Genomic DNA, 72,089 nt, shown 5'->3' with positions numbered 1-72,089 from the left:
GAACTAAAAACACCTTTAAACCCCAAATACATTACTTAACACCGAAAATGTTTATGTGTACTCGTAAGAAGAGGCCAGGGACCCTATACACGTTGTTTGAGTGTAGAATTCTACCAAAAAATATGAAAAAATATAAAAACATTAAATTGTGTCTCAAATAGAACTTCGAGAAAATTCAAAATGAAATCATGGAGGAAGGGCATTTGAAAACATTTTATATGAAATTATTGAAATAAAAAAATAGCATGGAGCATGGAGTTGGAAAAAGAATGATAAAAGTTGACTGAATGCAGTCGAAATGCGTTTCAAGAGTTCGAATAGTGTGGTTGTCAATCATGGGTAGAATTGGTGAATGTTACACGTTTGTAAAATGATCACTTTAACCTCCCTATGACAGCCTTGAAACTCACCAGACTTCTATATTATCTTCCATCTTTGTTGAAATTTCAAAAATAATGTAAAAAATTATTTCTTTTTAATATATTTGTATTAATGAATATAATGATAAACTTTAATAAATGGTAATGGGAGTATTCCTCCATACTTTGACCAATTTAATGTATTTTAAAAATTTCTATATCGTTATGAACCTTTGTATGGGACCCTTGTTGCTTTTACAAAAGCAAGGACGACAAATTTGGTCGTGTTTTACGTAATTTACTATAGCAATACACATAAACAGTGTTCTTTCCTTGAGTTTATCTTTATCAAAAACATCTTCAAGTAGCTTTTGAGTAAAATTTAACATTTGATTCTTTCAGTAGTAACTTCATACAAATGGACTTGTCTTTGTAGTATAAACATTTATTTGGCTTAGTAGAAAGTTTTTGAAACGAGATCGACAGACATTCTTCACTAGAACAGCAGGTTTTGTTTAGGTTGTGTTTTCATTCAGTCGTATTCAGTCTTATAAGAACACATTTTTAAGAAAATCTAAAAAGAAAATGAAACATTTTCCTTTTTATGTCCATTACTTTCTTGTTGATATTTAATAATATACTGAATAATACTATTGTGAACTTTTATTTTCAGCTTTTTTTTAAATTAAATTTGAGTAGAATTTCTGATTTGTACAGTTTTTTTTTTAATATTTCAAATTGTACGCGTATGAACTAAATATTTTTTCGTATTAACTATAAAATACGAAAATGGCACATTGTTTAGGTTGCTCAATTTTTTTAAACTTAAATTATTATGCTTCCATTTTAAACCTTAACTTGCATTTCTTTAAATAGTGGTACTCACCAAGCTTAAAATAGACAGATATTACCATCAAGTGACTCCATACATCACAGTGATTTCATACATCAATCAATGTATAAAACCATAATAATTTATTTTGTGTGGGTTTGACCTTTTCCTGATTTTGAGATCTACTACCCTATTTAAATAAAACATTTTTAGAATAAAAATTTTCATTTTTCTTTTAAATATAGTATTATTTAAAGGTTCATTTTTACACGTGCTTTAAATATGTGTTATGGCAAATTTTATGCATATTAAAATGCATAATTTTTATTAAATGTAGAAAAATGATTTAATATTTAAATATATTAAACCGAATATGACATAGATAAGCTATTTACTAACTGAACATAAATACTTATTTTTTTTTTTTCATTTTACTCGTGAGCTTTATCTAAAAGGTTTATGCCAAATGGAAAACGGCTTACGATAAAAATGATCATTATTTTTATAATTGGGTACGGAATTTTCAAATGCGAGCATTATCATCTCACAGTATTATCGACAAACCAAAATGTTTTTTCAAGGTAATTTCATCTTTGCGTCTTAGAAGGTATAAGGTTGATTACATAATTGATGAGCCCTATTAATTTATTTATATTTCATTGTCTTAATTTTAATTTTTTAAATTTTTTTATGTATATTTTTAAATTTATTTATTCGGGAATTGTACAGCTTACATATAAGAAATGATATAATAAACAATAGTTACATTAACAATAATAAACATTATATTACATTAACAAGAAATAGTTACGTTAAAAAAAGCCAATTAAACAATTCCACATTTGTGTTATAAAAACTATTAAAAAACATTCAGTGATAAACAAAAAATAATTTCACAAAAATAACTTTTTCATTTTGATATTAATAAACTTCTTTTGGTTATTTTTATTGTAGGTTTTTTTTTTCAAATCCATGAGTACAGAAAAGAGAAGAGGCTTGCATGTTTAATGATTTTCCAGGCTTTTGTTTTTTTTTTGCCAGAATCTTTTCTGTCATACTTCGCTGAGTAAAATATGATCCGTATATCCATTCATGAAACCACTCTGAACATCCCATACTTTTTCTTTCTTTGTGGTTCTAACCCTTTCAATCTATATCCTTTCATACACCATGCCAACAGCGCTCGGGAAACTTATGGCCTTGTAATTCCTACACTCCACAGTTGGACTCCTTTCATCATTCTAGTTTTGTATAGTTTTTATTTAATAAATTTATATTTATCTTAAATACGATAAAACATTTCCACGACCGCGTTTAAGGTTTTCTTCTGAAAAAATAATCAACTACCGGCATTTATGAATGGACGTTTAAATTTCATCCCTGTACTTAAACATTACTTTTTTGATCGCGTACTTTTATATCTTCTAACCCTTATCCACACCTAATGGTGCAAAGGGCACTTCATCATATAAAGTCAGTGTCGTCTTGATCGTTAACAAATAAAGGAAAGGTCATCAGCCCCGCGCTTCTGGTACCAGTCCAGGGTAATATTAAATAAAAATTCGAGTGATAAATCACTTACATTCATTTGAACCTTCCCAGAGAATCAAATCCGGGACTTCCAGTACGATAGCCATACGCGCTGACCGTTACACTACGGAGGCGGACAAAAAAATGTTATAAAAATCCTTTATATAGTCATAAAAACGATTTTTTTGAGATTATGTGCCTGATCCCGGAAATCAACCTGGAACCTCGAGCATGGTAGCCAAACGCAAAAAACGACGTCAATGCGAGTTCAATTTTTTTTTTCAAAGTATACATAGATAAAAACTAGTGTCATGTTTAAAAAGACGACAGGTGGATAAAGAAAGATAAAATATTCCGAATATTATAAATATTTAAAGCATTGACTTTGTGGATAGTCATTTTTACTTATTTATTTTTTTTACAAAAATGTTAATAATATTAGTACATAACCACTCACCGAGATTTATGTCTACCGGTTTCGAGACATAGCCGTCTCTTCGTTAGGACAATCACTACAACAGCATGCAAACAATACTACACACTTGTAAATAGTGCTATAGTAGTGAAGAGTATTATTGTTTGCATACTGTGGTAGTCATTGTCCTGACGAAGAGACGGGTACGTCTCAAAACCGGCAGACATAAAAATCTCGGTGAGTGGTTATATACTAATATTATTAACATTTTTGTAAAAAAAATAAATAAGTAAAGATAAAATATTTAGGTGAAGGAAATATATACGCCTCGCCTGTCAGTTAGTGTTATAAAGGGAATTAATTATATCACAAAAATAAACATTTTTCCACTTTTGCTTCATGTGTGATAAAAATAAAAATTTAATTTACCTCTTCGTGAATACGGAAAGCAACCTCATAAATAAATTTGTGTGACTGATATCTCTCAACCCGCATCAACGGATAAACAACTCTGAATGTCAAAGTACAAGCAGTACCTAACGAATAAATAAAATACAATTTACCTCACACTACAGGCAACACCAAACATTGTGGATTTTTTCAGATTCACACTGTTCGTATATTTTTGATGGAACATGTTCATAGCAAAATACTTGATTTTAATTATTTTCTAAATATGCAAATATTTCCTCGCATAATACATCCAAACCTCGCTACACGGCATTTCGCTACAGCGGCCCCTTTAATTAAGGCACGTTTTCGATTTACGGCCTAAAATGTTTTACTATAACGGCAAAACAAACTTTTTTCGATGTCGAAAAATGATGATGACAGTGATCCGCAGGTTACCATTTCTTCAACGGCTTCAGGTTAAAGCCATTAAAAAATAAAAAATGTATACATACACATATTTATGTAACATGAAGTTGTTTAATTATTGTTTATAAATTATTGTTAGTTTTTGGAGTCTGTTATTATTTTATGTACAAATGTATTTACTTGTTATGTATGTGTTTTTTATTTAAATGAAATAAAAATATAAAATGCATTTTGAATGATAAACCATGTTACATACTTAATAAATTTGGAACTGGTCCCATTGAATTTGTATGAATTTGTATTAGAATAATTGAATCCTTATAAGGCTTTTCCCTTTGCGGCCAAGTTTCGTGATCTAGGCCGTAAAGCGAGGTATGGGTGTATTGGAGACATATTCACCAAGTTCCTATAGCTAGTCATTCAAACACGATGTTTTATTTCTGTTTAATAATGTACAAGAACATGTTCACAACAAAATACCTGATTTTAATATACTTTTAAATATGCAAATATTTACTTGCATATCCATACGTTGAAGACAAATTCACCAAGTTCTTACAAGCTGGTCCTTCAAACATAATGTTTTATTTCTGTTTAATAATGTACAAGAACATGTTCACAACAAAATACCAGATTTAAATATACTTTTAAATATGTAAATATTTACTCGCATATCCATACATTGAAGACGAATTCACCAAGTTCCTACAAGCTGGTTCTCCAAACGCAAGGTTTTTTTTTCTGATTAATACTGTTCATATTAAAAATGTACAAATAAGAACATACCTGACTTTAATTTACTTTTTAAAAGTGCAAATACCTACTTGCATATCTAAATGTTTAAGATAAATTCACAACATAGATCAAATGTAATATTTTTTATAATGTTGATTAATAATATTTATGAACTTGTCAAAGTAAAAAAAATAGATTTTTATGTACTTATTATGATTGCGATCAGTCGCTCGTTTATCTATTTTTTTGTAAATGATGTCGCTCCTAGGCCTAACAAGTCAATCGTTATACTATAAATACCTACTATGTTAATCACAATTCAAAAGACAGATTCCTATTTTGTTTCTTAACATAGATATTTTGAAACACAATGTAAAATCAAAATAAATAATAATTATAATAATAAAAATAAAATACCCACCACAATATTTTAATAATTAAATGAAAAATGAGCTTTAGGTGTAATTATCACAAATCAGTATCAAATACTCCTATTTTATGTAACGTTTATAATTATCATTGACATTTATAAAATTTCGAAAAATAATTTATACTAATGTAAATAATAATAACAAAAAATTATTAGTATCAAAAGTTTTCCGCAAAATAAATCAAACTTAAATAAATAATAAATGCAAAAAAAATTCTCTGTTCATTGTAATTTTCAATTCACTTTCAAGAATAGTTTTGAAAATCTACTCTTGTAGACACAATGTACAATGTACAAGCAAGCGAAAACAAAATTGCTTCAGTAAGCTTGCTGCATTTGGTTATAACTGATACATACGTAAACATACCAGATACCACACTAGAACCAAGTCAGCTATTTATCGTGAAGTAGAGTACGTGCCGAGAAATTGTTGTGCAGATCTGAGAATCCATTCACTGACTATATGGTGCAGCGTTCCATTGTAATGCGAATTGATCAAAATAAATGAATATTTGACGGAGATTAAAGAAACAATTGAATACTCAATCATAATAATAAAAAAATCAAACCTGCAGTATGGTCTGGATATAAAATATCGTATAGTTACGAGGAAATTGAAGTGAAATATTATTTTTCTGTATTTGTATATCTGCATTATTTAATGTTTTGTTTTGTGAATCAAGCAAAATGATTTTTTTTTCAAGTTTTAAGTTTCGCACTGACATTTCTTGGTAGAATTGCATTCAATAAAATTACTATATGTGTATTGTAGTTCTTCTCACATTTATTTTATTTGGCCAGTGACCGAGTTTTATCGTTACGTCATATAATGTGAGTGATCTTATTTAAAACACAGGTAAAATTGCTTAAAAATAAAGTATTTAATTCAATTGAATTTATTTATTAATATAGTTACATGACAGATAAGTGTTGAATGAAATATGTGCGGCACAAATGAGGTCATCACCATAAATTAACTTTGAAATTTTGCATCACACAGCTTGATTAGCAAAACCACTACTAATTTAAATCCTTTAGAATATTGTTTTTAAATATTCTAACCCTTATCCGCACCCAATAGTGCATGGGGCACTGCATCGTATAAAAGCAGTGTTTTTTGGATCATTAAATACACGAAGGAAAGGTGACCAGCCTTCCGCTTCAGGTACCAGTTCAGGGTCATATTAAATAAATATTTGACTAAAAAATCACTTATATTTATTTTGAGCCTCTTAGGAATTAAACTCGGGACCTCCAGCATGGTAGCCTAGCGCACTAACCACTACACTATGGAGGTGAACCCTTTTCTATTTTTAAATATAATTAAGATATCCACGTATTTACTTAAAATATATATTTTTATCGTAGGTACATTGTACATGTTGAATTTACTTTATGTAACTTAGTTAAAATTAAGTAATTCGTTTCAGAATAAGTTTTGAATTTTTTTAACAGACATTGAATATTATACCTTGTTCAAGGTGATAAAAAATTGTTTTTTAATTTTTTTTTTGTTTTTGTTTTAGACCCTCAAAATATATTTTTTAGAGGTTTCTTTGTAGGTGGAAAAGAAGGGAAGGACAAGTAAGATAGATGTTGAAAAATACAATACATACTTCAGACCTATTGACAATAAATATTTGTGTCGCCTACTTTCAAAATCCGCCAGATCCATGTAAGTCGATTTTTCAAAAATTGCTAAATCCTCCAGGTAACATTTATGTTGAAAATATTTGTCTGTCTTTACATAAAATATTATGAAATAGAGAATTAAAAAAAAAAATCTGTATTAAAAAAAATGCAGGAGACAAAAACCGATAATGACGTCATCTTAATTTTTGACCTATCCTCGCTCTCTGATTGGCCGATATGGGTCAGAAGGCAAGTTCCATGAATATAACGGAATTTGAAATACAACGCTGTTTTTAAGTAAATAAATATTTTAAACAATAAAACCCACAATTGGCATTCCGATAGAGTATTTTTTTTAAATCTTATAAAATTGGATCTGGGAGATTTTGAAAGTAGGCGACACATTTCACAAATTTATTTTGCAATAGTAGTAAATCAATTACTCTTTCTATCTACGCCACGGTGACCTACCACAAAAATTATTTTGCGGTGAACTTCCATAATGTGTTTAAACAGCTAGGGTTAAATTACATAATACACGGGTGAACACAGAAATAGGCTCAGGCCCGCAACTTATCTTAATGGTTTGGTTCTCGTGATATCTCACCCGCTTCGTTTTGTTAAATCAACGTGAGTTATTGCGAGTGATTTGGTAAGAAAATAATATGAATTGCCTCTTTTCAGAACTGTATCGGGATATTTTATGAAATATCGGATACATATTCGTGCTTTTGAATCATGATTATCATTATTTAGACTGTTTCCAAAAGGAGTAACGATTTAGAAAAGAAGTTGGAATGTATTTTAAAATCTGCGTTCTTGTTACATACTTTAAAAGAAATCTGGAAACTCTGTACGAAGATCTACATAGATGCTGTAAGACGAGTGAATAAATAAATATATATTTTTTGCTTTTAAATCATATTTTGAAGAGGAAGGCCAAGCTAATAGGGCACTCAATTAGACATAGCACCTTTCTTAGCAACATCTTTGAAGGAAGAATCTTGGGAAAACGAACAAGAGGCCGCCCAAGAACTTCATACTTCCAGGATTTGAAGCGGCTCATGGACGTCTCCTCCTATTCGCAGCTCAAGAGGATGGCGACTGACAGAGACAAGTGGCTGACACTACAAGGCGCTGCCTTTAGAAGATGATGATGATTTTTAAATATTACATATTATAAAGACATGCATATTTCTTCGTTTCTATGCTGGTTAGGTAATACAAAATTTGCTGTATTCGCACACAATGCGAATTATGCCATATCTCCGATTCCGCCGCTTCACATGTTAGCCAATGCTTTTTAAAGTATAGATTTATTTAATATATCGTTATCAACCTTGAAGTCTGTATCTTCTGAGCATTTCTTCTCCATGTAATAATGAATAGATTAAAACGTTGCGTTTCACTCTCTCTCACAACTCGCAGATAGTGATGATTTTTATCAGTGTATTCTTTGTTCCAATTTACTCTTTACTAACCTTTATACAGGAGTTTGAGTGTATTTATACTATCGAAGTTAGTAGAGCTTTTTTATGAAACCGAGCATTCTCATACATTTGTTGTATATTTTGTTTATGTGCAATAGAAAGCTGAGTTTGGTGTGATAACTTCTATTTCATATACCGATTCTGGGTATACTTTGTTGATCGAGTAATTAAGAAGTATTGGTTTCATGTTTTTATCGAATTTTATTTAATTTTATAATTTGGCATTATTGTGGGTTCATTTTTATTGCACCAATCTGGTAGACATTTTTTGGATTTCTTTCTAGTATGTAACTATCGTTTATATGACGAATTGGTTTGAAAATCTATTGTATTGTATTAAATCTATTGTTTGAAAGGGATGATTATTGCATGTTATGATTTTTATTAGTGAATATTTTTGTTTAAATTGTTAAATGCATTAGCCGTAAATAAAATATAATAAAAGTAAAGTAAAATAAAGATAGACTTATATTTTGACACCTTTATATTTTGTTTATTAAAAGCATTGTTTAAGTCATGGTATGGTAATATAACACTCTCCTTATCATTCATCGTAATGTAATGTGTATTACACAAAGCGGACGATGAATGATAAGGAGAGTGTTAAAACACCTTTATTTTTTTTGAGCTTACATTAGGTATGCATAAAAGAAATTTCTTATACAACTTAAGTTAATGTTAACTGAAATAAAGTGCCTAATAATATTTTTTGAAGATTATCACAATCTGTTATGGATATTATTTTCTTTGACTTAATTAAAGCAAGTAATCTCAAGCAGTTGCTACGATTTCTGCAATAGTTGCTGATTTTCCGTTTATTCATCTCAAACGGCGTGTTCTGTGCTGTCCTGTTTCCCGAGAGGTATGATTGTACAATGTTATGAACATAGAGAAACTCTGAACTGTTTCCTTTCTAGCTTTCCTCCAGCTTTTATTGTTTCCCATTATTGGTACAGGGGAGAATAATGCTACTCTGAGAATACTATTCTTACTTCATTAACTTTCTCATGCGACTGTTTTATGCTTGCTTGATAATTTTTACATATTTTTTTTGTAAATCATTAAAACATTTCTGTCTGCTATAAATCTAGAAAAGGGTGCACTACGTTTAATAAATGATTAAGTTAACATCGAAATGATGTCTTATGTACCATTTTACACCGATAAGGTTCAGAGGAAAAATGTTTTTATTTTGTTATTAAATCTCCGCAAAGCTGCTACTTTTAGAGGCTTGCCTACAGGTATGATAGTAAGGATAGCAAAGGTTAATTTGAAAAATACATCACAAATACCCAGACTACTTGAAAATAAATCTTTTTAAAATTTATTTTGCGATTGGCGGGAATCAAACCCGTGACGCCAGTTTCACAATCGGGCGTCTATCCAATACACTATGACGTCTGTCGTTATTATTTTGTTTACATTATTTAGCTCCCCCGCGAAAGATATTTGGGTGTAAATGTTATTTTCTAAAAGTGCATAAATAATATTCATACAGCTTTGCCAACATCTGAGACAGTATCAGTAGTAATCTCGTTATGTGTATTCCTTTCTTTCGGATCGTAACGTTTTAAATTGAATTAGGCAATAAGTTTGGCGATGCTCCCACAAGGGACATTAAGAATATCATAAATTATTTCAAAAAGTAACAAACAACAATTTTCTGCTGTAGTTCTGCTAATGAGTAGGTAATTTTATTATTTGGTTTTTGGGCATAAATCTCTTTTAATTTATACCAAGCATTTAAAGCATTTTACAATACAATATAATTTATCCACCTCCGTAGTGTAATAGTCAGCACGCTGGAGGTCCCGGGTTCAATTCCCAGGGGAGGGTAAAATAAATATACGTGATTTTTTCACTCTTATATTCATTCAGTATTACCCTGGACTGGTATCTGAAGCGGAGGGCTGATCACCCTTCCTTCATGCGTTAACGATCAAGATAACACTGCATTTATATGATGCAGTGCCCTATGCACCATCGGGGTACGGACAAGGGTTTGAAGAGTTTTACAATGTATTTTAAATAATAGTTGTTTTAAGCTTTACCTTTAAAACAACAGTCTTTTAAAAAAAAACTTTCAAGATGTCGAGTGTGGCTTGACTTTATATGGCGTGCTTTTTAAAGAAATATACTCTATTTTAAAAAAAATTAAGTAGGCAATTTAGTAGAATTCGGGAAGAGAAGAAAATAGCTCGTACAAACTATAAATAGAAACTTAAACTGCGATCACTTCAAAGAAAAAAAACAACTTGCCATCACGCCGCTTCCAGCATGGGTGGGCAAAGTAAATAGAACGTCACACCAAACAATCTTCGCCTCTTCCACATTCACGCATCCCCTCAAACATACCCGCCTATTATTCTGACTCCTGATCAGACCGCTTTCATGTTTTGAAATACTTGATCATGTCAAGTTTTCCTCAGTCTTCCTCAGCTTCAATTACCAACCACATTTACTTATTAATTTGTTTTCCTATTTTTCTTCACACATTCTAAACACATATCTAAACACAATTTAGCAAAGTTTTTACACTATTATATTATTTAAAAAAAGACACTTGTAATTAATCACTTAATGAGTTTTATTTCAATAAACAAGACTAGTTTCGAAAACTAACAGATGTTTTCATCTACAGGTAAAAATATCCGTTAGTTTTTGAAACTAGTCGTGTATAATGAAATAAAACTCACTAAGATGTTTATTACAATTGTTTAATTTAAAAAATATATAATTCAATATGTCATTCCACAAAGTTAATGCCGAATCAATAAATAAAATCTATCTCTTATATGCGAGCGAAATCACAGTATGAAAACGAAAAAAGATAAATTCAGTAAATCTATAACAATCAAAAAATGTCTAGACAGGATGTTATAGTTTTTTTTTTATTGAGGACACAATATATTTCTGAATTGGTGTTTATTGTACAATCCAATAAAAAGGGTTTACTTCATAAAGGGAAATATTTGTGCTTTATTTTATTCACAAATATTTCAATTTTATACCATTTTAGTGATTTTATTTTTTAACATCTCATCAAAGATGAAGAAGAATATGGAAGTCTGGGCATTTACGGGGCTGACGACCGTAATAGGCTAAGTATTTGGACACACTCAAAATGTTGTAAATCTATTTTAGTGAGTTTAAGCGGCTCATAGGCACAGAGAAAAGAACTGCACTAATCTGTCTTTGTAAACAATCTTCGTCTCTTCCACATTCCCCCTTTTTTCATATGTACTGGCCGATCATTCCGAATCCTGACATGACCACTTTAAAATATTTTGAATACTTGATAATGCCAAGTCTTCTTCTGCTTTTATTGCTAAACAATATTATGTTGAATATTTTGGTACATGAAAAAAAATTAAATATATATTTAATTTGATTTTCAGACATATTTTAGTACCTAGTATAATAAATTATATTTTTCGAATATTATCATTTCTTTTGTAAATTTATTGACCTCACACGTAGTACGTGATACTAAGGTAGAAAGTATTGAAAATATGGTTTATTCCAGAAACAATGCCAATGGTATCCAATAAATTATTTCACACATGTACGTTACCTACTTATGTCGTATATTATCTACCCAAATCACGTACATGATTTTAAAATATTTATATTTGATAATAAATTCAAACAAATCATTAAATTTCATATTTAAATACTCGGAAAACACATCGTTGTTTTCTGTTAACAATCAAAAGAAAACGTTCGGATCTTGCATACAAATAAAAGGGTCTATGCTAAATAAAAGCTTTCTAAATCCAATCATATATGGCTGTTGCGAGCTCAATCATAGAACGTCATGAGATTGATCATATATGCATGACTTTTTGACCAACATTTGAGAAGTTCGGTTTTCAATTATGTGTAGAATGGTGAATGTTACAAGTGCATAAAGTAATTACTAAGCCAGCCTATGACAGCCTATAAATACCCAAACTTAAATAGATCAACTTGTTCTTCGTCTATCTTGAGGCATCAAAAAAATTATCAAAAGATTATTCAAACCTGTATTTTAACGTTTTATCATTAAATTTAAATATTGCTCCCAAATGCATAGTTAACGTTTAAGTAAAAATTAACGGTAAAAATTAACACTTGAAAATTGTCTCCTTTTAAAAATTTTAGTATGTTCTTCAGAAACATAAAAAAGTAATAGCTGAAATCCAAATGGAGTACGGTTTTTTGTTGTTGATTTAAAGTTGATTGTCGTGGTGATTGCATCTATTCAACGTACTATATACGTATGTATGTACGAATAAAAAATACAATTATGATTATGAAATCTGAAAAAACACTTTAAAAAATGAAGTAAAATATCATTTTTTTAACATCTCATCAAAGATGAAGAAGATTATGGAAGTCTGAGCATTTACGGGGCTGACGACCGTCATAGACTGGTTTAAGTGATCACTTTACACACATTTAACATTCACCAATTCTACCCATTATTGACAACCACACTACTCAAATAATGTTGTCAATAATGGGTAGAATTGGTGAATGTTACATGTGTGTAAATTGATCACTTAAACCAGCCTATGACGGTCGTCAGCCCCGTAAATGCCCAGACTTCCATATTCTTCTTCATCTTTGATGAGATGTTAAAAAATAATATGAAAATAACTCCTGTAATTGGAGATAATCCAGGTTTTGTGAACAAGTATTTGGACACACTCAAAATGTTGTTAGTAAAATATCATTGTAGGTGAAAGTATTGTAATAGTCAGTGGCTTCTTTTACAATGGTAAAAACATCTTTCATAAAAATATTCGTAATTTAGAAAAAAAAACTTTAAAAATAGTTAAATAAAAAAAACTGATTTATACGTTTACTTGTTAAAGAAAAAACATGAAATAGTTTATGCGTGCGTTCACATCTTTTTGAAAGGCTAGCCTTTCTGTGTTCGCAAGTCAGAGATATAACAAATATTCAGGGTTATTTATGCGATTAAGTTCGGAAAATGCGTCTGTACAATACAGCATTGTGATTTAAATTGTCATCTCACTGAAATTTCTGTCCAGAGATATTTATTGCTAGTGATTTGATCTTGAAATGAATTTCATTTTATAAAGGCATATTTTATAAATTTTATTTTTCAGACGCATAAGAAAAGAATTTCTTTTCTTTTTACATATTTCATAAGTTATTTTACATTATGAAACGTATTAGTTTGATCGGAAAAGTTGCTCTTTGAATACTTAAATGGTATATTTTGACGTTTTATGGATTTATTTTAAAAGGCTTTTAACAGAGTATAAATTTTGTTTTGAAGAATACTTTATGTTTTATTAACTGAATTGGGAGTCACTTTGTAGTAATATATATATCTGTTTAAAATTTTATTTTACTTTCTAAAACTTTTTATTCAAATCTATAGTGATACAAGTACGTATATCGATGCATTCGATATGACAATAAAATATAATTTAATGAATCAAAAAACGTTTCATATAAGATTTTACAGATTAAACTTTAATTTAAATTCATATTTAATTATGTGCATGTTCACATAATTTCCACCTGTACAATGCTTGCATTGCTCCTGTTCTCTTATACTGTAAAACATGGCACCTTACAAGGGCCCAGAGCAGCCGTGTAGGTACTGAGCTTCGAGAATAGATGTCTGCGGAGAATTATAGGCGTGCGGTGGTTTGACATTGTGAGGCATGAAGAGATAAGGCGTAAGACGCGGCACATCTTGGTCACAACTGTCGTCAAGATAAGGCAATTCAGTCGGCTTGGTCATGTTCCTACTGCGCATGCTTCCTGAGAGCCTTAATCAAGCTTGCCTCTTTTACAAGGCATCAGGTTTGCGCCGCCCAGTACGACCACTGCTGACAATTCGTCGGGAGTTCTCGTCAGAACTTCGGAACGTGGATCTGACTTGGGAGGATGCAAGGGAGCTGGCAGCTGACAGAAAAGCCTGGAGACCGTTTTTGGACTCCATATGCTCCACCTAGGGAGCGGATATGGTTTAATAAAACAAATAATTCAAATAAAAATCATTTAAAAAAAACATTTCTAATTATTAAACAATTAAAATGTAATTTAAAAATGTTTTTTTTTGTATTATCAATTCTCATTTAATATTTTCACTTTGTTGTCAGATATTTAAACAAATGAAAGTTTTATGACAATTTTTTGAATGCGTCCAAATCTGTGTCACAAAATATAGGTTGTTCTCCAGTTAGGAGTTACTTCAATCAATATTTTTTAAATATATATTTCAACATCGATGGCGAAGAATATAAAAGAGAAGAATTTACAGGGCTTTCGACCCGTTATAGGTAATTTAAGTTATATTTGAATCAAAGCTAGCGTATCACAGTGTTATATGTATTATTTTACCCATGATTTACAAGACTATTAAATTTAAAAAAAATATATAACCCAAGAAATTAGTGTAGTGTGATTATAGGAATAATTTTAATCATGGGTAGAATGGTGAATGTCACATCTATATACAGTTATCATTTAAATTAGTCTATTACAGGTCGTCAGCCATGTAAATGCTCAGAATTCGATATTATCCTGTATCTATGTTGAGATCAAATATATTGAAATTTTAATAATGTAAGTGTGAATTTTGTATATTTAAAGCATTGTTAACTTTGTGGTTTGGTATTATAACACTATCCTTATCATTCATTGTTCACTTAATGTGTAATTAAATTTTAAAGTGATATTACACAAAGTGAACGATGAATGATAAGGAGTGTTTTAATGTTAGTGTGTAACTCAGTATTCGCGGAAACATTTTAGCCTACCGATCTTCGAGACGTAATCTCTTTGTCAGAACAATCACTACACCCTCGGGCAAGCAACATTATCTAATACTACCCCTTTGTCGAGGCCTTTGAAGAACGCAACAAAAGTGCAGACTGCTTTGAAAACGAGAAACTGAAGGAACTGCAATGTGAATTGTTGTAACTTATTAATCGTTTTTGGAGCCTTCCAACTTTCACCAATACCTTAATTTAATGTTGAATGAATCGAATGAGGGGTTGAAGCAGATATAAGTAGTAATTTTGCAGACTATATAGAATTGCACTACAAAGGTGGAAAATATTCATCAAATAAACGGTGGGAAAGATAATTCAACCAAAAAGGGACTATTCAAAAAAATATTATATATTACTTAAAAAACATAATGTTTTGAAGTTTTTTAATGCCAAGCTGTACATGCAATACATATTTATACGATTTGCAATTTGAGACATTTTTAATAAGAAATTTAAGTTTAATATGTCGGTGATGGAAGCTGTAGTAAAAGTTTGTTTTTATTAATTTTTGCAAAAACACAATTGAAGTACTATCACTTCCAACACTTTTCTGATGCGAAGGTATTAAACGTTTTTTTTTACATTGATTTAAAATGATTCGGAAAATATCTTATAAACCTTTTATGAAGATTTCAGCTAGTAAAGAACTTTTTTAGTTCAACCACAGATGTTGCCGAAAACACGTGCAAGTAATTGATGTAAAAATATAACTTTAGAAATTTGAGAAGTGTGGTTGTCGGGTAACCATGGGTAGAATGATAAATGTTAGTCATTTATGAATTGATCACTTAAATTAGCCTGCCATATATCACGAGCCCTGTAAATTCCCATATTCTTTTTCATCTATGTTCAACTTAAATTTTTTCATGTTCTAAGTGGGAATTCGTGAAAATAAATTTGGACACACTCAAAATATTGTGAATATTTGGTATTATATATGTCACGAATAAAAATGAGGATATTCTAGAGATATTTGGTAAAAACATATGTAATCTGAATTAATTTTCTTTTTTTTTAAATTTAATTATGCCATGTTATATTCTTAACAATACATCGGTTAAACCAATAAATATGTGTACTATAAGCAAGTAATATGACACGAATTCCTTTTACATCCTGAATTATTTTGTGTTCATAATAGAGGTATTTTTTATGAACACATATTTTTGGATCAACTCCATACCTCCGCATTAAAGATGTCCCCAGTAATGATACCAGAAATACAGGAAGCAGGAAATAACACGCGGGTAAACTCAAATTGCGTGATTCTAACAGTTACCACAAAAAATTATGTTAACATTAAAACTTGTTTTTATTTCAAATGTCACTTGAGAACATAAACATCTACATTTTATTTGAATTTGAGTAAATTCAAAATTCAGAATTTAAGGTATTCTTTATTTCTGCTCTTTATATAAATTTCCCAGTTTTTTTTTCAGCGATAATAATAATTTTACCCTTAATTAAGTGTAAGTGTAAAAACATAGATCTGAAACTACGCAAACTTCTTGTCAAAACGTATGTATGGAGTGTGCTGCTTTGGTGCCTATCTGAAAGAGATAAGAATAGGCTGAATGCGTTGGAGATGTGGATCTATAGAAGAATGCTCGGGATATCCTGGAAAGACCACATCTCCAACGACGAGGTACTACGATTAATCAAAGAAAAGAAGCATCTACTCGCGACTATCTCCAAAAGACGCGCCAAATAGATCGGCCACGTTTTAAGACAAGAGGGTTTCCTGCAAAAAATAATACAGGGGACGATCGAGGGAATAAACGCCAGAGGACGCCCACGCCTCGAATACCTAAGCGAATTTTACGGAGACATGGACTGCTCGACTTATGAAAAGCTGAAGAGGGCTTCCGAAAATAGACGAGAATGGCGAAGGAGATGCCATCTGTTTATGCAGACCAATCCGCAGGTTTGAGACCAGATAACGAGAAGTGTTAAATTAACTTTATTTTTTTTATTTATTCATTTCGTTATCATTCAAAGACTTAAGAGAAAGCATTTATCTCACTGTATCTATTTAGAGAAAGCTTAATACTTAAACGGATGGTAGCACTATTGTTCCTAATAGGAGATAATTCAGATTTGTAAAAAAGTTTTTGGAAAACTCAAAATGTTAGCTAAAATAAAAAATAAAAAGTAAAAAGGATATTCTCTAGCGTTTCTCGAGTATGTGAATAAAATTTCAGTATTTGAACCTCACATACAAATGGAAAGAGTCTCTGCTTAATTGAAGTTTTCCTCATCCCACCATAGATGGCTATTGTGAACTCGCGCATACTGCGTTACAAGTTTAATCGATATAACTAGAAGCATCAAGAATTTTAGTAGTGTGGTGGTCAATCATGTGTAGAATTTGTGAATGTTACACGTGTGTAAAGTGATCACTTAACAAAGCCTATGACGTCCCATGAGCCCTGTAAATGGCTAGACTTCCATATTCTTCTTCAGGTTTGTTTAGGTGTATAAAAATATATTATTAGAAATTAAGTAAAAATTGAACGAGTTTTTGAAGAATTTTTTTCTAATAATATCAACCCATTTTTACATTGTAAATTACATACTTTTCCCTTAAGACACTAGCACACATTACGTAAGCTTATACTGGTACAACTTAATTCTCAAGAGTCCTACCATTGTTGTAACTTTCCATTACTAACTATTCCACCTCGATTTCCATTCCCATAAAGCGGTAATATCCTTCACCCTGAGCTCCTATAGTTACGTCATCTAAATCTTATTCAATATTTTCCACTTCTCGATACAAGAATCCAGAGGACAGGATCAACCTTAATACGAATCTATGAATGTATAACTAATACACTTTTAGAAAGGAAGTATTCATTGAATATTTATATTTCTATTTTTTCCATGTTAAAACATGTGACGCAATTTTTTTTTTATAAAAGAGAAATATTTGTGTTTTTATTATTTACAAAAATACTTCAATTTCATACTATTTCTGCGAGCCTAAGCGGCTCATTATTGGAAATAGGCATCAAATTCTGATAGATTGGGATCGAGCCAAAAAATTCTGACTCAAGAGTCCGCGACACTGACCACGGGACCGCAACCCAACACAAATAATCTTGTTGATATGAAATCAACGATCGAGTTAACATCGCGTCGATCCGATGGTGTTGCATTTTTCACGTCATTAGTATTTAAAGGGTGATAAATATTTGAATCTAAAAGAAAGCTTTTCTTTGAGATTTTGAAATAGCAAAATGTAAAACCAAACAATTACAACAGAACTTCAAATATTACAGTAACCTTCCAAAGGATAAAAATTGAAGATATTGAAAGTCATAAAAATAAATTAAAAGATTTTTGTGCATGTTTTTATTTGTATTATTTATTTTAAAAAAAAGAAAAATAATTGTGTTTTTAGTATAAACTAACTAACCAACTAACCATCGCACCATTCGCAGGGGTGGGCAGAGAGAATAGAACGCCACACCACTCTGTCTTTGCAAACATTCCTCGCCTCTTCCACATTCATGCATCTCCTCATACACACGTATTTTTATTACTTACACAAATATTTCAATTTTATATTATTTCTGTGAGCATAAGCGGCTCATATTAGAAATAGGTATCAAATTGTGGTAGAGTGGGTTCGAACCCAGAAACTCTGAAGAGAGTCCGCGACACTGACCACGGGACCACAACCCGACACTAAATCGAGAATAAAACACACGATGTAAATAATACAAAGGAAAATGAAACAATTATTTTATTTATAAGTATAAACAAAACAATGTGTCTAAGTCCCTCTCCAAGCAAAAGAGCTTAGTCTCTTCATTGGAGAGGAACAGCATAACTAGTATTACGTATCAGCTTAAATAATATTATATTAAGACACGTTAAAAGTAGAAATGTCCAGAAAATGAATTGAATTCTAATTTTTTCATAATTAAAATGTAACTTTGTTTTAAAATCACTATAAATATTTTAATATAACTTAGTTATGATGTCTACCGATTTCAAAGCTAACCGCTTCTTTGTCAAGACTGATTAGACTATTAATTAGTCTTGATAAAGAAACAGTTAGCTTCGAAACCGGTAGACATTATAATTAAGTTATAAAAAATATTTAAAGTAATTTTAAAACAAAGGTAAATTTTAATTATAAACTGGGAAAGCACAATGTTAGTGATTCAAATAGAAATCATATATTTTTTATAACTTTATTTATTTATTATTTGTATTATTTTTAAATACGGATTAGTAAGGGGAAAATAATCATAATACATCTCAGCTGAAAATTTATTCCAATAAAAATTTAATAAGATATGAATATCTCAGCTATGCTCAAAATTCTATCCATGCATAAAATTATCTTCTTTTATGGACGCGTGCACGCAATATTCGAGCTTCAATAACTTTTACGACCAAAGAAATTGAAAAAAATATATTATCAGTTTATTATGAATTTTATTTACGCCAATGTCAATAAAGTTGTGTCGTATATCTGACAAATTATTGTTTTATATTTTATTTACAATCTATTTTAATGAGAAAGCAAATTTAAATTTGCTCGAAATCACTTCCATCAATTTAGTCACCGCATCCGGACCGAAAATGCGCGTGTTTTTATGTACCTGAGACAAGTGTATGATAAAATAACAACTGGTTGTTATTCTTTCATTTTAATTTTTTCACCAGTGACCGGATTTCGTTGTTATCGACATCATCAGAATGGTGGGAGTCTAAACAAAAGTCTATGTTACATATGCAATACGGCGGGGTTTATTTTTCTGATTTAAAAAATTACTATAATTACACATAAGTTAATAGGTACGGTTTCAAATATGATTATTTATAATTTTATTAAAGATCAATCAGAACCTAAAAGCTGGCGGTGTCAAAAGTCTGCGTAATCGGAGGGCATGTATGACTAGATGTATGGATGTGAAGGAGGCTAGGAGTGTATGTCAGGACAGAAGAGTGTGGCGTTCCATCCTCTCTGCCTACCCCTGCGGGGAAACGGCGTGATGGTAGTAGTAGTAGTAGTAGTTATTAAAGAAATGTATTTTCATATCAACTTATAAAATTAAATATATCTCCATGGCTAGATGTGCACAAGGCGGTGACTAGAAACTAAGGTGATCAGTCCTGCGCTTTAGATACCGGTGATAAAAAAACGTTTGAGTGAAAAAACGTTTGAGTGAAAAATCACTAATATTTATTTTGACCTTCCTGGAATTTAAATATGAGTTCTCTAACATGTTAACCAAATGCTGTAACCAATATACTATGGAGGCGAATGTTAATAATGATTATTGAAAAAAAAAATCTAAAGAGCCAGAGATTATTTTTGGAAAAAATAACGTAATCTCTGATTTCTCACAAGTAAGTACGTTTTAATTAGTTTTTGTTACTTATTCAAATGAACAAAGAGCCATGGACGAGCCAAGGCTGCGAATCCATTGCTAAAAGAATTAATGTTACTTTAAGCTCAAGTTAATTGTTTTTAGTAACGAAGAAAAAAACGTTAAAAAGGCCACCCGTGGACAGAAAATTTATTACTACATCGTCGGAGGGATAACGATCAGCAGCTTGCAAAAGCTTGTAAGTGCACCCTTTGTTAGATTGAAGTTTTTTCGCTTAGCAGTTGAAAAATTTGGTAGATTTTGGAACTAAAAACAACCCTCTTTTCCGCATGGCGACAAAATTTAATGCGGAGGCTCTAAATATTTAAGATATAAAAACAGATATAAAACTATCTACGCCTTGCAAGTTAAAATAGTTGCCATCATTTTTTATTCATCCTACAGTACAATACGTTACATATATCATAGACGTAATGAATATATACACAAAAAAATATTATTCACTTCACAAACGCGGAAAAGATTATATTATATATGAATAATTTCAGTACGGATCACCGTAGTAAGCCAGGCTAGTATAGCAAACACCTCACATAACGAACGTTACGTACAACGAACTTCTGTTTGTCCATTACGCGACTCATACAACGAACCTAGCTTCACTCAACGGATTTGGATATAATGTTTTTTTATTACTTTTTTAATTTTTAAAATAAAATATATATTTACACAAATATTTCAATTTCATACTGTTTTTGTGAGCCAAAGCGGGTCATTATCAGAAATATGTATCAAATTGTGGTAGAGTGGGTTCGAACCTAAAAAAAACTCTGACTTAAGCGTCTGCGACACTAACCATGGGTCCACAACCTGACTTTTGTTGTTGAAATTGAAGGTAGAAGAGGATGTGAAGGACCTTATTGAAGAACAACTGACGAATGAAGAGTTGCAAGCACTTCTAGTCCAGCAACACGATGGATCTCAAACGGAAGATTCATCTGACAATAAATATAAAAACAAAGAGAAGCGATCAATCACCAATCTCAACATCTGCCATCAAGGTCAAAAAGGAAGCGGTTCAAGAGTTTACCAACATTCATTATCCAAATCAGATTAACCCAACAAGATGAACGATCTCTAAATACCCTTGCCGCATTTCACATGACGAGATTTTTGAATAATGAACTTGCTCCTAGAAAGAATGAAGTGCGTTATGCGAGAGATCACTGTATGTTATAACTTTTTTACACAAATTCGATTCTTACTTATTGAGATTGTACAAATACACCTTGAAACCAAATAAATGCTTTAAAAGAAACATAATAAGTAACTTCCAAAGAAATCAACTTTTTAACTAAACATTTTTTTTCAAAATTCCCAACCCCTAAAATATAAATATTTGTAGTGAATTCAATTTCTCAGATAGGTACACCAAAACCATATTTTTAATTTGTAACTCATTCAAACCATTCTTTTTTAAGTAGAAATATTTGTGTTTTTTTATTTAGACAAATATTTAAATTTCATACAATTTCTGTGAGCCGAAGCAGCTCAGTATTTTAAAAATGTATCGAATTGTGGTAGAGTGGGTTCGAACCGAGAAACTCTGACTTAAGAGTCCGCGACACTAACCACGGGACCACAACCCAACACCTTGTGCTTCTATAACAGTGTAAGCATACGAGATGATGTTTTTTGTTGTTGTAAAGCATAGATAATAATGTGATTTTGTACAATAATCGATTTATTTTATATTAAAGAAATGAGAATGGTTCAGACAAGAATCAGTTCATCAAATCTATCTAGAATTACATTGATTGAAAGTTACATAAAGGAAAACTATTGAATAAGTTCGGGAGTAATATGAGCATGTAACATTTGTGTGCTCATATCTTCGTACACAAATATTGGATTGAACCCCACAAACGGCTAGGGGTTGATGGTTATTGAGATTTTATTGATATATCAATATATTGTATACGAATATGTTATTGAGATGAGAAAATGGTAGTCTGGATATTAATAGGCAATACGATTGTTCATTGGCAGATTTCACTTTATATTATATGTTATGATTGATAAACATATTGTGTAGAAATTTTTTGGTTAGGGAATGTAATTAACTATGAGTATTTTAATGTTTTTTTAAATATTTTATAATTAAATAAACCCTGATGTAGGTAGGTTTAAGTGTACTAATAATAAAAAAGTGGTTAAAACAAAGTTGTTGTAATTTTATAAAGTGTATAAAATGTGCCACAAAGTATCTGCGAGAACCATTCAAGAAAAAACAAACATATTAATTAAATTTTGAATTCTGTGGAATAATTTGGACATTGACATTTTTCATTAAATTTTCAGAGCTTATGCTTTTATTGTTAAAATATCGACCATTATGTTAAACATATGCATGTGTTAATTTTTTTTATTTGATCTTATCTAGAATTAAATCCTAATTTCTCGACTGCTGAGAATGCTGCGATTTTTTTTAGTGGAATATTTTAAGAACGGTCTGAAATATCTATTTACTTACAACATTTGAGTGTGTCCAAATACTTATTCACAAATCTAGATTATCTCCAATTTAGTGAGTTTTTTTTGACATCTCAACATACATGAAGAAGAATATGGAAGTCTGGGTATTTACGGGGCTTACGACTAAATGCCCAGACTTCCATATTCTTCTTCGTCTATGTTGAGATATCAAAAAATAATTTGAAAAATAACTCTTATCTTGGAGATAATCCAGATTTGTGAACAAGTATTTGGACACACTCAAGATATTGTTAATAAATTATCTGGTCAAATTATAAGCTACAATAATAAAATGAAATGGATATTTTCTGGCGTTTCTCTTGTATGTGATTAAAATCCAGGATTCGGACCTCACATACAAATGAAAGAGTTTTGCTCAATAGAAGCTTATTTCATCTCACCAATAGATATCTCTAGTGAAATTGTAGTGATTCAAGCGCAATGTTTCGAAATTGGATCTTGTATTATATATAGAACTTGAATTTGAGTAGTGTGGTTGTCAATCATGGGTAGTATTAGTGAATGTAACACGCGTGTAAAGTGATCACTTAAACCAGCCTTTGACGGTCGTAAGCGTCGTAAATCCCCAGACTTCTATATTCTTCCTCACGTATGTTGGGATGTCAAAAAATAACATATATTAATTAATATCATGTCTTTATACTCATTGCTCCCAATTCTTCGAATCAGTTCGAAGAAAGATGGACAAAAGTACAAGCCAATCCAAGCCAATCATCGTTTTAAAACGCTAAAATTGACGGACGGTAAAATTCCGTGTCATTACGTGTAGTTAGTGGACAAACGCCCTATCTCAATTAAATATCTGGACAATTTTTGAGTTCTTGATACACTAAGACATGCTGTTAATAACGGTGACATTTAGCAACATATTGGAACAAATATTTACCCTCTTTATTAATTATTATTATTATTTTTTTAATTTAATTTTTTCGGGAATTATACAGCCTTACATATAAAAAAAGGTATACAATAAACAATAGTTATATTAACAATAATAAACATGACATTAAATAAACAAACATAGTTACATTAATAAAAATAAAGCCAATTAAACAATTCCACATTTATGTTTTAATAACTATAAAAAAATCAGAGATTAAAAAAGGACTATGGTATAAAAAATAGATTTTGCAGGAAGGAGAAGGAAAGGAGAGGAATTAACGAGGGTGGTTAAAGGATTTTTTTTCTAGGTAAGAAATTTAAAAATAAAAATTTATTTATAAATAAACATACATACATACATATACATACACATACATACACACTTACATATATATATATATATATATATATATATATATATATATATATATATATATATATATATATATATATATATATATATATATATATAAATATATATATATATATGTATATATATATATATATATATATATATATATATATATATATATATATATATATATATATATATATATATATATATATATATATATATATATATATATATATTTAAATAAACATACATATACACATATACATAATATGTGCTTTATATGTGCCTTTTCAGTTAGAAGGCTAGCGTTATGGACAAGACACCAATAAATAAATTTAAATGGGTCAAATTATCCCAATTATTGAGGAAAGATGGCCCGAATCGCAAGGCCATCTCTTATTCATATTTGACTCATGACAGAATTCATGTCCATTAATTTAATAACTGTACGAAAAATTATTTTAACTAGTTAACAATAAATTTCACAACCGCTTAAGGTAAGTGTTTGATTTGGCGACTTTAAAAAAAAACCTTAATTATTTTTATCGTAAATTAATATAAATAATTTAATTTTAATACGTCAATTGTGTTTTTCGAGATCACTATTATAATCGTATAATACGTATTTAAATAATACGTATACTCTATTATCCTTGTAAACTGGTAACTGCCTTGGTTACTCTGTATTAAAACCAGAAGGAAGGTTTATATCGCATGTAAACATGTTTAAATTTGAATCATTGTCAGAATGGTAAACATTACATGCTCCACGAAGTGATTATTTGAACCTGCAAATTCATATCGTAAGGTCGTAACATATATGAAGAAGAATATGGAAATCTGGGCATTTACGGGACTTACGACCGTCATGGTTTGAAGAATATTGTTAATTTGTAAATAAGTGTCACGAACAGAATCATAGTTACAACTTTTTGAGTGTGTCCAAATACTCGTTAAATCTCCAATTATGGGAGTTAATTTTCATATTATTTTTATACATCTTATCAAAGATGAAGAACAATATGGATAGATGAAGAAGAAAATTAACTCCTATAATTGGAGAAAATCCAGATTTGTGAACAAGTATTTGGACACACTCAAAATGTTTTAAATAAATTAACTGGTCAAATTATAAGCTTAAATAATAAAAATGAAAATGTTTTTTTTCTGGCGTTTCTCATGTATGTGATTATAATCCAGGATTCGGACCTCACATACTGATAAAAGAGTTTCTGCTCAGTAAAAAGCTTCTTTTCATCTCACTAATAGATATCTCTAGTGAAGTTCTAGTGATTCAATAACAATGTTTCTGAATTGGTTCATATTGTGTTTCATTTTATGACATCTCCACATAGAAGTTTCAAGAATCTGAGTAGTGTGATTGTCAATCATGGGTAGAATTGTTGAATGTTACACTCAAGGGTAGAATTGTTGAATGTGTAAAGTGATCACTTGAACCAGCCTATGACAGTCGTAAGCCCCGTACATGCCCAGACTTCCATATTCTTCTTGAGATGTCAAAAAATAATATGAAATACAAAGTTCATCTGCATTAGCTAGAGGATCGAATTTTGTTTGTAAAGAGGTTGTTAAAGAAAATTTAAGGGTTTCGTTCGGCGTATTTTACGGTATAAACTATTTCTCGAAAATAAATGGTTATGGCGGCAACAGCCTCAACATGTTCATTCTTCGGCATCATGAATTCAGAACTCACATTTTGAGCCAAAACTTTCTAATTGGAAATCCTTGTTCTTCCCATATATTATTAACTACCGTGTATTCTATTCTCAATTTCCTAGAATGCTTCGTACCTGAATAGAAATTTGTTTTTATTCAAATTTCTTGACAGTTTGCGAACACTTAAAAGTAATGAAACTCACAAAATAAACATTATTTTCGTTACAATGATTAAAGAAAACACTTCGTTTTTTACCACTTGAGTTTTATTATAGACTACATGTTTCAGAAGTCAAACTTCCATCATTCAGGTCTGTATAATAACTAAAATATAAAATATAAAATTGTTCTATAAATAAGGAGAGGGGACAGTAAGGGGAAGGGGTTAGTCAAGGGACGGAGTTTGAAAACAAAGGAAAAATGGAAAGCAATAGTGAAGAATTTTGAAAAAATATAAATAAAATATTATTTTCGTTAATTTTTAAGGTTGTATTATTTTTGTAAACTAATAAAGAGGCATTCGAGTTGTATTTCAGAATTGAGATACCTACTTTCATCATCTTATTCTTCTTCTTCTTGGTGAGTGTCAAATGAGTGGTTAGTTTCCATGATATAATTTGCAAATTCCAAAAAATAATTACTTGTTTGTTATACACATAAAATTATTACATTCTGTTACAAGTAAAGGTCAACTCATGAATGATTAAGAAAATTTAGAAATTCATAAAATAATTAGATTCAGATGAAACATTAATTAATAATATACTGTTTCAAAATACGTCACTATTATTATCTATGTTTCCTTTTACAAACCCCCGCCTCTTCCCTTTATTTATTACCCTATCATCTTCTACAACTATATATACCCCTTAATATTTATTGCTCGTTAGTTTTAATTTTCATCTGTAGTGAAACATCTATAAGTTTTCAAAACTAGTCGTGTATAATAAAAATAAAACTCATTAAGTGGTTTATTACAAGTATTTTATATCTTAAATCATAATTTTAAAAGCTTCCTGGAATAAATTTCACCTAGATTAATAGAGGACTTTAACACAATACTCTATTTCATTGTTAAAGGAGCATGAGCCTTTATAACAATCAAATGTTGTTGGCCACTTACTTGTAAAGGCAAAACAATACGTTTGCTTGAAAGCCACTTAAATCCTTTAATAAGCTGAGTCCCGAAATGATTAAAGGAACAGTGAGGTTTCCAGAACTTCAGGTATTATGTCACATAATTTATTTCATCTCCCTCATGTCGCAGACTTGTGTATAATCTGCGACAAAGGGATATTGTTATGTGTTCACGTGATAAGTGTTTATTTTATAGCTTACATTAATAATAAATTTTACATTTGTTTTCCACTGGAATTTAAAATAAAGTAATTTAGAGAATTCTAGGACAGGTAATGTCGTTTGTGCGTAGGTAGGTTCCTACATAATACTGTTGTCATAAGGGTTTTTCAAAGGGTCTCATATGTTCAGAAGTTGGATCCATTGCTAAAATATTTCTTTAACTGGCTAAAATAGCTCGAAATTTGTAAATTTATGACAATTTTATACGTTGATTCAATATTTATTTCAAGACTATACATACCTAAGTCAATTTATACATTTTTAGAATTTTTTGAGATGCACGACCGTGGAACAGGCGAAGAATGTTCGGCGTGATGGTAAGTTAGTTAGTAAAAGATTTTTACATAGCAAAAGATACGGACCTGAAAATTAATGCAATGTGCTTCTGAACATTACAAAAACAAAGTTTTTTTTAAATTTTTATTTATTTATTTATTTCATAGATACATACATTTTTTTACTATTTGTATTACGGCTCTTTGGGCATGGCCTGTGTTGAGTTGAAATACTTACATGTTAATAATTTTTTTAAATTTTAACATACTTACATTTGAGTAGTGTGGTTGTCAATAATGGGTAGAATTGGTGAATGTTACACATGTGTCAAGTGATCACTTAAACCAGCCTATGACGGTCGTCAGCCCAGACTTCCATATTCTTCTTTATCTTTGATAAGATGTCAAAAAATAATACAATAGATACAATAACAACTTACAGTATAAAGATTTTACAATAAAATAATTACACCTGGACTTCAATTAATTTACTTTCTACCTTGAACAGTAAGATTAAGTGCCAGTAGAAAAGGATTAATATATAAGTGATGTTTTTTGATGTGAAGTTCTTAACGTAATTCAATATTTTATCATGCTCTCTGGTCGCAGTTCTAGCAGATAAACTATTGGTCCATCACAAAATAATACAAGGATGGTTTATTGAAAGGATTTTATGACAGTATACAAAATGCAATTGACTCAACAATTTCTAGTTAAGCAAACGCTCCATCTATACTGTGCTATTACCAAAAAGGTGTGTAAGGGGAAATGAGAAAAATCTATTTTCTCACCCTACTCGAGTTTTTAGGTTTATAGGTTAGTAAGATTATATTCCCGTTCTTTATGAGAAGCAGCCAGGATTTTCCATTATGTGTATCCGATCCTTAGCCGTTTTTTATAGAAACCATGAATGTTGATTGTTTACTAAAGGAAATCTTGTATACGAAGGTAAAACGTGATCTGGATAGAGGGGGGGGGGTCAAATTATTTAACTATGAAAAAAATCAAATGAAATAAGTTGAAAAATAAGAAACAACATAAAAATAATCGAAGTTTTCAAGTTTGTCAGCATATTTAAATAAAAATATTATTTTATGTACATTTACATTTAGGTTTTACTACCACTGGTTTTCAAAAAAAATGTTTTATTTCTGTTATAGCGAAAGTCCTAGTGTTTTACTCGGCTTTGCCTATGATTTTATTAATATTTATTGAAATAGTACAAGAAGAATTTAATATCGTATTCCAGACAAAGCTCAACTGTGAAAATCTCTTTGTATAATTTTAGGCACAAAAAAGCTCTCCATGATTAAAACGAAAAAATTGTTTATTTTTCCGACTTATCATAGAGTTCAAGTAATAAAAATTGGTAATTTTCATAAAAATACAGCCTCAAGGGCACTTTTAAAGACGTGAAAGGGATGATGATATGATGACGATCATGATCGATTGAAAATAAAATGTCATCAACACATCCCTTAGCTTCGAGTAAGTGGATTCTTATGAAGGGAAAATTAAGAGTCGACATATTAGCATACCCTTTTCGCGGTCTTCTTAGCTGAGATATTGGGCAGGATACTTTCTTGAGCGATCATCAAGCCTAAGGGCAGTTTTTTGAGCTCCTCGTCATTGCGAATGGTTTGAGATCAGGGGAGATGATCCTGGTTTTCCTTCTTGATATCCCTGGTGGCATTGCCAGCTAATTGCAATACTTCGGCGTCCAGACACTTCTTGAGGACAGGGAGGTATATGGTCCCACTGGCTCTGATCATATCGGCATAGTTACAATTCACGAGCAGCCAGTGGAAACGGCCGACGGGAAAAAAAAGTTCAGTCACGTAGCAAGTCTTAACTTAGATGAGATCATTTTCCTCAATTTTCAAAGTATACAGTTGCATCTTTCAATTATTTATAATAAAAACCATGAAGTTATAACACATTTTAGTTTCTTAATGGAGTTTTTGTCAAGATCCCTATGTGACTCTCAGCTACGTATTTTTTTAAGTGCTCGGATTGATTTTTTCATACGTAAAATACATATATTTTTAAAAATAGCGAGTGACTTATAAAACTTCTCCAAAGCAATGTTTCGAAGTCTTAATATTTAGACTTTTTTTTGCATATTTATGATGATAAAAAATACAATGTTCTTGTTAACAAATATAAAATAATAATATACACGAAGAAATAAGAAAAAAACTCAGGAGATCAACACATAAAACATGTCAAATTTCGAACAAATAAAAAAAGAGTACTTACAAGTATGTACATGTACAGACTATTTCTTATGACCAACAGAAAGGACTCCACTGGGACAAAGAAAGATATTTAAAAAAATATTGTAAATCACAGAGAACAATACAATGAGAGAAATTGTTCCCCTCGGACGGAGACACAAACCACCACCGACATTGTTGGTTTAATCAGAAATTAGTTATTTTAACAGGCTAAGGGCGCTTGTACACTAAGCGGATTTTATTGTCCGGCAGTCCGGTTTTTTCAAAATAAAAGCGGCTACTACAGTTTAATATGATCGAGTTCACACGTACCGTGATCGCGCGCACCGTACTGGAGAAAGACGGACAAGTGCACAAGCCAATCATCCGTTTTATCTTGCTAACCGGACTGCCGGACAGTAAAATTCCGTGTAGTGCACAAGCGCCCGTAGAGCGCTTGTGCTCTGCACGTAATGTTACCGTCCAGCAGTCCGGTTTTGAAAAATGAAAGCGACTACAACAGTTTAGCGTGATCGAATTTACGCGCAACGTGTTCACGCACCGATCCGAAGAAAGATGTACAAAAGCACAAGCCAATCCAAGCTAATCATCTGTTTTATATACTAAATGACATGCCGGACGGTAAAATTCCATGTGATTCCGTGAAGCGCACAAACGTCCATAGAGCGTTTGTGCTCTACGCGGAATTTTACCGTCCGGCAGTACGTTTTTTTTTTTTTAAATAAAAGTGACTACGACAGTTTAGCGTGATTTAATTTATGAGCACCGTGATCAATCAAACGCTCCAATCGGCCTAGTGAAAAACACAAGCCAATCCAAGCCAATCATCCGTTTTATGTTGCTAACCGGACTTCCGAACTAAATTTCGTGTAGTGCACAAGCGGCTATAGTGTATCTTAAAACAAGAGTTGATTAAAGCAAATTTATAACTTTCCTTCATTATTCCCAAGGTCAGATATTTTAACGAAGGCAATTTAAGTCATAATTTGTTAAAGGTAATTATTTTAATAAATATAGTTTACATTTTAAATAGATATCGTTAAATACTTTGCTTTGATTTTTGTGATACAAATTAATATTAGGATTGTTAAAGCCGTTTTTTTAAGTAGACCCAAGGAGAATTTGAAAATGGAAATTAGTAGAGAATCATTCTCCTTATCATCCATTGTTTACTTGGTGTAATACCACTTTAATAAACACTTATTTGTGGTTTTGGAAAATTATTCCATCATCAGGTCATTAAAATAAAATGATTACGATTTGACATTTGTACAAAAAATTTATTTGTTTATAACAGTGGTATTACACAAAGTAAACAATGGATTATAAGGAGGGTGTTTTATTACCATACCAGAAAGTTGTTTTTGCTTTTAATATAAAAAAATACATACTTGAATAGTCAGATTCTGAAATACAGGGTTTAAAAAAAAATAATAAAAATAAATAAAATAAGTTCACAAAGTAATTTGTATTTGAAGCCAAACAAAATATTTTCCTTCCCGAAAAAAAGGCACGGAATGTTTCAGTTTTAAATTTATTCAGGAAAAAGAATACTAATAGCGTGGTAATAACCAAGGCGAACTTTTCAGATGAATCATTTATTATATTGCTAGATGTTTTGAATTGTTGAGCCTTTTTATGTCCTCGTAAATTTAAAATCATATTTCAAAAAAAGATAATTTATCATTTAAAGATGAAATTCATCAAATTAAAAAAAAAGGTCACGTTTTGATAAAGGCAAAATTCAAACCATCCGTGAATTCCAATTTACATTTTTGGTATGAGAACCGGCAGCATTATGCTGTATTGCAGAAAAATAGAAATAACTTTGTAGGTCGTTTGATAAGTATGGTAAAATAGCATATTAAACACCGTTTTCGGGAAAAAGCGATTTTATTCCGCAACACAATCCGAATTGAGGACTTTATGCCTGATTCAGCGACTTTGAAATTTTGCTGTCCCATCCAAAAAGTTGTTTTTATCAAACGCAAACGCTGTCGTTAACATACGCATTGACAGCAGCATCGACTCTTTTAATCGACAAGTATAGGGTGTTTCTTCAGAGGTTTGGTTTTTAAACTGGCAACATCGTTTCTACAGACTGTCTATTTGACAGTTAACAGTTGATTAATAATCAGTGCGTTTGGCCATTCTACCATGAATAGACTGAATGACCTTTATGCGTGTCGTAGGTTCGATGAATGGGCCGAAAACAATATTCAGCTTGATCCTCTGTTTCAACGCAAAATTTTGTTCACCATCCATTTAAAGTCACTGTTTGGTGTGCTTTATAGGCAGGTGGAATCGTTGGCCCATATTTTTATAAAGACGATCCCGGCAAGAATGTTACGGTTAATGGAGAGTACTATAGAACCATGATTACTGATTTTTTCGTACCTCAGTTGGATTGAATTGATGTGACAGAACTGTGCTTTTTACAATGTGGCGCAAGATGCCAAATGGTGGGTCCTACAATCAATTTATTGCGGGAAATTTGAATTTGTATACCTCTAAAAAACACCATTAGAAAATAAAGAGGAAAAATGTAATGGATTCGAGCCTGGAAATTAGGGAGGAAAATAAATCAATTTAAAACCGAATCCCTATTTCGTAATAACAGTGGCTGAATTCGTTCTAATAACTGATATGACTTTTTTAACGTAAGTATGCGGCCAAAACTGGTTTGCGTTCGATCAATTATGCGGTACGTTTGATTCGGTTTCCTGCTAGTGTGCAGATAGACTTACTAAATCCATTCAATCCGTCGAAAATCCTTTTATTGTACTTGAATTCTCTTCTTCACTATTCATATGTATAGGACATGGTATCAAATTGATCAAATAAATCAAAATCAAGGAAAAATTATCAGACAAATGCTTTAGATACAAGCTAAAGGTAATATTAAATAAATTTTAGAGTGAAATAAATTGACATAAATTTACATTACATATCTAGAATTTAGAAAGTATAATCTAAAAAAAAACTTCAAGCCATTCATCGGTACAAATCAAAATGTCTAAGTTACAATAAACTGGTGGCTCAATTTTACCTATCATGGTTTGCATAATAAATATTTATACCTTTCATAAAATTAATCAGGTTATTTTAAGTCTTTTCTCATGCTTTTCTTTCCCAATCCCAGACCTGAAGTTGAGTCATGAAAATATGATAAATGAATGTGAACGATTACCCAAAAGTAATAAAAATCACATTTAGTGCACTATTTATGACTGAAACTCGAATCTATGAATTTTATGAAGGCTACATAACTCCAAAAATATTACCGAAAGCTTTTAAGATTTTTTTTGGACAAAAAAAAACACATAATAGCGGTTAGTGGTTAAGGGGGAACTCCACTTTGATAAGTCCGAAAAGTGTAAGTGTGTTTTTTTTTGTTATGAAGGATATAAAAATATAGCGTTTAAATATTTTTTTAAATTGAAGTTCACGTACCTAAATTAGTCCTTATGTTCAGAATTCAATACGATGGAGTTTAAAAGAAATTTAAATGATTTAAACTCTCATATTTGTGTCATATCACCCTGGGCTGGTACAGTAGTGCAGAACTGATCACCTTGACTGCATGCAATTAATAATCAAGATAACACTGTTGTCAATATGGTGCAATGCTCTATGCCCTATGTAACAAAATCTATAGCAAAAGCTTAAAGCTTTCACATTTTTTTATTCAAATCACTCATAATTGAAGAATAATAGATATTTATTAATATTTAATGAACTTGTTCTTCAGTCCTCCATTGCATTTATTCGTGCATCTTTTCGATTTGAAGTGAACTTTATTTGTCATTTTCATGAATGAAAGTGGAACAGTTTTGATTTCAAGATTTTTGAAAACGGATAGCAGGAATAAATTTGATAGAATGATGCAAGTAAAGGAACTCAGAGTGAAGGATTTTATCACTTCACAGGGAAAAAAGTAGAGGAGGAAAATCAGAAATAATAAAATAATATATAAATGATGTTTAAATATTTTTTGCATGATCATTTCCCATAAATACATACAAGTATATTTTCATTCATTAAATGAAGTTTTTTGACATCTTATTATCTCCTATAATTGGAGATAATCCAGATTATTTGGACACACTTAAAATGTTAATAAAATAATGCATGAGAATGATCTGTTTTCTTGGTAGAAACAGTGAAGTGGTATTATACCTTAAATCTATTTCTGCTTGATAAATGTCAAGGATTAAAAATATTTTTTGATATTTTCTTAGTATTTATTATCTTACGAAATGTATTCAAATGAAGAATTTTCTATGTATGATAGAATCATGTTTTTTCGTTATTTTTTTCAGCACCGTAACAATTTTGTTATTTTATATTCAGATATGCTTATATAATAAGAAAGATAAGTTTTATTGAAATCAATATTGAAAAGGTCGACTTGGAACAATGGTAAAAAACGAGATTGTGTTACTCATAATATTAGAATTATATTTAATAAATATTTAAACTTTTCAAAGGCTTTTCGTTAAATTACTTGAAATCAAAATAATTTGAAATTTTACTAGTTTTCTTTGATTTAGTGATAGTTAACACATAGCAAAAAGCTCGGGAAAATATTTAATTAAAAGTACTAACAATAGCAATAGATAAAAACACAAAGCAAATATACAACTATAATTTTTATTTGAAGCACTAACTTTGTGATTTTCCATTTTATAATTAAAATGTGATTTTTAAACAATGTTACATTTTAATTATGAAATAAACAACTCTTCAATTTCACAATCGGAAGCAAAATTTGAGGTTTTTCAAATTTAAAAAAATCATACATTTACAGTTAACTTTAATACAAGTGGGAGACGTGGACGTAGAAAACTAAAAAAACAACATTATGTAAATGAAAAGCGTTCAGTTTATTACATTACATTGATCTAATTAATGGTCAAGACACTGCTGTAATAAGAGGCAGTAGATAGTTTACTTGACATTAGGTGTAAATTTAAAAACATTTAGAGCTTAATTTAAAAAATCTTGAATATTTTTACATAAATATTCATTAAGTGTTTTATAGTCACTACAGATGAAAAAGCTTTTCGGTATTTTTAAAAACTAATTTTCAGTTTAGGGTCAAGTTTGGTTACAAAATTAAAAAGGTTTCGAAAATGGATGATTCTAGTTACATATTTCCTAGTCGTCCATATTTACATTTAACAGGAAAAGCGCAAACATTTCAATTTAAGTTTACGTGGTCCACACTTCATTGCCAAGGGTGATTTATGCTTATTTCGTTTACCGTGGAGTTTTCCAGTGCAGCCAAGATTTAAAACGTCACTTTGCAAACAACTTCCATGAGCTCACGAGTTAAGAAGACCTAGAGTAAAAAACGTAATTGAATATTTTGATTTTTTCGTTGTTCGATTTATTATTTTATTCTAATCCTTATGCACACACAATGGTGCATAGGGTACTGCACCGTATTGAATCAGTGTTATATTGATTGTTATTTACATGAAGACAAGGTGATCACTCCTGCGCTTAAGGGACCAGTCCTGGGAAATACTTAGTAAATATTCGAGCGTTAAATCAATAAATATTTAATTTCACCCCTCTGAGAATCAAACCCGGGACTTCCAGCACGATATATATATTATGTATTTATCAATATATATAAATTGTGTTTGATATCATTCTTGCCTTTATCAACTTTTTCATTATCATCTAGTGAGACATTGTAAAGACTTCGTTTTTCTTTTTACGCAATACATTATCGAGCACGTTTGGCAATCAAGAAAATTTACGTTAGAAAATCTCTGTGTTACAATATATATAATTTACGAGTAAGGTAATGGTGTCTTATCTAATGTAGTATCATATTTTTCGTTGGTAAAGGAGAAAAACTGAATAATGCTTTCTTCATGAAAAGTAAAAATATTATTTTCTTGATACAGGATTATAATTCGGAGCTTTTATATAGGCCCGGCCCATTGCTTACACGTGTCTGCATCTTCTATGCGATAATTTTGAATAATTTAAAACTTTGCTGAAAATATTCGAGTCATAATAAAAATCAATCCAAAGATGGATATTTAGTCTTAGTATATGCCGCTTACCGCATTGGTAAATTACAATATAAATTGAGTAATCAGTTATAAAGTTAGGTCCTTATTGTGTAAGTTATAAAGTTTATAATACAAATACGTTTTTTTTATGTTGTGACGTTTAAATCAAGGTAAAATCAGACTATTTTAAATTTTGGTACAAACAAATAGTAGAATTAAGTTAATTATTGCAAAGGACAAATTGTTTGAAAAGCATGAAAATTATTAAAGGGGATGCAGAAATGATTTTGTGCTCAAAACAAAACGCCACACCCAATCCATATTAATTACTCTCGCATTGTATTGAAATTTTCGAAATATCTTCTTTGTTCGTGATTTTGAATTTATTGCAAGCGTAAATTATAATTGATCACTTATGAAAATATCTGATAACATTTTCGGACATTATAATTATCTATCTAAAGAAATTCACTTATTGCATTTTAATTACCATAGAATCTGTGAATAAAAGTACTAGTCGAAAATATTCACAATATTTAGAGGGTGTTCAAACTTTTATTAAAAGTTCAGGATTTTGCTCCACTTGAAGATACATTTGGCTTTTTAATAATTTACGAGTCGATACTTAGGTGCTTTTTATCGAAGGAAAATAATATCTTCCGAAATGTTAATAATGTTGTCAATCATGGATAGAATGGTGAATGTTACATGTGTACTCGTACAAAGAGATCTTGTATAAATGCCCGCACTTATTTTTCATCTATGTTGAGATATCAATTCAAAAGAAACTTAATAATAATAATAGTTAATGACATTTTCGTAAAATACTGCAACAATGGCGCTTCTTTCTCATAAAATGTTTTACATTATTTTGTTTACATAGATACATATATTTGAAATGTTTATACAGATTATTAATAAAAATACTTGTTTTTTTACCACTTGAGTTTATTTCATGACAACTAGTTTCGGAAGCTTAGCATCCATCTTCAGATCTAATTATAAACTATGTTTACATGTCAGTTGTTTCAAGTATAAATATAAATTATGTAGGACCTGAAGATGGATGTTTAGCTTCCGAAACTAGTCGTCATAAAATAAACTCCAGTGGTAAAAAACAAGTGTTTTCTATAATAATTTTATCTTGTCTTACCGCAAAGTAAATGCCGAAACAATAAATTAAAAGGATAATTATTTTTGAAAAACATTGTTCGTTATCCATACGTAATTGATTTATTAAAGTCCTTACATTTAAAAATGTGTGTTTAATGATCCCAACTCGTTTCTTAAATAGCTATTCAAATATTTATTTACAGGAAAAGAAAATATTTTTTGTGGATGGCAAGATTTGATTTGATTGGTTTCCGGGTTACCAACCATTCAATTTATGCCATCTCAGGAAAATATTTTTAGCACAAACGTTTTTGTACGAAAAAAATAATTGCCACCCGTAAACAAAACACGAGTTCAAGCATCAATATTTTTTGACATTTTCTTTCTTCAATACGGCGTATATCAAACGATTCAGCTTTTAAGCTACGTTCAGTGTTCAATTTGTTGAAATTATTATTATAGATCGCATATTAGATTTTTCACCCAACAGGTGAATATATCAATTAAACGAAGAACATATCAATGTATAGAAAGAGCTAAAGACAAAAGCAACAAATTCAACAACGTCCATATTAAATCTTAAAACATATAATAATATATCCATAATGGAATATGGGTATTGAGAAATGGGTAACATAGTAAACAATTATTTTGTTATAATTAATTCACAAAAAAAATTGTAAGAGAAGGAAATAATCTCACGTAAATCAATTAGGGAAAGCTGTTTACTTTCAAATGGCAGCAAAAACAGACCAAATTCCACATCTATAAAAATCAAAACTTACATACAAATGAAATTTGACAACAGTGTATATAAATATCGGGCAAGAGTCTTCGAGATAGAATAAGAAACGCCAGGATCAGGGAAATATGCGAGATCGAAGATGTCGTTAGGTGAGGAAGGCAACGAAGGAGACAATGGTATGCGCATGTGAGGAGAATGGAACCATCCAGACTCCCCCACATCGGACTGTACGGCCAACACCATAGTAGACGACTCCCGGGCAGACCAAAGAGATAGGTCGATAGCTGGAAATCGACATCGAAGGAGGCTAATCCCTCTTAAAAACAGGCCACAAGGCCTACAACAAAATGAAGAAGAGAAGAAGAAGAAGCATATAAACATCTTTCAATAAATAATCACTTAAGTGAGAAACCAAATCAAAAGAACAGGAAAATTCGTATTTCTTTTTTTATGTATAAAAAAATGATAGATGTTGCTCAGTTCGATACGTTAAATATTCGAATTATAAGTTATTTACCAAGAAAGGGGTTCAGTGCCTTCAATTGTTAGGATTATCGATATTGATTTTACCAAATATGCATCATTTTATTTTCCAACATCATGGTATGCCATACATAACATGGAATTAGTAGGTATTATTTCCAATTAATCAACTGATTATATCGTAATCTTTCCCTTCATTAGAAGAATATCGGATAACGTCATGAAATATTATAAATGATAAAAAGTAAAACGATATCCTTTAGAGTTTCAAATCTCTTATGTTTTTATAACCCTTAATTCTTTTGTAAAATATGGTATATAAAAAATTTAGTGTTGAGAAATATTAATTTATATTTTTTTCTGCACAATATCGACCTTAGATATAAATGAAATAATAGTTCGTGGCTATAAAGACAATTCAAATGTTTTTAAATGAAAAGGAATTGTATAAATTTATTACATGAATTAAAAAAAAAAGTTTGTTGCCTAATTTAGTTATTTAGCGCTTTTAAGAAAATTTAATTTAATTTTTGTAGAACGAATGCTCTAGTTTCCTTAAATATTATTGAGACCCACGATGACTTCTTTATAATAGTTCGGATAAGATTATTGTCTAGGATTATTATTATAATCGTCGGGTATGTATGAGGAGATGCATGAATGTAGAAGAGGCAAAGAATGTTTGCAAAGACAGAGTGGTGTGGCGTTCGATTCTCTCTGCCTACCCCTGCGGGGAAGCGGCGTGATGGTTAGTTAGTTTTTTTTTTATTGTCTAGGTATAAAAATCATGATTACTTAATCTAGTATTATGGATAATGCAGTGAATCCTAATTTTTGGCAAATGCAAAAGTATAGACTAAAATGCCTGTTGTCGTCATTGAATTTTCTATATTTCAGTGCATAGAGAGAGTTGATATTTTATATCGATTTTATCTGTCAAAACTGCTTGCTTGCAGAAATATTGTAATTGGTTATGTTTTGTTTTATGTAAATATACATGCATATTTTTTAATTAAAAAAAAACTATTAATAAGTTAAAAATTAAAAATTATATTAAAAAAGTCTATTTTCTAGACGTTCTAGAAAATAGATTCTTTCACCGTAAGCAAACCTCGATATCAATTCGGCAATACTCGTATGTCGAAAAAACTTTTCACTTACAAATTCTCCAAAATTTATACAACAGTAATTGATTTTTCCCCTCTAAAATTTAATTTAACGTATCAAATTTAGGAGACAAATTTTGTCAGGTTTGACTGGCTGATGAAAATAAACAAGATTTAATAAATCAGAAAAATTTCCCCTTAATTTAAGAAAAAGGATATTTTGCACAAAATTCCATAGTATGGTAAAATATTTTCATTACGGAACGTATATATCATAATGTAACGTATATATTATATATATGCCTACAATAATTATTCCTGTGAAAATATGATAGAACCGTTGGACAGATATGGAATATCCCTAAGTAATTGAAAACGAATGTGGATACATTTTAAAATTTATTATGACTCTAATCTTAGGATTTAAATCATTTATGGGTCTGTAGGAATTACATAAATTGGACAGGAACTATTAAAAAGACAAACTTAAAGCCAATAATTTATTCGATGACCGCTGTCTAAACTAATATTCCAATTTGTTTTCAACGAAGTGATTATTGTTCTTGGACGTAAATAGGACATATATTTTTGATTAAAGTAAATTTGATATTAGTAAGAATTACTCGAAATATATATTTTTTCAAATATTTTTAATATATTTTACAAAATGAACTACGGGTACCTTAAATTAGACACTAAGAAAAATACTTGTATTGTAATATGTGCCGTTGGATGTTTGATGTAAATTATATTGAAGTTCTCGAAAAATAATTCATTCAAATAATGTCAAGTGTCACTTCAAGTTTTTGCTATCTGTTACATTGTAAAGTCTGTACGTTAAATAAAAGACATATAAGTACCTAAAAATTTTGATAAGAACGTAACGATCATAATTTACGTTTGTTTTTTTTCTGTTGCGCTTAAATACTGAAGGAAAAATTAAAACCAAAGCTGGTGTAACTATAATCAGGCATGTTATTTATTAATTTTGATGGTTTTTACAATTTTTCAAGAACATTAAGAATATTAAAGCGTTTTTAATATTTAAACAGAACTGTTAACATTGAATTTATTGCATATACACGAAGTAGCCAAGTGGACAATTTCCATGTCTGAAACCTGATATATAATTAATTTAATGCGATACGTACATATATAAACTTCTTACGCAATTTGTTGTATTATAAAAATGTGTAGTTTTAAGTATAAGTGAACTCGTAATATTACACACATCATCCTCATTGATATACATATCGCTCACTCCTTTCAACGTCATATTTCAAAAATCGACAATTTTCAGTTGTGCAATATTTTCGAAATGCTTGGAAAATGTACTATATCCCAGTAAAAGCGGCATATTTTAAACTTAATATTTACCCGCTACAAGGCAGAAGGTGTTGTTTTTGCATTTTGAAGAAAAGGTATTGTTTTATTATTTTTTTTAAATAAAATAAATATTTTTCTAATGGAAAAAAAAACCTACAGGTTTTACCTAAAAAGATCTGTTGCACAGTAAAATGTTCAATAATTGGCTTGATATTTATTTTTAATACATTGTATTATATTTTTAAACTTTAAAAACGTTCTCCTGAAAAATCAAAGTTTTTTGATTTATGACGTTGTTGAAAGGAGTGAGCGATATATGGACTTACCATCGTGTTTTCGAATCTTGGATACAGACTGGCAATTTTACCATTGTTTACCAATCAGTAATACAAGTTGTTAGTTTAAGTATTTATTAGGAATACAAAAAAAAAAAGTTTAATGCTTTATTTTATTCATGGATGTATATTTCATTGTTTATAATTCATTGAAATTATAATATGAAGTTTATTCGGAATATTTTATTTATATTTTGGAACAACTTTTTTGGGACACTGATTTACAGGAATACAAATCGTATCTGTATTACTCCTTTTTAAGAATCCTTTTTTACACTGGCAGCCTTTTGCAGGGCAAAGCATCAAGCAGGGAGTGAATTCAGGACTGGCACAAGTTCCTCCAGGACAACAGTTAGCATTGTCAATCAACTCCGAATTAGGATCAGTGCAACCTTTAGAAAATAAAACAAAAAATTGTCAATATGAGTTTTTTCAGGTGTAAGGTGTAAATGGAAAGGAATCTGGGAATAAAGTTTTTATTTTCCCCGCCAACATGAAACATGGATCTTTATTAGGATAGGATAATTAATGATGGTTGTTTTAGTTATAATGTACGCCTAGTAACTTATATAAGGGTTTGAGCAATAAAATTTAATTTTTAAACTAATTTTTTGAAACGCTTTATTCGCAGATTTCTATGCAAAATATTTATTTTGTCATACAATTCCCTTCCTGAGGGAATTTTTAGAGCAAAGTTTAATAATCACGCCAATTTTTTAAAATTATAGTCACATAAAATAAAGGTTTTAAAAGGAATTAAAAAAAATTGTCTGCTGAAAAAGAGTAAAAGGGAAACGTTTTTTCTGCGATTCCATTAAAAATGGTTTAATAGGGACATGGCCTCGATGCATATAAAATATATTGGATAGCAAATTATTTTTTAAAAAAAGTTTTAAAAAAAACTGTTGGAATGTACGAAAGACTTTCATAGTATAAAATAATTTAAAAAGAAATTAATTAAATTATAAAAAAAATATTCTAGGTTAAAAAAATATTGTACAGTGTCTTAAATTTTATACTTTATTTCGTAGCAAAAGATTTTATCGGAAATATCAAGCTGAAAGCAAAACCTTTTTTTTATTAAGGACTTTCGAATTATTTTGTTTCAGTATTAAACGTTCTTAATCTTTACTGTTATTTTCCTCTAAAAATCTTTCTGTAAATAGAATACAAAATAAATTATAGTAAACTCTCGAAAGCTGTAAAAATGACAATTTTTAAAACTATCCTTCTTTTTACTAATTATTAAATTACTAAATTTTAAACCTTTGTTATATCGAATTTTATTACTTTAATTGGAGCATTTCCATGTGAATGAATAAAAAAAATCTGTGTTATTCTACATTAAAAAGAATTTAATATAATCAAATAAAAATCAATCAATTTAAAAAACACAGGCGTAATATTAAAGAAATAAACATAACAACCTTATTAAATATACGCGTATACGAGTATGTACCTAAATTGAATTATTTTCATCGTTTGAAATCTAATGTACCGCCAGATAAGAAAACCTAATGATATGAAGTTGAAAATTGAAAACGAGAAGCCTGTTTTTTCAACTACTCTCGGATTTAGAATTATAGCACCTCGTATCGTGAAATTCACATACGAGCACGAATGTCTAAGTGATTGCTTGAGAACTTTTTAGAGTAAATGTTGACACTGCAAAACGTTTTCATCTGTATAAAATCTCTAAATAAATAGGTTTATTCATGAATCCACACTTAAGTCTAATTTCTTTGAAAAACTACACACACGCACATATGGTACAAAAAGTTGCTTATTATCACAATGAATTATTTATTTAACCTTTCTCTTATAACCTGATATATATATATATATACATATATATATATATATATATATATATATATATATATATATATATATATATATATATATATATATATATATATATATATATATATATAAATATATAAATATATATATTTATATATACATATTTATATAATATATTTATATATATATATATATATATATATATATATATATATATATATATATATATATATATATATGTATATATATATATATATATATATATATATATATATATATATATATATATATATATATATATATATATATATATATGTATATATATATATATATATATATATATATATATATATATATAAATATATATATATATATATATATATATATATATATATATATATATATATATATATATATATATATATATATATATATATATATATATATATATATATATATATATATATATATATATATATATATATATATATATATATATATATATATATATTTATATGTACATTTATAATATTGTTTTTTTCTTCATTGTTTAAATCTTAACTATTAAATATTTAAATTTAAGTTGTGATCCAACATTTCTTCGGGTTTCTGACATTGACTGGGTTTTATTGTAACCGACATCATCAGAATGAAACTCATGTGGAAATAAAATTCATGTGGAAAAAATTACGTATCTGTTATTTGTTTTATTTTGTTTAAAACGTTTTAGAATTTGTTTTCGTGTTCTATCGACCATAATTTCAAACTGAAAACCCCAAATGATTGTCTTAGAGAATTTTGTGCAAACCCTGTTTTTCCTCTACCATGCAGAATGAAGTGTTTTACCAAAGACGATATGAAAATGCTTCACTGGGAAAAATCAGGGGATACATTTAAATATATTGCAGTTAAATAAAGTGATAATATATTCTATATTAGTAGCATTCTTGTCAAATTGGCAGATGCGATATTCTGTCAGGAAGTGCTCGATATTAAGCATCCCATGGTCACTAATACTACGTCGTCTCAAGTCGTTAAACTCGGTAGTTCTCGAGATTTAATGTGTATGTAAAACCGAGAGAATCATAGTTTAATAGCTCCCATGGGCAACTGCTTCTCTCGTTCGGCAATTATAACCGAACATGTATTAGTTTGTAAATGATATCTCCAAGGAGGTTGTGTCTTTGGATATAATAGGCTAAAGTGGTGAATAAAACATCGTATGCCCTTATTTTAAAACATTGTAGAATTTGAAATATCAAAACAGGATTCGTACATTGCTTTTAACCCTTCTCATACAAATCATCTAAAAACTACACGTGATCCAAAGCGGGGTACCAAAGGACCCCAGTTTAAATTTGTATGGAAATCGTAGTACGTAGCTCGTAATTCGTAAGGTCAGAGTCACAGATTCCACATCCTTTCCCGCGCGCAGCCGAGCGCCGACTAAGCGAGAGCGAGAGGATATGCGAAAAGCTCAAAATCGGATCAAATGAAAACGCAGTAATCCAGTTGTTTAACTCTCTCCTTGTGGTAATACCACATTTATTATAGTAAAAGAAATAACATGTCGCTAACAGACAAAAAATAAGGTCTTCATATATAAGTACGTAGAACTCGCGGTATCGGCTGTTAGATTTTTATTTTATTATTTAGTTTAATCAAAAACAATATTTTAAAACATTTGCCGATTTGAAAAAATAAAATAACGGCAAGTATTCTTTCATGTTATTTTTAAGATTCCAAAAAGTATGGAGTAAGTAGCTTTTATAATACTTAAGTTATCGATTTAAAATTCAAAATGGGGGATCTCAATCCCTCTGTTTGAGCCGCCTAGGTTAACTGAATATCATCCTTTCCAAAGAACCATGACTCTTTTTTCTGAAAACAAAAGTATTTTCCCCCTATTTTTAATTAAATATTATGAAATCACATTTTTTTATTCAGTTTAACTCAATTTTTTTTACTCAGTAACTTTAAACTCAGTTTAACTCAAATGTGCAAACTTTGTTTGAACGGCGGCGGCGGTTTACTTATAAAAAATCAATGGTTTAATGAAATCTACACATTAGTTATTACATACATTTACAAAGTAATAGTTTAAATTAAGGGTACGTTATGATATCGTGGTTAAGTCAGTTATTATCGAAGTCACATCGAATGGATTACAAAAAAAATGTAAATATTTTTTATTTTATTTATTTAGATAAAACATTTATGATAATTTAAGTATTTATTTATTTTATGGTTACCTTTTCGGTTATGATTATGTATTATATTGTATATGTTAAACTTTAAGCTCTTTTTTTTCCTCTCTTTATTTAAAATTCATTTTACTACATTCCTTTACAGGAATACATGTAGGATCGTCCTGCGACTTTTTCAGAAAACCTTTTTTGCATTGGCAGCCCTTCTTAGGACACCTCATTCTGCATGGCGAAAATTTAGGGTTCGCACAGGACAACACTTGGGGTTGTCAATCAATTCGGAATTAGGGTCGGTGCAACCTAAAAACAAAATCTTTAACACGGCAAAAAATATTGTAGATATGCTTTACATCTCAGTTGGGACTAAATTAATTGGATTACGAATTGAGATAAAAATAAAAAAAAGGGTTAACATGTATTTTTTAGAATAAATATAATACTTTTTCTTCTTCTTCAAACCCTTATCCGCACGCGATGGTGCATAGGACACTGCATAATAATCAACACAGTGTTTTATTGATCGTTAAAATTTGACGGAAAAATGATCAGCCATCCGCTTCAGGTACCAGTCCAGGGTAATATTGGATAAATATTAGAGTGAAAAAATCCTTTTATTATTTAACCCCCCTAGGAATCGAATCCGGGACCTCTAGTACGGTAGCCGAGCGTGCTGACCCTTACACTATTGAGGTATACATACAATACTTAGATCAATACATCTTTTTTTTTTTTCAATTAAAAAATAAATATAAAAATATCTTACATTTTTCAGGTAGCACGCAAACTTTCTTGTCATTTCGTACATATCCTGGTTTACACAAGCAGCTAGGATTGCAAACACTCGGGTTTAACTGAACTGGACACAAAGGTTCAAATCCTGAGAACAAACTGGAGCAAGATCGTTCTGGTGGACAAGGGGATGGACAGGGGTGGAAAACTTCGTTCGCGCTACACTTCTTGGGTGGAGGGGTTTTAGCTAAAAATAAAAAAAAAACTATAAATTACACCGTGATTTTGTTAGGAATAAACCTAAAACCCGTAAATATATTTGGGTCATATAAAAAGTCTCCGCGGTTTTTGGTACATTTTTAAACCAAAATATTTCATTAACCTTTTAGGCACATATTTATTTGAAACAATCAGGTTAGGTTAGGTTAGGTTAGGTTAGGTTACACTTCTTGGGTGGAGGGGTTTTAGCTAAAAATAAAAAACTATAAATTACACCGTGATTTTGTTATGAATAAACCTAAAACCCATAAATATATATTTGGGTCATATAAAAAGTCTCCGCGGTTTTTTGGTACATTTTTAAACCAAAATATTTCATTCACCTTTTAGGCACATATTTATTTGAAACAATCAGGTTAGTGCTGCTTGATATATTTATGGGCATTAACATCATCTAGTGGCCAAAAACCGCGGAGACTTTGTAAATGACCTATGATTAACAGTTATTAAAACAGTTTTAAGATGGAATAATGGTTTCAGTATTGTATATATTCAACGATGTAATTTTATTTGACATCTCAACATAGATGAAGAAAAATATGGATGCCTGGGCATTTACGGGGGTTACGACCGTCATAGGTTGGTTTTAGTGTTCACTTTATACACGTGTAACACTCGCCAATTCTACCTATGATTGACAACCACACTACTCAAATTCTTAGAACTTATGTATGTGTATTGTTCAAATTCGAAACATAGTGCTCGAATCATAAAAATTTCACTAGAGACGTCTATGGAGAGATGAAAACAGCTTTTTATTTACCAGGAACACTTACATTTGTGTGTGAGTTTCGAAACCTGGATTGTAATCACATACATGAAAAACGCTAAAAAATTACATTTTCATTTTATAATTTTAGCTTGTAATTTAACAAGTTAATTTATTTACAACATTTTGGGAGTGTCCGAATACTTGTTCAAAAATTTGAATTATCTCCAATTTGGGGATATTTTTTACAAAATTTTTAACATCTCAACATAGATGATCTTCATTTGTGTTGAGATAACAAAAAATAATATAAAATATAACTCCTCATTGGAGACAATCCAGATTTGTGAACAAATATTTGGACACACTCAAAATGTTATTCAATAAAGTACTTAAAGCAAACATTTCTCATATTTGTAATTTATATGCATATGAAAACTTCAAAATACCTTATGAGGGTTGTCATATTAACGACCATAAAATGCCGAATTCCTCTTTGAGTTTGGAAATAAATCGAGGTGATTGAGATAATAACTAGATATTATGTGACATTATACTCTTTCAAGCATCCCCATTTCAATTGCAAAAGTGCATTTTAAAGAGCATCTAAAGGTTTTATATTCTAACAAAATTCATCCAACATTTTTTAAACTTAGTATTGACATTTTAACATTCATATATTTTTATTACACATTATTTTTTCAAATCTACATGTATCAATATATATTGTTAAAATTAAAAAAAATTGTCTTTGTATCACTAGAATTTCACTTCGAAGTTCTATATATATGAACCAAATTTTTAAACATTGTTCTCGAATCACTAGAACTTCACTAGAGACATCTATTAGTGACATGAAAAGAAGCTTTTTATTGAGCAGAAACTCTTTCATTTTTATGTGAGGTCTGAATCATGGATTTTAATTATATACACGAGAAACGCTAGAAAATATCCTTTTCATTTTATTATTTTGGCTCATAACTTGATCAGTTAATTTATTTACTTTGTAAATGTCAATCATGAGTATAATTAGTGAATATTACGCGTGTGTTAAGTGATCACTTAAACCAACCTATGACGGTCATTAGCCCCGTAAATGCTCAGACTTTCATTTTTTATCACGATACTTTTTTTCGTAAATGCCAAGATGCTAAAATGCTCATTAAATTATTAAACATTTTCACACTCACGACACTGTTCTAGAGGAACACAATCTCCATTTTCAGCCTTCAGGATATATCCAGCTTTGCAAAAGCACCCCGGGGCACATTGTTTTGTACAGATCGGATTTCTATTTCCGCAAGTAGCCGGGCAAGCTGTTCCGCAACTTTTGTACTCTTGATGGGGTTTTGTACATTTTGGAGCTGAAATTCATTTAAAACGTTAAACTCAATCTTCAATTAAAATAATATGTTACCAAATAGCTATATTAGTACAGAAAGCACGTAACGTTTAATACAAAGGGTATGATTATACTTGGATATAAATAAAAAGTTATGACGGTTAAGAGTTCGAAAAAAATCAACAGGTTTTACTATAAATATATTCAATATATATTTCAGATGATATTCCAAAAGCTGTCTTTTTTTTATTTTAAGTAATTATAGTATCACATTTACCAACAGTTCCTTATTTATTTATTTTTTTACTCCTGATCCTTTGGTTGACGGAAATTTGGCCAAGTAAAAAAAAAACAAATAAAAAATACCGACTAAAAATTATCAAAAAAAAAAAAAAAAGTGACCCTAATCCACACCCAATGTTGTATAGGGCATTGATAAAATTGTTGAAACATTTATTCGATCGTTTATTATATTAAGGTAAATTGGAAATCGTACCTAAGACCTTAAACTTGATAGCAAGTATGAAAAAATGTATATGGAGGCTGATGAACATATAAGTAAAAATTTAGAAAAAAAAATCATTAAAAATAGCACATAATTTTAAATTAATTCCAACAATTACAGTGGATCTCGATTATTTTAATTTGAAGTTTCACTTTGTATATACCACTATATCTGAAAACCTATTGTGACACGTATTTCGAAACATCATTTGTGTAGAAAATGGTGCAGAATGCATGCGTGTCATGATAGATTTTTAGAAAAATTGTTATTTACTTAGAAAAACTTAAATTAAAAATGGATAGATTTTACAACAATGTGACTGCCCAATCAATTAATGAAATTTGATTGGTTGGCCATTCGATGAAATATCAGTATTTAAAATTCTCATTTATGAAATGTCTGATCATGTTTTAAATGAATTAGTATGACGTAAAAAACATAAAATTAAGGAATAAATATAAAAAAAAAAACACATTTCATAAGTAACTTACGACATTGCTCTGGCCGAATACAGATTCCATTGTGTCTCACAAATCCGTCATTGCAGATACAGCCTATTCTACAGTAAGATGCACAACTGAATGACGTTCCCTTATTCTCGCAGGTTATAGGGCAGGATCCACATCTAGTATAGACTTCATTGGGTGCCGTACATGTTTTATCTAAAACATGCATTGACTGCTAAACTCAGTGTTAAGGAAATTAATATGCATATATTTTTATTATTTCCAAAGCGATTTTTTGTGAAGGTTCTCACCAAATTGTTAAATTCTCATTTTAAATGATTTTAAATCATCAGGAATTCTAGCTTGTAAAATTGTTACCTTTTGGTGCGATTTATGATTGCGTATTGGTTTAACATAGGATTGGTCACGTTTTGATTAAGATTTTGACAGGATACAGTAAACAGAACAGATTCGCATTTGAACGTTTTTTTTTATGCAATATTGAAAATGTAACTTTTTGGTGAAAACTTCTACATTTATAATCAAATACAGTTTATACTCGTATTTAAACGATGGAGAATTGTAATATTCGGAACGCACTTAAAAATAATATTCCTTTGATCAATAAGCAAATTAATTTTCCTTAAAGTCCATTTGTTGATTCAACATCGAATAAGCAAGATGAAGATGAATATAGAAGTCGGAGTATTCTTCCCCATCAATTTTGAGTTAAATTGAAAGAACATTTACACATTTTATTCATTTAGATTTCTACTTACAACAGTCCGCTAATGGAATGCATGTACTATTGGTTACACTATGTTTTACGTGGTCGGGTTTACAAGTACATCCCTTCACACAGGCATCGGTACAACTTGTTCGTTGGTCACATGAGTCAACACAAGGCATACAATCGTAATATTGTTCATTTGGTCGAGTGCATTTAACAGCTAAAAAAATAAAAAATAAAAATCATACGGAGACAGTTATTCTCATTTGATATTATTGTATTTATTATATAGACTTAATGATATATATATATATATATATATATATATATATATATATATATATATATATATATATATATATATATATATATATATATATATATATATTATATATAAATATATTAAATCAATCGAATAATACACACATACATAACACATAACATTAATATACATATATGATTAAACAATGGAACCCTTCTCACCAACAAAAAACAACAAAAACATTTTCAAATTGAGTTGTCAAACTTCTAATTTGCCAGTACACTATACTATTATACAAAATATCATATTCTTTAAAAAACCATACACTAATTAAAAGTTAGACTTAACTCGTTTTCTGTTAACCAACCATATAATATTTGATCAAAAAAAGTTAAACGCAGCATTGAATATTGAAACGTGTAAAGCTTCTTACATTCATTATACTTATACATACCTGCTGTAAATGCTGATAATATTATGATTAATATTTAAAAAGAAAAAAAAGTACGGTTCATACTACATAAAAAATAGTCGTTATTCAGAATTCATTTTGAGGAAGCTTGGTTAGTATGAAGCTTCACGAGTACATCACGTTCTTTTTCTTCTTCCTCGCTCTATTCAAACTTATCTCCTTTGAAGATTGTTAGGGTCAGCCCTCCTCGTCCTCAGGTAGCTCCTATCATATAAAACGTAACTTAGGTCACGCCTTCGAATCATGTAATCTTTCTGTGGCATCGATAAATTCTTTAGTTTTCCTCTAGATGTATTTTGAGGAAGATCCATGGTGATCGCCTGGTTTACAATATGTTGAGGTTCTCTACGTCCTATGTGCCCATACCATCTCAATACGAGTACGTCACGTTCATATTAATGCAATTTATAAAACATGAACTGGTATAATCCTCAACGTCCACCAACTGTAAAATACCAAGCAACAGAAAAAAGTGATATTTATTGAACAAAATAGAAAAAAAAAACATACATATATTTAAATTAATAAGTTATTTGATTTTGACGACTTGGCCTTTTCATCCCCATCTCGCATTTAGTACTTATGGGGTGACATACCTGGTTCCTGCAGGTCAAGTAGGTGAAAAATATATTCCTTTTACACATCTTTGCAGTTCCTACCGCTACAAGTTTATTTGTCTGAGGAAAAAAAATTCAAAAGTTGGTTTAATATAAGAATGTTGAAATGAGTTTTTTTTTTCACAATGAGTGAGAAAAGAACAGTAAAACAAATTTATGGAGCAAATGTAATTGGAAAAAGGAGCAGAGGAAGACCGAGAAAAACATGGCACGATCAGGTATGCCAAATACTTGAATGTGGTCAGGTAAGGAGTCGTAACAATCAGCGGGTATGTATGAAGAGATGCATGAACGTGGAAGAGGCGAAGAATATTTGCAAAAACAGAGTGGTATGGCGTTCTACCTCTACCTCTGCGGGGAAGCGGCGTGATGGTTTGTTAGTTAGTTAGTTAGTTTTTTTTTCTTTAACAATGCATTTCTATATTTTTAGTGAACGCCTTACTAAGCAGAACTCGTGACGATACGTTCATTTACATAAGAAAAATATATATAACTAGAAATTATAAATATATATAGAACTTCCAAATTTGAGTTGTGTGGTTAATAATAATGGGTAGAATTGATGAATGTTACACGTGTGTAAATTGATCACTTTAATAAGTCTATGACGGTCGTCAGCCCCGTAAAAGCCCAGACTTCAATATTCTTCTTCATCCATGATGAGATGCCAAAAAAAAGAAAAATAACTCCTATAATTGGAGATACTCCAGATTTGTCAACAACTATTAGGACACACTCAAAACGTTTCTTTAGAAATGTTTTCAGAATAGGGTTATATGTTTTGTAAGAATGCAAAGGAAATATTATGCAATTCATTATTTTTTAAACCCTTATCCGTACCCGATGGTGCATAGGGCACTGCATCATATAAAGGCAGTGTGATCTTGATCTTTAAAACATGAAAGAAAGGTGATCAGCCTTACGCTATCAGATACCAGTCCAGGGTTAAATTTAAAATGAAATTTTATGTAATAAATATTAAAGTAAAAAATCAATTATTGTTTATTTTACCCCCCTGGGAATCGAACCTGGGACATCCAGTAAGGTTACCGAGCTGCTGACTATTTTTTTTACTAATTTAATTTATTTCACAAACATACATGTAAATGAACAATTAATTGCCTCCGTAGTGTAATGGTCAGCACGTTCAGCTACCGTTCCGGAGGTCCCCGGTTCGATTACCAGGGGGGGGGTCAAATAAATATAAGTGAATTTTTCACTGTAATATTTATTCAATATTACCCTGGACTGGTACTTGAAGCGGAGGGCTGATCACATTTCCTGCATGTATTAACGACCAAGATAACAATGCGTTCATGTGCTGCAGTGCCCTATGTACCATTTAAAAAATAATTAGATCGATTTATTATTTACCTTGCTTATTATGTACAAGGTTTATAGAATATTAAGTGGATTTTTGTTTCTTCTATTAAATAAAGATATTTTATATGAATCTGTGTTGGGAACAGAAGGGATAATCTAGTGTAGGCCGATAGGAAACTTCATAAAACTTGCTCATTGCTGAGAGGAAACCATGTAAAACTTCTCAGGAGAAGGCGGACTGTCGACTGTTATCAGCAGACCTTCCGTTCCACTAGAAGATTTTTTATTTTTTATTCATTTAATATATTTACATTTTTATTTATAACATAATACATTTGAATCATTTATACATATGGAGAACTTTTATATTTTGATTCGCTGTGCCTCTCAATAAAAGAGACTGTGCTCTTGTGTTTGGAGAGGGACTTACACTCGTGGTTTAATGTTATATAATAAAAAGATATAACAGTTTTTTTTGTATATTTTTTCAAGATTTAAATGTAAACAGCTTTAATTTTTTTCTTAAGTATTTTTATACCATCTATTTTTTTAGGGAGTTTATTTAAATGTTTGATTGCCAAATATTTGGAGTTTTGCTGAAATTGCTTGGTGTTGCATTTTGGAGTAGAAAAATCGTTTGAGAATCTCGATGATAATTTTTTTGTTAAATTTAAATAGTTGTCAAGAAGATGGTTCGGGATTTTGTGTCCTAGCTTGGTTTATGCTCCAATGTCCTTCAGTATTTTTATTTCATCATTGGGGCGCGGATAAGGGTTTGAAGAAGACATGTAGATAAATATTAGCGAGTGTTTTTGCCTAGAATTTTCACTCATGAATTACATGAAATTATAGTAACTTTAAACATAAAGAGTAAATCCACTCACGAGTAGGCATAGGCTATGAAACTTATTAAGTTGAAGCCTGAGTAAGGACATGATAAGCGGTGTTGCATAAGCTATATCTAGATTTCAGAGTCACTTGGACGTGAGGTAATTTTAAAAAAAAGTAGATTAATATTATTTTTCTATTTTTTGGCATTTTAGGCATGGCCTGTGTTGAGCCAAAATACTCGCTAAAGTGTATTAAAGTATTAGATTAGGAATATTAAAGTGTAATACACTACGGAGGCGGACAAATTATGCATTAGGTATGACGAATTGAAAAGTGTAATACACTACGGAGGCGGACAAATTATGCATTAGGTATGAGGAATTTAAAAGTGTAATACACTACGGAGGCGGACAAATTATGCATTAAGTATGAGGAATTTAAAAGTGTAATACACTACGGAGGCGGGCAAATTATGCATTAGGTATGAGGAATATTAAAGTGTAATACACTTCGGAGGCGAACAAATTATGCATTAGGTATGAGGAATATTAAAGTGTAATACACTACGGAGGCGCGCAAATTATGCAATAGGTATGAGGAATACAAAAATAAAAATTTGAACGGTTAAATACGAAGAATTTATTTAATTCTCATATTTTGAAGATATGTGCAAATAACACAAATGATTTGTTTTATTTTTTCACATATTTGCAGCATTCCTTTTCGGGAACGCATTTGAGGTTGTCTTCACTTATCTGAAGGTACCCTTTTTTGCACTGGCACAGATAGGGTGGACATCCTTTCCTGCAGCCAACGGAACGTTTGGGATCAGCACACGTTCCTCCGGGGCAACAGTTGGGTTTGCTTATCAATTCAGAATTGGGATCAGTGCAGCCTAAAAAAATGAAAGATATTTAAAAAGTAATACATAAAACAAATATACTTAAGAATATTTGCTTTACATGTTTCGATGCTTTCTGCATAATTGATAAATATCAATAAAATTAAAAAAGGTGTGTTGAGATGGTTTGGACATGTAGAACGAATGAGTGAGGAAAGAACGGTAAAACAAATTTATGAGGCGAATGTTAGCGGGAAAAGAAGCAGAGGAAGACCGAGAAAAACATGGCACGATCAGGTATGCCAAATACTTGAAAGTGGTCAGGTTAGGAGTCGTAACAATCGGCGGGTATGTATGAGGAGATGCATGAACGTGGAAGAGGCGAAGAATGTTTGCAAGGACAGAGTGGTGTGGCGTTCTATTCTCTCTGCCTACCCCTGCGGGGAAGCGGCGTGATGGTTAGTTAGTTAGTTAGTTTTTTTTATATATATATGTATATATACACAAATATATATTGGGATCAGTCTGTACCTGAACGCGGTAGAGTTAACATCTTTGTAAGTGTTTCATTCTATAGTACTAGTATAGTACATTCTATTGTACGGCTTTCTTTTGGTTTTAATTTTAATTTTTAATAGTTAGGGATAAAATGGGGAAACCAGAAGCAACCGAACAACATATTCGAAATTTTATGCTTTTATTTTTCTATCAAGGCTGGAATGCTACCAAAACGACTAAATCAATTTGTAAATGTTAACACCAGATAAATGTAAGTTTTGGCTCAGAAAATATAAATCCGGTGATAGAAGTCTGACAGATGATGTTAGATCGGGGCGCCTACAAAATTTCGACGATGATCTGCTGAAGGTCAAAATGGAAGCCGATCCTCGTTTAAGCATGGAAGAATTATCACAGAAACTATATGCTCTATGGTACACAGTGCGAGATCATTTTTATAAATCTTAATATCCAACAGATGGGTATTTGAAATGAACAAGGAGTTTCCAATGTGCACGTGCGATTCCCTGATGTCACGATAAAAGTGAATCCGTTTTTGGAACGAATTGTGACCAGCGATGAAAAATGTATTGTGTACGATAATGAAAAAAACAATGGCTTTCAACATCCTAGGGACCCGTCTCCACCCCTAGGCCTGGTCTTACGCTTCGCAGGCTCTTCTGTGCGTCTGGTGGAATATTCGTGGAATCATCCATTATGAACTGCTAAAACCTGGAAATACGGTATTTACCGTCAGTAGACGGTAAATACCGTATTTCCCGTAATTACCGTATTGCAGAGGTCTGCTGACGACAATAATCAAGGCAAAACGAGAAATCAAACACAAAACGATCGATGTTGGCCGATGAAAAAGTCTTATGCGAGATTTAGGTAAAAAATATATGTCAAATACGTCAACGTCTTAGGAATAGCACTTACATTGAGGTGGCTGTACACAGTTGTTCTTGCTATCCCTGACGTATCCAGGCTTGCACCTGCACCCGGGAACTCCCTTCTTACCGGCCGGGCAAACTTGCGGATCTACCATGAACAGCTGAGCGCATGTTGACTCCAGAGGACATCCGGGTGGATTGGGTACATACACTTCGTGCTTACCGCATGTTGGGGGAGGTTTAGCTTAAAACGAAACCAAGAATAACGGTCAAGTTTATCAATCAATTTATTATTATTATTACTTGAGAGTTTATTTTTATTACTTGAGAGTCGACTGATAGAGCATGAAAATTTTGTTTATTTCTTCTTCAACTATCAGAAAATTGAAAATTAGGTTCCACTAACTGCATTACTTTAATGTAGTGTAAACTTGATGTTAACATATGAAAAAGAGGTGATTAAAGGTACCACTAGTCCAGGGTATTATTGAATAAATATTAGAGTGGAAAAATCACTTTTATATATTTGACCCCATCCTGGGTATCGAGCCCGGGACTTCTAGTACCGTAGCTGAGCGTGCTGACCATTTTACTACGGAGGCAGACATATATAATTTTTATTTGTAAAAATTATTTTCATTTAAATAAATTGGTAATTTAATTTATCAATCATCATTTACTTTGTGTAATACCACTTATAAAAACACTAATTTGTGACTACCGGTTTCGGAATAATCATTCCATCATCAGGTTATCAAAATGAAATTGTTACAGACTGACAATTATACAAAAATAACCAACTAAATTTTACATCAAGTCCACTTTTAAAAATATTCCCATTGTGTTTCGTTTGTTTTCTACTTGTTCTCACATATCCTGGCTTGCAGGCGCATCCACTGAAGCATGCGGCTGCACAAGAAGGATTTTTTGTTTCGCAACTTGGTACACAAGGTTTGCATTCATAGAACTGCTCATTAGCTTTACACACAGGTGCTGAAAAATAAATTCCATCTCATTGCATATTGAAAAAAATATTTTTGTATAAATGTCGGGCCGTAACATTTTTATTTGAATGACCTGACGATGGAGTGAATGATGATGGTAGTCAAGGATTAGTGTTTTTTTTAAGAGGTATTACACAAATTGAATGATAAATGATATGGTGAGTGATATATTACCATACTCACAAAGTTAACAATGCTTTTAAGATACAAAATAAAAATAATAAAATTGGTTATTTGTTAAATGAACTCACGGCACTGTTTCTCCAGGATGCAAGCATTATTTGAGTCACTTGTTCTCACATATCCTGGCTTGCAGGCGCATCCACTTAAGCATGCGGCGACACAAACAGGATTTTTTGTTTCGCAACTTGGAACACAAGGTTTGCAGTCATAGAACTGCTCATTAGCTTTACACACAGGTGCTGAAAAATTAATTCCATCTCATTGCATATTGAATGATAATTTTGGGGAGAAGATATTGTCTAATATTATCTGACCAGGAGTCTACTCGCGTAACGGTCTCATTCTGATATTAAGAATACCCCTATACAGGTATACATAGAGCACAGCTCTCAAAATTACACTTTTTGTGTGCTACATCCAGAAGGGTGAATTAAATATTCCATTTCTTCTTTTTTCTTGATGCCTCAACTCTGATAAAGGCATTTGACGTTTATACAAAACTTTACTGATTAAAGTAATCGAAGAGAGGGACCACCGACCAGATTTCAAGTATGTAATAAATAATAAATTGATTTCGAGATTTACTTGCATAATATATTTTTCATTTAACAATTTGCAGTACTCACCATTAAGACGTTAAGATTTAAAAGCAGCATCACAAGCAATTCACATCTCACAAAAAATCTTGATCCATCTTGGTGAAAATACATTATTTACAAATTATGTTTTCTTCGATGACGTAAGATCGTAAATAGTATAATGAAATTATTTTCTGCGTTAAAAAAGCAATAATCCTGTTCAAAGCATCTGTGTATTTAAATTTGCATTTATTTAAAGTAAGCACAATCATTTCATTATCACTAATTCAGGTGCATTTTTCAAAAAGCATTTCAACCACAATTAGTTAGTATAAAATCACATAAATGAAGACACACTGTGATACCTTGACACTGTGAAGTACCCTAACGTAGCGAGTTTTTCAACATATGAGCAGTAAATCCATCAACTTTGTATTTAAATTAGGACCTTAAATTTGAGTGAGTTTCATTGCATAGATTTTTTATTTTCCACCATTTACCATTCTTATTTTGCAGCCTGTGGACCACAAGCTAATGTCTGATATTTTTAAAAATGTTTCAGAAAGAATATGTTGCATGCTCCGTAAAGTTAATGTAGTAAGTTTAATCCTCATCTGCCTGTCCTGAAGTTGGGTTAATCCAGAACATGGAAGGATCGGAATTCAAGTGGTGGTGATCGTGGGGATTTTACTTCCGGAAAAAAGCATGGTCTTGGAAATGGATGAGAGATGCGAACCCCCTCATCAAGGAAAAATAAACTGAAAGCGGATGAGATAAAGGAACCACAGTCGCTGCAAAATATATACATTTTGTAAGAAATTGGTACCACGAAGAGCTAGATGTGGAGGATGCTATCTCTACAAGGGTAATCTGGGTATCTGTAAAGGTTTGTATTGAAAGGTTCAAGAAAAATCCTAGTCAAAAAAGTCTGGGTATCCAAGAAAAAGTCGCAAATGGTCGTGCGTCGGAGTGATTTTATGATATTTATCAAATTGATCATTTTCAAAATACAGAATACAATTGTGTTTTTTTTAATAATATGAAAAAAATGGAAATAGTGTATGTTGTATTAAGTTTTATAATAAAACATATTTATTACTACGAATGAATGTAATAAAAAAACTACAAATATAAAAATTAATATTTTAAAAATAAGTAAAATGGAATTATTGGAATTGATGGATCAATGCAATGCAATTAAAATGTCAAAAAGTTTCGATAAAAAAATATTTTGATATGATTCTAATTCCAATTTGAGATAACTGCTCTGTTAAAGATCGAATAGGTCAAGGTATCATTGTACATTGTTTTAAAAAAAAGTCACACATTTACAAACAATACATTAATAACACAAATATTTGTTATATTTACAAACAGTTTTTATAACATACTAAATCAGGCATAATTTTTAGGAACTGGACGAAAAATTGTTCGATTAGATACGATAAATAATTAATACATTGGGTACACAACATACATGATAAAAGATGCATTACAATATGCAAGGCAATGCAACAATCTTATGAAGACAGCAAAGAAAAATATTTCACCAATGTATTAACTCTCTTACTCATGCATGTTGCGTTGCATAATGTTTATGCAGCTAAGTAAATTTACGATGATAAATCATAAAATCTACACTTAGGACTCACGACACTCATTCTTGGGAATGCACTTTCCAGCACTGCTCTTGACGTATCCTTTCTTGCAAGTACATTTCTTGGTGAAGCACGGAGAGTTGCACGCGGGGTCAATAGATCCGTCACAAGTCTTAGAACATGGTGCGGAGCAGTCTGAAAGCTCAGTGTTAGGATCCTTGCAACCTGAAACATATAAAGCTTTTATAACATGTCATGAAAAGTAAGAAAAAAATGAAAATAGTTACATATTTCCAATCATTACTTTTATATGACAAAATATGTTACAAACGTTTCCTGCAAAAACAACATTTTCTTTTGTTTTTTTCCACGAAAACTCCATGAATTTTTCAATATTTTTAAACCCTTATTATGTTTGGAGCGTCTACCTAACTACGCCAAACGCCTGTCAATATGTTGCTGGATACCTGTTGCATTAGTGTTGAAGATGGAATTTTCGCTTTTACTACATTATTGAGGCGGAATATGGATAGAGCATGTTAGAATAATTTTATCAGTAAAAAAAAGGCACGTATGTCTGGAGATAGATGGATATAAAAGATGCTTGACTGGAGGCCTAGAATAGGACGCAGAAACGTGGGTAGGCCCCAAACAAGATGGTCCAATAACATTAAGCAAGTGGCTGGCCTGCACTGGAAGAGAGTCGCGTCCAAGAGATAAATGTGAAAGTCAAGAGGGAGACCTTTGTTCAATAATAGACGCAAGAAGAAGGCTGATTTTTGTATTAATTTTAAATCAAACACAGATTTTGTGAGTCTACTAAGTTGTATTTTATTAACACAAACACATAAAATTTTATATAACGACAATTGTTTCGCCTTGTTAGGGCATTATCAAACGAGTGTTGAGAATGTTAATAATGTTGTTGATAATGCCCTAATAAGGAGAAACAATTGTCACAATATATATTTTTTATGTTAATAAAATTTTGTTAATAAAATACAACTTAGTAGACTCAAAACAATTGTGTTTGATATAAAATTAATACATAAATTAAAATGGAGTTCTACAAATTAAACGCCAAATCAATAAATAAATTAGAAGGCTTATGTAAATTGGTTGTACTCACACAGTTGAGGATCCACGCATTGGCCGTCAATCCTAGCTAATCCAGCCAAGCATTCGCATCTTGGTTCGCACACAGGTTCGGGTGGTGGAGGGACACATGGCTCAATGATCCCCTCTAAAAGCCTTTCGCAAGTCAGGTCGAAAGTGCAGTGACCGGGGCAAGAGTTGAATACCTCATTATTGTTGCACTTTGGAGCTGAAATCATAAGAAACATCCAGATTCACAGAATTTTAATCTTAAATCATATTTAACTATGTATTTTTTTTCCACTGATTGATTCAGTAGTCAATTTGTGGTAGTATCTTTTCATTTTTAATTGAAGGTTTACTTGGTAAATACCAATTTAAAAAAAAATCTATTGTGACATGTGTTTTATGCATTCCGCACCTTTTTCTAACACCGTACAGTTTGGTACCAGCTCGACTGAAATAAACTTTGTTTCAAGGTGGTTTTTTGCCCCTTAATATATTTGAATGGTTTATATAACAATTTGATAACGTAGAAAACCTAAATATTTTCTATATGAAAAGCCATAAACTACAAAATTTTAAAACAAAAGAAATTTATAAAAATATAAATAGTAATAAATCCATAAATAACATTATGACATTGACTAAAGCCTCCCCGCGTTGTCTTTGTTCCCAACGACAAAAAAATAAGAAACAGCTACCACACCCTTTTCAACCTTTAAGGTCCAAAAACACAACTCTAAAATTTATAATTAACGTCTTATACGGTGTTTGAAAATGATAGGGAATGCGTCGAAACACGTGTGATAATAGATTTAAAGAAATAGATGTATTTACCAAATAAATCTTAAATTAAAAATTGATAATTTTTTTGTTGATCAATAACCAAGCAAAATACTGTGAAGTTATTTTAAAATAAATTAAGGCATTCAATACTCAACTGATTTATTTTTTATGTCTCGATGCGAAGTTCAACTGATTGATTGTGATGAGAATGTGTATGTATTACGTACATTATTGATTTATCGGATAAATTGACATTAAGAGTGATTACAAATAAATATATGTCCATGGAAGCCAAACTGGTGGTTTTAAACGGAATGCTGGTACCGATACTGATGTATGGAACTGGTAAAGTAAGGATGCAAGCAGAGTGAAAGTCGTTGATTTCAACGCATTTGCGTTCATTCAGACGAATGTGTGGAAAATCGTTGAATGAAAGAATTGAAAGTGAAAATATTAAGATGAAACGAATGTTAGGCTTAAGAAGGGATAATTAAAAAGATTGAGAAAACTTCTTAAAGGTGGTATGGATATAAAGAGGAAATGAATAACGAGATAATGACAAAAAAAAATCTTTTGTAAATGTTAAAAGAAGATCAGAACGAGTATGGCAAAAAAAGACTTGGCACCAAGATCAATCACAACCTAAAATCTTGTGCTGTCAAAAGTCTACGCAATCGGATGGCGTGTATGACCAGATATATGGATGTGAAGGAAGCTAAGAGTATACGTCAGGACAGAAGAGTGTGGCGTAACATCCTCTCTGTATACCCCTGAAGAAAACGGCATGATGGTAGTATTAGTAGTATTAAAAATTAAATAGTATATATTACAATAATAAAATCCTGTAGACGACTGTATGTATGCGCTGACGAAATACAATAATTTAAATATTTAGTTAAATATGTAGGAATAATACAATTTAAAACGTAATTTGATTATTTTCTTACGGCATTGACTAAGTTCTATGCATTTTCCATCTACATCCTTGACGAATCCTGCTTTACACTGACAGCCCGTCCTCTTGCAATTCGCGTCACATGGTAAAAATTCAGGATTATCACATGTTCCTCCGGGGCATGGATTTGGACAGGATACCATTTCAGCATTAGGATCTTCACAGCCTTTTAAATTGTATTTAAAAAATAAACGAAAGGTAGTTAAATTTAAAACATTTTTTAAGTACGTGTTTGATTAAATAATAATATTTAATTGATCTTAATTGAGTTTGATATCTTATATACCAAATTTATAAATGAATATTATTATTTATTTTACTTTTATTTTTTATTTTATTTTTTTATTATTTATGTTATTCTGTTTTAATATGAACAAGATGACAAAGGGTTTATTCGAGTTATCATACTCAGAATCAAATTATGTTTTTCAATATATGTGTATTATCTATAAAACATATAATGTATTTTTAAAAATATAATGCGTAAGCAGATAGATCCGAAAAAATAAGTGAACTAGTTTTACTTCGTAAGCATTTCAATTATCAAAGAAAAATTATGTATGTTCATCAGTTCGAAAAATGAAATGGCCAATTTATTTTCTCGAATACTGGAAGTGGCGAATATCCCCTTGCATTTGAGATTTATTGCTCATATGCGATTTTTTATGGTCACGAGTTGTTGCCAATAAAGTTTTGAATGAGGTAATCTTTGTCCACCTCCGTAGTGTAATGGTCAGCACGCTCGGCTACCGTTCTGGAGGTCCCGGGTTCGATTCCCAAGGGGGGGAAATAAATATGTGATTTTTTCACCGTAATATTTATTCAATATTACCCTGGACTGGTACCTGAAGCGGAGGGCTGATCACCTTTCCTTCATGTGTAAACGATCAAGATAACACTGCGTTTATATGACGCAGTGCCCTATGCACCATTGGGGTGCTGATAAGGGTTTTATTATTATTATTATTAATCTTCTGACATCCGTTTCGTTTTCGTTGATCGTGGAATTTCCTCCTAAATAATGTCCGGCATTACTTCAGCTAATTGTGCACCATACGACTGGGTGCATTTAGAAATTTAATATCCCTTTTCAGTAGATATGCTTCGCAACAATAAATCTTGGCTCAAAATCAAATTCTCACCAAAATCCATAAATTGTCAAAAATATCTAATTTTTATATTTGAATTTCTTATCTTCGTATTTCGTTGAATAAATTGTCCCTTTTGAATAAATATTTTGTTCCTCGTGCTTTTATTTCCAGCATTTATTTTTCTTCTATGGTTGCACCAATTTTAAGTTCGAATAATGCCATTTGCAATGTAGACAAGAGCTTTCCGAGTTATTTAAATAGTTTGAGACTAAATATCGCTAGGTTTGATGCAATATGGTTGCTCGCGTGAATTCTCGTTAAGTAAAAATATGACGAGCGGTACTCGTGAATGAACTTACAAACGTCAACGTGAACACAGTCGTCGTTTACCCTCACAAAGTCCCCTTTGCATTCACACCTTGCTTCACATACATAGTTATCGGGAGGAGGAGTGCACATAGGTAAAATATTTTCCAATATCATCCAACACGTCATATCGAATGAACAGTAATCAGTACAGGGATTCCATACTTCGTTCAACTTACACTTTTTTTCTAAAATTCATAAAAAATCCATAAATAATAATCGACTTACAATGTAATTTTATATTTTATATTTTAGTTATTATACAGACCTGAATGATGGAAGTTTAGCTTCTGAAACATGTAGTCTATAATTAAACTCAAGTGGTAAAAAACGAAGTGTTTTCTTTAATTAATGTAATGGTTTCATTGTTTTACATAAATATATTTAAAAGCGCTCTTCAGAAGTCAATAGAATCATTGTTAAACAAAAATGAGGTAACGTTGACTTTATAATATAAACAGTGAAAAAGAAATGGTGTTGAGAAAAAATCAAAAACGCATTCGTTTTGATAAATCTTTCCACAATCTCATTTTCCTCAATCAAATCACAGCGAAGCGCCCTTTAGCTTTAGGAAATATTTTACGAAAATGGCGCTTTGTAAATTATCCAGAATTATTTTGGTTAAAAATAACCAATAAATAAAAATATTTATAATAAATAAAAATATTTATTTTCCGATTGAATGATATGAGTTCTAAATCAAAAAATAAATACATAATACAGGTAATAGAGTAAATGTGCAGGTATTTAATTTTTTTCAGAAAATATTACGCTACATTTATTGAACAGCACGATATATTGAAGATAATTTTATTATTTATTAATTTGGTATTGTCGTTGTAGACGATTTAAATAATGATTTAAATATTTAAAAAAAAACTTGTTTGAGACCAATTTAGAATTTTTTCATGTAATCAATAATTAAAAAACTAATAATAGATAATTTTGGTTTTCATATTATTTTTTGACATCTCATCAAACTTTTTTTTCATAACTTTGATTTTTTGCAAAATTATGCCAACTTTAATGAATTGTGGTAAATCCTTAATTTGATCATTTATTGAGTGCAATTGTGGTCCAAATTACGGAGTTTATAGATAAAAGTATAGGTAGTATCGTTTTCTAATACATCGAGAAAAAAAGTTTCGTAAGATACTGTTTTTTTTTTTAATTATTACATTTAGAATTACATACTGCACACATAAAACAGTTATGTTTTGTGAAATACAATTCATAAAAATCTCTATTTTGAACATTTATAGTATTCAATTTGTGCTTCATTGTAATATATTTTAGAGAAATAAAATTACTTGGTTTTTTAATCCAATCACATTTTTATTAAAAACCAACTAGTTTCAGCCACAACCTGTTGCCCTCTTCAGGGTTTGTTTTAAAATAAAACAGGTTTGTAAAACAGGATATTGCCGAAACAAGTTGGTTTTTAATAAAAATGCGAGTGGATCAAAAAAAAAATCATTTTATTTCTCCAAAACATAAAATCTCATTTAAATTTACATACAAATTGTTTGTCATGATAAAACGTTGCAAAATATAATTTTAAATGCGGTCACAAAAATTATATATATATATATATATATATATATATATATATATATATATATATATATATATATATATATATATATATATATATATATATATATATATATATATATATATATATATATATATATATATATATATATATATATATATATATATAAATAAACATAAGTATCATCACTGGTAAGTTCGTGAAAATGATATTGCGAACAAACTTTTCTCGAAGTAGAAAATTTATCGAATCGTGAGAGTTGAAAGATTGTATAACCTAGAAAGCTAGAAAATATTTTTTGTGTTAGTTTTCAATAATATAAAATGTAATATATAAGAAAATTTAGCATACCTCAATCGATTGCTGTGGATTATTATAACGCATTACATTATATTTTTTAACTTTTACTTTCAAGTATTATAAAATTGTAATAGTCATATATTATTTCTATCGAGTTTAGTTCAAAAGTTATATATGTTTGGATTAAATAACAGATGAAGTTATAAAGTTCTCACTATTCGATATGTACAAACATACAAATATACAAACATTCAAGACCAAAGTTTACATACATGTACTTGAGATAGAAATAGTATTTTAAATTGAAACTTACGACATTCCGTTGCAAGTATGCACTTGCCATTGTCATCATTAACGTATCCTTTCTTACATTGACAGCCTATTTCTTTACAGACAGTGGGACATTTTTCAAATTCAAACTGTTTGCAGGTCCGACCAGGACAAGGATTAGGACATGTGACAAGTTCAGCGTTTGGATCTGTGCAACCTTAATGGCGTAGAAATTTATGAGTGATTATTATTTATTTTAATTTAAATTATTTTTTTCGAATTTCTTATTAAAATTAAAAATACATTAATGTATTATTATTACTCTTTTAAAAGTTCATCAACTGCTTTAAAATTTTGGACCAACATTGCATTTAAACACGCGTGTGTGTTTATTAATATAATATATATTTATATATTTATTTATATATATATATATATATATATATATATATATATATATATATATATATATATATATATATATATATATATATATATATATATATATATATATATATATATATATATATATATATATATAAACTTGTAACATGTGAACGGTACTTTATTCATGTTTTTTTACTGAATGGCAGCGCCATCTATTAAAATTAACAGCAAAATATGATGTTATTAAGTATTTTTTATGTTTTCGACTGCATATCTGTTTCATAGATTTTTAAAATATTTTCGTTGCTTTACAAGCATTGTGAATTATTATGTTTTGCTTAATTTTGGGAATTTGCCAAAAAAAAATGTGAAAAAGTACGTATTAGAAATGTGTGTTTTCTATTTTATTTCTTTCCCATAAAGCCAGATTGAGCCACATTAATGCTAGGCCTAAGGTAGCTTATTTTATGTATTATTATTAATTTTCTGACATTCGATGAAGAAACCAAACAATTACGTTATTAAAAATGTTAAACAATTATTGAAGAAATATTAAAACATTGTAAGTTTTATAAGACGTGTGTAAAATATCAAAAATGAGGCATTTTTTATTGATTAACTTACATTTTTCCGGTTGCACACACTTCCGATTAATACGAACAAACCCTTCTTTACAAAAACATCGAGGTTTACAAGAGAAATCTATAGGCTGAACTGGGCAACTTATTTTTACGTTGTCTAGTAGCATTTGACAAGTTTTATCGTGAGCGCAAAACTTAGGACAAGGATCCCACTTTTCATTAATAGAACATCTTTTGGCCGCTGAAAATGTAAGGAAAATAGCAAAATCACAGTATGTTTTAACAATTTTATTTTAGTAGGGATGGTAATATATTTTTCTAATCTTTTTATATTATTCAAAATTTTTTTTAAAGTAAACAATATATTAAAAAAAAAATTCTATATTCGTCGGTAACGTTCAAACTAATATTAAAGTAGAATTTATCTAGAATTTGTTAACAAATATTTGGATACATCCAATATATTGTAAATAAAAAATACTCAAAGGTTTCAAATTATCTCATCCATAAAACACTGCGAGATTATTTAATTCTTTTATATTTTTACGGTTTTTATTTTATCGCTTTGATACGATAAACATTTGTATATTTTGTATTATTCAATACAAATCGTCATTGGTTCTGATACATAATACAGGGTGGCGCAAAACTAGTCACCCTATCGGAAGATGTAATCATTTTTGCAAATGGTGTCGTACGTCAATCATACTTAATATTTGTGAACAAACAGCTGCAGTATACATAAAAATACAAAAATTATCATCCAATTTTGTTTATAAATAACTTTTTTTGTTGATTAATAAAAACGATTTTTAGCAATAGAAATCTTTACTGTTACATTTTTTGGTTAGGTGGAAAACATCCATCAAGTGGCTGCCACCAGTGTTGATACACATTTGTGCCAGTTTTATCAGTTTGTTTGTATACATACTGCAGTTGTGTAGTTTACAAATTTCAAATATGATTGACGTACGACGCAACTGCAAAAATTATATCATCTTCCGATATTGTGATTAATTTTGTGCCAACCTGTATTTGCGCTAGCGCGAACACGTTTTTAACTCAAGGCTATCATAACGCTTCAAATGATCGCTCATCAATATTACAAACACGTTAGTTTGTTTTGACGGTTTTGTCAAAACCGCGCTCTCAATAAAACGGTTTACTTTTTGACAAAAAAATCCGTGTACTGAAAATATTTGTGTACTGTGATTTCTTGTATATTGGTATACGTGAGATCATCTTAATTTCCGATATTGAATTGAATTAACTTATTAACCATTTCGCCGCTTTTTCGCAGGGGTAGGCATAGAGAATAGAAAGCCACACTACTTTCATAATTGAAAATCCGATTTTTCAAATTCTTGAAACTTCAAGATATACTTATCAAATTTGGAACACAGTGATCGACTTCACTAGAACTTCACAAGAGACGTCTATGGTGGGATGGGGAAAGCTTTTTATGAAGCCGAAACTCTTTCAATTGTATGTGAGGTTAGAATCCAAGATAATATTCACATACCTGAGAAACGCTAGAAAATATTATTTTAATTTTTATTTTAGCTTATAAATTGACCAGTTGCAGTCCAAATACTGTACTTGTTCACAAATCTGGATTATCTCCAATTAGGAGTATTTTTTTATATTTTTTCTTGACATCCCACCATAGATAGATGTAAATTGGAGATAATCTAGATTTGTAAAGAAGTATTTGGACACACTCAAATTTGTGTTATATTTCACAAATATTGTATGCGAAATTATCAGCCTGTTCCATATTTTCCCCATTTACTACTTATTTAATTCACCCATCTAAATGTCAGATGGTTCTAATTTTGGTAATTATGCATATTAAAATGTACCTATCCGGACGAGCTAATATCACCGCAATTAAGAGCATTGCGAATCTAACTGATACCAAATGCTTATTGCCTGCGTAATTTGCCCATATTACTAATATACCAATGCTATTCAAAAAATATTCTGCGTGAATTTGTCGCACTGTGTGGTGAGTTCGGACTCGATAACGTCACATTAGGTCAGTTTAACTATCGATTTTCTATATATATTGTTCAAATTCGGAACATAGTGCTTGAATCACTAGAATTTCACTAGAAACATCCAAAGTGAGATAAAATAAACATTTTGTTGGGCAGAAACTTTTTCATTTGAATGTGATTATAATTCAGGATTTGGTTGTAAAATATGTATTTAATGAAAAGAAATCGATAAGTTTATCCTTACTCAGATAGTGCATAAGGCACCGCAACGGATCAACGAGGTGTGCAATAATCTTGTTAGTAAATTATATAAATGCCAGGTAATTAGTCCTACTCTGAAAATTCTTGACAAAAACAAAAGTGGAATATATTGAGAGATGCAATGTAAGTGAAAGTAGTCAGGATGAAGGACATTACTTCTAAACGGGAAGGGAAATTGAGGAAAATGAGAATAGCGGCAATGACTTGGGTATTCGATGTTGCATACCCATATTTGCACAGCTGTTTGAAAGTATTGATAAATCTACAAAAAGGAAAAAAGTTCCACGAAAATTTGGATTTCTTAAAAATTTATTGTAGGTATATAAATTGTAAAACAGACTTAGACAATTAAAGGTTCACCTGAAATAAAATAAAAGACTTTTAATACATTTTTTTAAATATAAAAATTAAACATTGGTGATAGGGTGATAGTTTCAAAAACCATGTTTGTGATTTATGAAGAAAAAAACTTATGTCAATATGATACGTCTACCAATTTGGGGTCACTGCAATACGATCAAAATATTTTTCGAGTAAAAATTCATCAAAATCATTTTGGGGGTTTTTGTAACTAACATCCTTGTTTTACACGGTTGAATATTGTAATCACTGTAGTACTTACATAATTTAATAATACATTATAAAATTCAATTCAATTCAATTCAAATTCAATTCAAATCTTTGATTCTTTGTCGCTGGTTAAAATATAAATAAGTAAACACCTGTCTAAACGTCTTTGGACGAGTCAATAAATTGACATGTTATTTATGTTTTTGAAACTTGCACACGAATACAAATATGTCAACCATGTTTACACGACTGGTATTTTACAATATTTCACTCTAAAATACCAATATATGAACACAAATATTTATATAAACTAGTCATTTAAGACGCATTTCTTATTTTGATCAATAAATAACACCATTTAAAAATATGCTGAACTAAAAAACTACCTCCAAAAAATGGAATTAAAACATCTAATACTCTAATTTAAAAATCTTTGAATATTCGGACGTCGGTGATGTTTAAGTGGTTCCATGAATTCAAATCAAACCATTGATTTACTTATTTTACTTTTATTTCGTACGAAAACCTATTAAATAATATATTTACTACGGTGATGACAAAAAAGGAACATATATTATGTAACCATTTAACGACATATCATGTATTTTAGAAATAAGATAAAATCAATTAAGAATAACGTACGAAGCTAATGTAAGTAAAATCCAGTTTGGTGGTTCTATGCCTGATTGAAAAGTAAATCTAAGTAAAGCCATTTGCTTAAATAATTATTTTCTAAAAGTCAATGAATTTGCAAAACATTTTGAAAACATTTTTCAACTATATTTGAAAAACTCATTGCACTTTAATTAAGATAGACGTATTTTAATGCTAAGCGGTTATTTATTTCAGCAAATTAAAGCATTATTTCTTTAAAACAATTAATTAAAAAGCCTTAAAATTGCCATAAAACATCACAAAAGTCAAGTATTCACAGGTAAAGGGTTATTATTATTGTTTACATACGGCATTGTGAAAGAAGGATGCATTTTCCATTCACGTCCTTGACGTATCCTTTTTTACACTGACATCCCCGGATTTTGCAAGGAGCTTTGCAGTCTGCAAACTTTGGAGATTCACAGGTGCCTCCAGGACACGGGTTGGGACAAGAAACGACTTCCGCATTAGGATCACTACAACCTTTTAAATAAAATTGTGTTAGGTAAGGTTCGACAAGGTAAGGTTAGGTTAGTTAAGGCAATGTAAGGTTAGATTATGATAGGTTAAGTTGCGAAAACCTCGCGTTAAAAGGAAGTTTCATATATAATATCTTATTAATGATTAATAAAAAAAAGTATATTTTCTTGAAAGGAAATTTTGAAGTTAAATAAAAGCTTTAAATGATCATTGAAATATCAAGCAGTTTTTTGTGTATATACATAAAAAGCGATATATGGAATGCATGAAATATTTCTTACACGAGTTAGAAAAAAGTATGTTTAGAAGTAATGTTATGTTTGTTAATAGAATACAATTTTGTAGATAAGTAACAATTTCAATGTTTTACTGCTTATTACATAAAATCATCAAAAATATTGGTAAAACAACTTTTCTTTTAAAAAACAATGAAAAATTTCTCACATCAGTTAAAAAATATTAAGGTTAGATATAATGTTATATATGAGTGTTAAATATAATTTCTGACATGAATAATGATTTCAACCTTTAACTGATTATTAAAATCTTAAAAAAATACGTGAACAACTTCTCTGTTAGAACCTTAGTATATATTCCGCACTATAAAAAGAATAAGAATAAAAAAATATAAATCAATTATTATCTCATTTCAATAATTTAATATCAATTTACTTTAAACATGACGTCGTGATATGGTCCTTGAATATTTGGTTGAGCCTTCGATTCCCACTCATTTGTAATTTATCCTATTGAAAAATAAATCACAACGACAAAAGTTGCTTTTCTATCTCACACACACTCGGTATGTTAAGACGCGCTCTTCTGTGTGTAATATCGAGATAATTTTAGTTTTACAGCCTCCGAGAGAATCTCTAACGATTTTATCATTTTTCTTCATACCACCGCCATCTATATTATGTTTACCATACCAACTAACCCCACCCCTAATTTAAAGTATCAAAGTTAGCGTGATGATGGAATACTAGCATAAACAAAAAAAAATCGGATTGTTTTTGTATTTAAAAAAATTAATTTTCTACGGATTATAATATAATAAATTACACGGGGAAAAAGTCAGTATATTTTGTATATTAAAAGCATTGTTAACTTTGTGGTGATGTGACACTCTTCTTATCATTCATCGTTCACTTTTTGTAATTCCACTTTAAAAAACACTAATTCGTGACTATCGGTTTCAAAGTAATCACTCCATCACCAGGTCATTCAATAAGTTTATGTAAATGACCTGATGATGCAATGATTATTCCAAAACAGGGAGTCACGAATTAGTGTTTATTAAAGTGGTATTACACAAAGTGAACGATGAACAATAAGGATGATGTTAAAAAGTCAGTTATTTCCAATTTATAGAATAAAATAACAACTTTGTAATTTTTTCTACATGAATTTTATTTGACCAGCAACCGAGTTTTGTGGTAATCCACATCATCAGACTGGTTGCTGGTCAAATAAAACACGTATGGAAAAATTACAAAGTTGTTATTTTATTCTTTCAAATGCAGTTCCACTTAGAAATATGAGTACAAAACTGAAATTTAATTCAGAATTTAAATTTAGTTTAAATACAGTCTTACATTCTGATGGTTTGATGCAGTCTCCTCCTGTTATCTGTCTGATGAATCCAGCACTACATTCGCACCTAGGCGTACATGTTCTAGTTTCAATGTTTGGGTCACACGCAGCTTGTATTCCTTCAAGGTAAGTGCCACACGTCTCTTCGGGGGGACATTTCGGAGGGCACGCGTTGTATAGTTGGTTCTTAGCACAAGTGAACTTGGCTTAGAGTTTGAAAAATAATACATTTGATTGAATGGATGACGAGCATATATATATATATATATATATATATATATATATATATATATATATATATATATATATACATATATATATATATATATATATATATATATATATATATATATATATATATATATATATATATATATATATATATATATATATATATATATATATATATATATATATATAT

At 30.3% G+C, this 72,089-nt stretch overlaps 1 protein-coding gene across 1 annotated transcript; it reads right to left on the bottom strand.

Moving 5' to 3' along the window:
- Window positions 1-40,978: 40,978 nt before the first annotated feature.
- Window positions 40,979-71,874, bottom strand: LOC148299654 (zonadhesin-like; the record flags this gene model as incomplete). Its single annotated transcript, XM_088275843.1, has 15 exons — window positions 40,979-41,263; window positions 45,645-45,857; window positions 47,789-47,962; window positions 48,937-49,107; window positions 49,671-49,841; window positions 50,952-50,958; window positions 53,831-54,021; window positions 55,405-55,602; window positions 56,614-56,784; window positions 58,776-58,946; window positions 59,851-60,045; window positions 61,553-61,726; window positions 66,154-66,390; window positions 69,905-70,078; window positions 71,671-71,874. Coding segments are annotated over 15 exons (2,660 nt in total), but the record flags the coding sequence as incomplete, so codon positions are not given.
- Window positions 71,875-72,089: the final 215 nt, after the last annotated feature.

This window comes from Brachycentrus maculatus, unplaced genomic scaffold (assembly GCF_059751285.1).
Source record: "Brachycentrus maculatus isolate JH-2025_06_01 unplaced genomic scaffold, ASM5975128v1 h1tg001012l, whole genome shotgun sequence".
In the NCBI taxonomy this organism is placed as follows: Eukaryota; Metazoa; Arthropoda; class Insecta; order Trichoptera; family Brachycentridae; genus Brachycentrus; species Brachycentrus maculatus.
The sequence above is the reverse complement of the archived record's forward strand: the minus strand, read 5'-3'. Positions and strand labels throughout refer to the sequence as shown.